Source organism: Melospiza melodia, chromosome 3 (genome assembly GCF_035770615.1).
Source record: "Melospiza melodia melodia isolate bMelMel2 chromosome 3, bMelMel2.pri, whole genome shotgun sequence".
Classification (NCBI taxonomy): domain Eukaryota; kingdom Metazoa; phylum Chordata; class Aves; order Passeriformes; family Passerellidae; genus Melospiza; species Melospiza melodia.
The window spans coordinates 123,694,602-123,766,690 of record NC_086196.1 but is presented as its reverse complement, the minus strand read 5'-3'; positions in this window follow the sequence as shown (position 1 = coordinate 123,766,690).

Below are 72,089 nucleotides of genomic sequence, written 5' to 3'. Positions count from 1 at the left end.
GAAAAATGCTTCATTTTTCTAAATAGACTTTGTGAAATGGAAACCTTTTCTACTGCCATCTTAGAGAAAAAAGAATTCCTGGAGGGATTTCTCTAGTTATTTTTCTTATTAATTATATATTTTTTTATTAATATTATGCATTTATTACTTATTTAAAGAAATTATTTTTTTTTCTTTTCTCCCTTTACAGAGCTAATAGACTGGCATAAAGTACTAATGCCCTTTATCCATACAGGCAAAGTGCTAGTTGTTGACCATGATCATGAACTAGAACAATACTCAGGTGCTGAAAGTATTTTCCCCTTGAGATTTAAAATGTCAGAAAACTATATCCTCTGTGTACCAAAAGGAAAAAACAAGCGAAAAAAACACCACCCAAACTTATGCCCCCCAAACCAGCCTGAAATCTCAAGAAAATCCTGCACCAAATTTACTAAAAACACAGAATATAGACTCTTATATATATAGATCCTTTTTCATTCTGGTGACTGCAGAAATAAGGTAATTCAACAAAGAGCTACTGTTAGTTTAGGGGAAATTTAAATATAGAGAGGAATGGAGAAAGAAAACTTTCTCACTGATTTTTCTTAAATCAGAAACAAAAATCTTTCAGAAACAAAAAGCTCTCTGCATTTTTCCTTTATTTTGGTAGTCATGTAATTCTAGAATCACAGAATATCTCAAACTGGAAGGGATCCATAAGAATCATCAAGTTAACTGCCTGTTTCTTGCAGGGCACCTAAAACTAAAGCATATGACTAAAACTGTTGTCCAGACTCTCCTTGAACTCTGACAGGTTTATTTCCATAGCCACATTCCCGGGGTGCCTGTTCCAGTGACTGACCACCATCTATCTCAGTGAAGAACCTTTCCATCATGCCTGAATTTGGATAGAGTAGCTGATACCCTACTTGTGTTAATCTGTATAAAATATTCTTAAATATTTTTCTTTTCTTAACTGGATATTAACTAAGATAGGTTTTATAGCACACAGAATGCTTTTCAAACTACTCTATTTATTTTTTAAAGGTTATCACTCCAGTGGATTCCACATCTCATAACTGACAAGCAAGCATCTGACCCCTTTGCAGGAGGAAAATGTAATTTTCATAACTTCTGGAAAAATACAATTTTTTTTTCCTGAAATGGTTCTTTTATGAATTACATGTGAATTATTATAAATATTTATGGATTTCAATGCTTTGCTTTAAATGGAACACATTTTTCTTAAAATTGAAAAATCCCTTGGAAATGAATACAATTTTCTAGTGATGAAGTGTGGTAATAAAGGAGGCACAAAGGGTGTTTGATAGAATTGTCTTTTTCTCAATCTTTAATATTTTAAATCCTCCTAACAATTCAATGTACTATATTTATTAAGAGAATAATTATAAAATGAAAATTGCATATTTACTTTAAAGTGAATGCCAAAATTTTCATCAACCTCAATTTTCAGATAATTTGAGCATCAAGAGTTAAAAGTTCATTTGTTACACTAATTATTTTTAATAATTATATTCCTGCTACAGTACTGGAAAGGTATCCAGAGGGAGCTTTTATAACAAAAAAAGAAAATGAGCATAATCCTGTACTGGAAAGTGCTGTTCCACATTTATAATCGCTCTCTGAAAATAACTGTGAATCACTATATTGTTTCTATGTGTGTGAAGTGGTACCTGAAGATATCTGAAGTGCCATAATTTCAATTCAGCTCTTCCACAGTACCTCAATAGTTTCCACACTCTTAGCTATTAAAAGGGGACAATCAATTTTTTTATGTAATAAGCAGTCATTAGCCCATTAGGCCTTTCTTGTGCTGTAAAACAATATGCTTTGTATTACATCATGGGTATGTTGTAGCACTGAGACTAAACTGTTTTTAAGGAAGTGTCATAAACTTTGGCATAAGCATTTGGTTCACTGGCAGCATATGTACACCATAGAGTGTGGTTTGGTGTCTTTTGTTGTCTAAGGTGCAGTGAGGTAACTGGAATTTTAAAATTCTGCTTTTAATTTGCTAAGTCATCAAAATTTTTTGTAACATCAGATTCTTCTGACTCCTAATTAGTAAGTCTCTACATTTTATCAGAGTGAACAGTTCAGGCCTCACTAGACCAGATTGCTCCAAGCCCCATCCAGCCTGGCCTTGAACACTTCGCATGGTGATTTTTGATCTGGGGTCTTCTTACACCCTGTTGGATTCTTTATCCATGTCCGTGCAGGCAGGTCATTAGCTGTTCTTTTCTTCTGAAGTTATAGCTTCTAGTGATGACTGTAACCTCTGTATCTTCTGGCTTGTACTTCTTGTCCACTAACATAGTTGGCAAGCACATGGAAAACTGAAAAGTCCTTGGTGTGGAATAGACACTATGTAGCAACAGTTGGAATATCAGTGTGCTATTAGCTTTATTCTCACACTAAATTTTAAATATGGCACTGAACTACTGACCAGGAAAGTTACTAAGAAAATTAATTGTATTCTATCCAAAAGCAGCTCCAGGTGGAAGTTCACAGCTTCCAGCATAAGGCCTCAGCAAATCTACCTATTGATGCCAAGCAAGTTAAGCTAAGCTCACAGCATATTAAGCCACAGTATTATAACTCTAAGTCACTTATTTGTATTTAAAAATAATTTGTTATTCAAAAAATCTAATATCTCTCAAAACTTGCCAAACTCTGTGTCTCACACTGTTACTTCTTAAAAATATGCATTATACCATAAACCTTATTGTCATCACTGACATTTCATGTTTTGCTTTGCAGGTGTGGACCCCCTTTGTCTTTCATTGTCTAGTAAATTGACATTAATGAAGTTAATTTGCTAACTTTATTATTAATAAAGTTAATAATAAATAATAAATAATAATAAATTTATAAATTAAACTTTATTATTAATAAAGTTTTTTGAGCTATATTCTGAATGGGTTTGAGTTGTAGCTTAAATATAGGATTGCAATACTTATATGAAGATAGTGCAGTATATGTGAATATCTAGAATACTCTTTGTGATTACTTCAGGTAATTTCTACAACATTGTGGAGTGAAAAGTGAGTTGCTTTAGAGAAGGAGGAAAGCATTACATATTTCTCCAAAGTGCTCTATGTATAACAAAAGTAATCATGAGGGATTAATGTTTTGTAGAAATAAACAAAAAGTGAAAAGAGGAATTAAAGAGTAATAACAAAATTAAATTTATTTTGAGAGGAATTAAACAGTAATAACAAAAATTACAAAAGGAGAAATACAGAAGCAGCTTGTTGCAAACCTGTCAAATTCCAAACTTAATCAATTAATGTGGGTTAAAAACACTGTGTAAGAAAAAAAAAAACCCACAAGATACTGTAAGATGCAGGGATATTGCGATAATCACATTAGAAAATAAAAGAAATGTCTGGCCAATGTTTTGCGCAAATCGGAATGTGAAAAGTCATTATCAGAACCTGAGAGACAAGTAACAAAATTGTATCAACATTAAGCATTATCAATATCTATAACCAAAGAGCTTCCTGATGCTGCAGAAATTATAAAACTTAAATTTTCAATTCTAAAAAAGGCCTGCTGCACTAGGCACAGCAGAATCTGTTCACATCCACTACTTTATTTTTATTGCGTTTTCTGCATTTGCTTCTGCTTTCTTTGAATTGATTGATCTCAGCTCTGTTATGCTGAGATTTACATTTGCGGAGGAGTTGGACCTGAACATTTTACAGCTGGCAAACAACCAGAGAGGTGAATATTGTAAGATGTAGAAATATGTTTTGTTTTCTTTAAATAGCAAAACTGTCGCTGTTTGCAACAGTGATCCAGGGCTTTGGTCACAGATAAGTTTGCCTTATCAACATTATTTCTATGAATAAAAATCACCAGAATGTGACATAACAATACCTGTTAACAATCAGTGATACATTACAATGAGTGATTAAAGAGTGGCCTTTTTTTATCTTCTTTCTCATATTGCATTCCCAATCAAAAGTAAGTGTCTTTGAATTTCACAGTTTGTTGGTAAAATGATCTCATTTTTATAGAATTGTTTTTTCTATCTGTTCTGGAAGTTTCCCTTAGAAACCACAAAGTAAATGTGTGCTGCTCAGTTAAGAAATCTACACTTGTATTCTGCAGGCATCAGTTTTGTTTTACCCTCAAATTCCTAATGGAGTTTAAAATTAAAATTAATGTTTCTGTTTACTTTCCAGTATATTTGAAATCCTAATCAATGATGTCAACACATCTCAGTAATAGTGTTTCTCTATTAATGTCTGATATAGGCAATAAAGGAAGCATGGGGCACTGTTCAGTAGGCCAATCACTGGAGGATATTTTTTATGTTGTCAGCTGTGAACCAACTGAGCTGTAATAAATAGTACAATTAGTGGAAATAAAATAGCATGCTGACAAGACTGAAATGATATTGAGCAGGACACTTTGCAAATGCATAATCTTTTACCCAAGATGATTAGAATACAAATAGAAAGGGGAAAACAACAGCCTACCCAGAAATTAAAGACATTTCCATTCTCTCAAACCCATTTTACTTTATGTCTTCTAAAGCTCTTAGAAGTGTTCTACCTTCCTCATATTTTCCTGAATTCCAGCTTTTGATACATTGCAGCACTCACAAATATTGATCAGTTATCATTTAAATATTTTCTTTAGCTAATCTTTCATATGTACTTCTCCTCCTGAAGCTGTCACTCCATCTTTGAAACTTGATAGCACAATATATGGACCATTATGTCTCCTCCATTGACATTATTATACAGCAGCTGTTTTACAGGAGTCTCTTTTGTTCTCACAGTCTTTTCTGTTACTAGCACAACTGTCTTAATTGTACATTGCCTTTGTTGATTTCAGTTTAGTGAATCTGTTTAAATCAGTTAATAATCTGGATCTAAACCTTTGTGATCAACAAAAGACAAATATTTTCCAGGGAAAAAACAAATAACAGGCACTTAAGCATAAGCCTTCCTTTTAAAATACATTTTAAAATATAATTTATCATTGAATTTCATTTGGAAAAGAGAAAAAAAAAGGAAAAAAACCCCTCTTCTCCCTCTTTTCTTCTACACAGCAAATTTAAATTATGAATTCCTAGAGAATTTGATTATGTAGTGTTATATGTACATAAGAAACATTGTAAAATAGATTTTGCTTCATTTTGTGAGTTAAGCACTAACGTTCTTACCATCTGTAAGTACTATGACTGTACCTGCGACTTCAAGTAGATTCCTCTGTTAGTTTTAGGAGTTGTGCATCTTTTCCATTAATCTAAAGTTTAGAGAACTTTTAATTTACTGATACAAGTCTCCTAGAAATTCTTCATGAATCTATACTGTACATCAGATTCAGTTTGTGATATCATTTCCTGAGACGTATGAATATTGCACTACATTCTGAGGAGAGTAACAGAACTTACAAGGTCAGAATAGTATTCAGCTGTCATGATGATTAAGGAAAAGAACCCCCATCAATGTACCATTTGAAAGTAGTTAAGAGCCAATCAGAGAATTTAATTAATGCATTGTGCTCTTGACCAATATGCCTGCTGGCCATAAAGCCTGAAATACTGCTACCAGTATATTCATTTTCAAACCTATCAGAGAAGTTTTACAAGAATTTTTTTAAACTTTCCTTCAGTGGATTGAAAACAAATATCCAAAACCAATGTAAAACATAGAAGATGACTATTTGTCTTTCAATGCTGAAGCATATTGATATTATAATGAAACAATAATGTAAGCTCACTTAAAGCACAGAACAACAGCACAAAACATTAATTACTTCTCTACAATAATTAATTGATGATAATTTACATTTTACAGTAAGAAATATTTATAAAAGTATATATAATGTTTAAAATATATTCAACCTATATTAAACTAGTATTAAACTGATACCTGCTAGGATATTTATTCTCAAAGAACATACCGCAGCACAATACAAAATAAATCACTGATACTTTTTATCATGTTATTCAATATAACTGGCTTCTCAGCATAACTCATATTTGTCAGACCACAGCTGACAGAAGAAAATACCATTGATCTTGAATCTATGGTAGAAAGTTATGAAGTGAGTGTTAATAGGAAAATACATGCAACACTATTGATACTTGGTGAAATTTTATAACCCCATATATTAAATATTTCCATTTTCCATTTTCAAAATAGACCTCTCCTAATTTCAGTCAGAACTGAAACACATTAGCGGAGGAGAAAATCAAGATTAAGTTGATACTGAGAGTCCCTCTTGCAGCTCCAGTTTCCATCTGTAGCAGCAGGGAACAAAGTGATGTGGACCCCCATATGCATCCAAAGGAGATCCCTTTATTGTAGAAATTGGCCCGTTTTTAAATCTTTAATTTCAACATGACACAACCAGAACGAAACCCAGATGTAACAGAACTTAACAAAAAAAGGCACCCATTGGCTGGCTCAGCTTCCACGCTGCTGTCGGCTTGTCCTATTATCCAATCAGCTTCCTGCTCATATGCTTTCCATGCGTTCCTCCAGCCAATCAGCTTCCTGCTCATACCCTCTCCATGCGTTCCTCCAGCCAATCACAATCTCCCAGCTGACTCTCTCCTCATAACCGCCTCTCACTCCCTAGCTGGATTCCGCCTGTCCAGCCTGCAGCTGTGCCTTTCCCATATGGGGCCCTCTGGTGAGCATAGGCCTTAACCACTCTAATAATTGTTACCCCATATCCTACTTCCATCCACATGCTTTATCATCAAGGTCACTTGTTAGATACCAATTCTAAAATTAGTTTGGTAAAAATTATTAAATCTGATCTTGTTCTACTTGATTATTGCACCGAATAAGTTCAAGTGTTTTCAATAAACAGAACCATTCCCTTGATTAATGTGCAATACCTGTGATTTGTGACATGCTTTACTTGGTAGCCATGTAAGCAGAACTAAACATAACAGTTCTGATTATTGCACAAAGAAATCTTTCTTTTTTCTGATTTTTTAAACTATTTTCTATTTCCTTAGCATTTGGATTAAATCTATTTCTTGTGATCACAAAAAAATTGTTCTTATTAGAAGAATGCTGCATCTTGTCAAAACAAGAATGTAACAAGAGAAATAATTCCACCTATGTCTTGGTCACCCAGAGATAAACCAATACATTGATTAGCTGGGAGATTAGCAGCCAGCCACCAGCAGTCAGCAGTAATGAGTTGCATAATTGTGACTTCAGTGCCCCAGATTACTTTCCTTACTGTATAAAAACCATTTCTTCATGAAGGAGAGTGTATCTCTCAATACTCTTTTTAGATATTGTGTATGAATTTGGTAACCCAGTAACCCTGAGCTGTCATTCCTTTTGTCAACTTTATGGATGAATGATTGACAAGGCTTAGTTGGATAACACACTTCCAGTCTTACAGAGACAAGCCAGGGCCTCATCTGTTAACAGAAGCCAAAAGGGAAACACCAGAGAAATATCCCAGAGAAATATCCCAACAGAAATGTCCCAAATATCCTATGCTCCTCTAGGAATGTGACACAGCCAAAGGTCCAGCTTAGGTGTCTTTGTACCAGTTCATGCAGCATGGGCAGAAACAAATAATTGGAAGCTACCACCATGCTACTGGAAACCTATGACCTTGTAAATGAACTTTGCCATTCCTGAAACTTTAATGGAATGAATTCTGTGCCTGGAGTGTGACTATTGAAGGCTACAGGCTATTTAGAAGACGCAGGGGAGGAAGGAGAGGTGGATACCATCTGCATTAAGAGGTGGATTGAGTGTGAAGAGTTGTCTCTGAAGAACAGCCATGAGAAGGTCAAAAGCCTGTGGGTAAGAATCTGAGACTGAGGCAGCAAAGAAAACTTTGTGGTCAGTGTCTACTACAGGCCCTTGATCAATGGGATCCTACTGAAGAAGCCCTCATGATCACAGGCTCTTTCTTCCAGGGGGCTTCAGCCATCCTGACATCTGCTAGGAAAGTTGCACAGTGGGCTGTAGGCAATCCAAAAGACAAGGTTAGCAGTCCTGAGGGGAGCCTACAAGAAAGAAGAGAGATTATTTACAAGGGCATTTAGTGATAGAACAAAAGGAAATGGCTTCATACCGAAAGAAACTAGGTCTAGATTAGATATTCTCTATTGTAAAGTGTTGAGGCAGTGGAACAGGTGGCCCAGAGAAGCTGTGGATGCCCCATCTCTGGAAACATTCAAGGCAAGCTTTGATGGGGCTCTGCAACCTGATCTAGTGAAGAGTGTCCTTGCCCATGGATTAAGGGTCAAAACTAGAAGATATTTAAGATCCATTCCAATCCAAACTGTTCATGTTAATGCCAGAACGTCAGATCCATTTAGGTTTACATGTTTATTTTTATCTTACAGCTTTTGTTTTTAAGGTAGTAATTCTAAGAAATAGCCTTGAAAAAACCTCTTGTCTTGTACACACAGTGCTGTTGATTTACAGTAGCAATAAGTTTGGATCTTAAAAAGCCCAGGAAGTTTATGCTATTAGCACTAAGTTTTCAGGAGAGATAATAAACACTTGCTTTTAAATGCTAGTGAGTGATTTAAAAATCTCAACACAATAAAATACAAAATACTAAGTTAAGCTATTCATTAAAATCTTTACTGAGGAAAGACTGAAAACCCACTTCCCATATATGCACGCTTGACAGAGATTTGGGTCTGAGCCAGTGGAAATCTGTTCTAATAGTTCTGAAGAAGATAAAGTTGTCTAGAAGTGTTTTTCTTTTTTGTTTGTATGAGTTTGAAATAACAGGGCAGTAATCTCTACTGAATAAATCAGAAGAATAAATTGGTCTTATAAAAAAAAAAAAAAAAACCAGAAACTCGGGATGTCTAAATAGAGAAAATAATCACGTGAATTCCAGCTCGCTTTAAATTTTGATCAAAACAATTACTGTTATTATTACTTACTTTTCATGTATCTTTATGCTTGATATTTCAGAATGATGACTGTTACCAGATTTTTAGAATATCCACTATTGCAACCTAAGAAAATTACTCATTTTGCACTTGAGAATCTTTGCATAAAAGCAGAATAAGGACAAGTAGCAATTTGATAGAAATCAGTATGAGGAAATAATCAAGCTACACTTAAGTCAAATTTTTATTTACCCCCATAGAAAGACAATTTATTGATAGATAATTTGGAAAAAACAATGTTTACAAAGTATGGAAAGGGAAACTTCTCCTCTACCCTACATTGCTGGGGTCTATACTGGGGAACTGCATTCAGATCTGAACACTGTACACCCCAGAAGAGTTCAGATCATGGATCCAATTGAGACTAAAGTAAATTAGCATTTGTATAGAAATGAAATGTATGAAATGAGAGAAGGTTTAGAAGGAAGTTATTTAATTTCTAAACCTAAGATTGAGTACAGGAGTGTTGATGCTCTCACAATTCATCAAAGACTATTGCTATGAGAAAGGGAATAAAATGTTCTTTATGTCCATATTTAACTGGGTTTCAAACTGAGCACTGCAGATTCAGGTTACAGTCTAAAAAAAGCATTTTGATGGTAACAATAATGAAACAGTTTGATATAAGTAGGCTGTGGGGACCTTTAAACAAAGGTTAAGTAAACAGCTATAGGTAGGTTCATAGCTAGAGCTAATATTGCCTTAGATCTTGAAGGTTAACTAGGTGACATACCAATCCTCTGTCCTTGTATGTGAGCTGTACAGAAACCTAAAGAGAAGAACAGAGGTTTGCCTAAGTGTATTTACAACAAATGGGGTGAGGGGAGAGGGGATGAACCAACACCAACCTTCTATATATCATGGCTCACATTTCCTTATCAGATTGTTGTGCTTCTACCAGTGAAAACTGGTAGCGTTGGTGACTTGTTTGAAATGTAAGAACATTTATAATATAATAGGCACATGATGATAAAATAAGAAGAATATGTAGGGGTAGGAGCTATAGCAAAATAAACCAGGTTCCATTGGCAAAAGGATTAATGGTTAGATACTTAATTTTTGCTAGGAGTTCTTGTATTCACATAATTTTTTAAAGCACTCTATTTCGTCTAAATATGAAAGAGCCTTATTTTTCCATAGAAAAGTGTTAGACAACTGCATTTTCCTTTTTCTTTATGCCTTTGAGGATTTGGCCCAATCTGTAAATAACTATAAATCTGTCCTGCAAAACAGTTAATATGGCTGAAGCAATAGTCAGGGCCCATGCAATGGTAACTTTCAGATGTTTTTGAAATGCTTCAGCACTGAGCTAGAGTTTATTTCAGATATAAAATAGATAGAACAGGTGCTATCAAACAGTTTTATTTCCTTTATGACATAAAGCCTCAATCCCATGAATGACAGCCTAGGTCTTTCCAAATAGTAAACTTGATGAGAAATGGATTGAAGAGGTTTGCAGTGATAACCTGAAGGCACAGAGGAGACAGTACTACAGAGAGAAATATGGAAAAATCTAGCTAAACTTAATGTGCAAACCAAATGGAAAAGTTCTGTATTTTAGATGGGTTTTAGGGAAGAGACATTTCCCTATCATACAATTTTTCCTGATAATGGTAACTTTAAAGAACAATAAAGCAAATTTCACAATGATAAATATTTACTTTAAAAAAATCCCAAAGACTCTAAATGTTATAATTCAAAATGTTTAGAGCAAGGTAAATAATTTTTCTTCAGGTAATTGTGCTTTACTGTTTACTTTGATATACCTTAACAGAAATGTATAGAATAAGAAATTAGTTCTTGCTGTTATTCTTGATCCTGTCCCTGAGGAAGAAGAAGCAGCAGAGACAATGTGTGATGAACTGCAATTCCCATTCCCTGTCCCTCCGCTGCGTGGCAGGAGGAGGTAGAGAAAATCAGGAGTAGCATTAGGCCCTTGAAGAGGGGAGGGGTGGGGGAAAGGTGCTTTGTTTGGGTTTTTTTTTTTTTTTTGGGTTTTTTTCGTTGTTTTTTTTTTTTTTTTTTTTTTTTTTTTTTTTTTTTTTTTCTAATTATCCTAGTCTGATTTTATCGACAATAAACTCAATTATTTCCCTAGTTGAGTCTGTTTTGCCCATGACGGTAACTGCTGAGGCTGAGTGCTCTCTCTCTCTCTTCATATCTGGACCCACAAGTCTTTCATTATATTTTTGCTCTACTGTCCAGCTGAGAAGGGGAGGGATACAGCAGCTTTGCTGGACATCTGTCATCCAGCCAAGTTAAACTCACCATAAGGTAGCTCTGCTTTTGGTGAAGTGCTTTTTGGTTATGCTCAAGAATTTGCTCAACTTAAGCAAAATCAGCAACTTAACAAGGTAAGAGACTACTGTGTCACTCCTTCCAAACTTTTTAAGTGCCTGCAATATTTGTTCAATAGCTGGATTTTGGTTTTAAAAAGACCCAAAACAAACAACCAAAACAAATTTAAAAAATTAACAAATGAACAAAAAAATAAAGTAGGGTTTTTCAGTGATAAACACTTACTGCCAGAAAATAAAGTCTAAAAGCTGACAAATCCAGAAAACTGTTGCCTTTAAAAACAAGCGAAGCATTCTCTTTCACACTGAGTAAGGATTTTAATGCTGTATTAGATGAAATAGGAAAAAGAAAATCAGGTAGAATCAAATCTGGGGAAAAAAACCAAAACAACAACAACCTGAAGAAATATAGTTTATCTTATTGTTTCCAGACAAACAATTGAAATAGTTAGGTAGTGCAAGAAAGGCAAGATAATGAAAATGCATACAGGGATCCATATTCATCCTATCTAGTTTTGAGTGCCTAAATAGTGTACAAACTTAAGAACTTCTATGCCTAAGGTTCTATACAAAGTCCATGTAGATAGACAGACTCCTGTACATGGTGCTTTACTTCATTCCCAATCTTAAAATGCTTCATGAAAACCACGTCTCCTGCAAGCTATAGTGAACAACTGGGACAACCAGTATTCTCCAAGCATAGTGGAAAAGAAGGCCTGCATTCAAATCAGTGAGAGCTAAAGAGAAAGGCTAGGAATAAGGTATTTAGAACATCTTTATCAACAAGAATGAACAGAAATGATCCCAAAGGAGGAAAAAAAATAAATTAAGCTTTACTCAGAAGAACAGATGCCTCTATATAACTTTCAACTGTAAATGTATACGAGACCTAAGAATGCAGATTTACAGAGATGTGGCCCTATTAATTGAAGGCAACTGGCCCTTAAGTAATTAGCTTGAGTATTCAAAGTTTTTTGAGTTTTATGGGATTTCTTTGAACTACTTAAAATGTCTCACACCTAAGTTTATGAATTTTGAAAATATGGGAGAAATGTTATCACAAATAATAGGGAAAACACTTGTCAATATTTTACAGTCTCAATTTATGTTATAATATTAAATTTACTCATTAATTTCTGTTCTTTTGAAAATTTTAATCTTCAGCTATTAACATTTTTTTTTTCAGGGAATTGTTTGTTCTGTTGGGTTTATTTATACACCACATTTATATTTGATAATAGTTCTGGATCGGCTCTTTCATTCTCTTCAGTTTACAAGCGGTCCAGCAAGTAGATAGCTAGGACTCCATAATTTCTTCCCCTTATTCCAGTTCTGGCAAAGAGAATAATTTAAAGACTATCCACTGTCATCTACTGACAGAAGTTCACAAGAGAGTCTCCATTGCACTTCCTTTTTCCTCTAAAATAAATGACAATTCATTTTTGAAAAGCGAAGAATTTCTCAAGGTGGAAGAATCTCCATCTCCACTTCCTTTGTACTATTGGGATATAAATAATAAAGAGCACTTTTATTGTCCCTATGCTGGGGTTGCATGACCAGGTTTTGTGGGGGGAACGCTACATGTAGTGCTTCTGAGCGAAGCTGCCAGAGGCAGCCAGCACCAGACAAGAATCCCAAACCCTCCCTCCCTGGGCCACACCATTACAGAGATAAGTGAGAGCTCTTGGCCAACCCTTTTGTTCCTCAATCAGCTTGAAAACAAGCCCCTCTTCACTTGTCCATCGTGCAACAAATGGGAAGAAATTAATTTGAGAAATCTAGCCCATAACAGTTTTTCACATTTCTTTTATTTTACCTAGTTTCATAAAGAGGACTATTAAGACTAATAAGACTATTCCCAAGTATACAAAATTATGATAAATCATACCTTACCAGTGAATTTGAACTATGAAATTAGTTTTCTCTTTGCAGTGATTTCCCCTTTGAAACATTTTCTACTCATACTGACAACTTGACCAGTGATTTTTTAGGTGAGTGTGACCTAACTTACATGGCTCCCAATGCAGTACCCCTTTTAAAAGTATGATGATAAGAGTTTTTGAAAAATACTCTCAGTTTTTATGAAGACAAAACTCAGTACTTTTTGTATATATATATATATGATATTTCAAACAATATTTCATATTAGAAATAGTTAATATTTCTGATATTTTGACAGGTGAAGAAAAAGAAGGAATTATAGGGAAGTATGTGGTAAATGCAGCACGCACAAGCAAAAGAAGAAAAACACTGCTTCATCTTGATTGTACTGTATTTCACAGAATCACAGAATCACAGAATTTCAAGACTGGAAGAGACCTATAAGATCATCTAGTCCAGCCGAAGTTCTAACTGTTCAACTAGATCATGGCAGCAAGTGCCACATCCAGTCTTTTTTTTGAATTCTTCAAGGGATGATGCCTCTACCACCTCACTGGGTAAATGATTCCAGTATCTGACCACTCTTTCTGTGAAGTATTTCCTTCTTACTTCTAACTTACATCTGGCTTGACGCAACTTGAGACTGTGTCCTCTTGTTCTATCCGTTGTCGCCCAGAGAAAGAGGCCGACCCCCAGCTCACCACAGCCACCCTTCAGGAAGTTGTAGAGAGCGATGAGGTCGCCCCTTAGTCTCCTTTTCTCCAGGCTGAACAACCCCAGCTCCCTCAGTCGTTCTTCATATGGCTTGTGTTCCAAGCCCTTTATTAGTTTCGTTGCTCTCCTCTGGACACGCTCAAGTAACTCGATGTCCCTCCTAAAGTGAGGGGCCCAGAACTGGATACAGTACTCCAAGTGAGGCCTCACCAGTGCCGAGTACAGGGGAAGAATGACCTCTCTGCTCCTGCTGGCCACTCCATTCCTGATACTGGCCAGGATGGCATTGGCCCTCTTGGCTACCTGGGCACACTGCTGGCTCATATTCAATCGACTGTCAACCAGCACCCCCAGGTCCCTTTCCACCTGGGCACTATCCAGCCATTCCGTCCCCAGCTTGTATCGGTACAGGGGGTTATTGTGGCCAAAATGCAATACTCGGCACTTGGACTTATTGAACTTCATCCCGTTTGATTCTGTCCATACGTCCAGCCGTTCCAAGTCTCTCTGGAGAGCCCTACACCCCTGTAGTAGATCTACACTCATTCCCAATTTAGTATCATCGGTGAATTTACTAATAAAATTTCTGTATATAAAACAAAAAAGAAAAGCAACAACAAAACAAGCTAAACTTTCTTTGATGGCACTGGTGAATATAAGAGACAGATAACTAAACTTTATTTCTTACATGAGTACAACTGTCACCAAAGTCAATAAGAATCCTGTTCTGTGTGGATATTTGGCCCTTAGTGGCTGTGAGTAAAGTATTGTGTGGCAGTGATGCTCAACAAGCGTGGACATGACAGCTGGAAGATAAATATAAAAATAGATTGGAAGTGACAGTGAGTCTGACTATATGTACAACCTTTTTTGTAGAAATGAGCTAAAAGTAACATCTCAAGTTCTGTCACTTTTCTTGCTACTAGCAGCTATTTTTATGAATCCATAATAATCAGAGTGATCTGTAGGTCAAATGTTTCTATGGAGAATAAAAATGGAATTACTTCCTGAAGCTGAATATGATATCCAATTTACAGTACCAATAACAAAACCATCTGATTTTAATGCAGAATTTTGGGCACTAAGATTCTCAAGGAGTAATACTAACACTATCCATCATTTCTTGCTGGCTGCAAGCAGACTCCTGATTTCAGTTTGGGAGAAGAATAAGGAAATACTTTATATAAATATGTGAGTATATATATATATATATATATATATATATATATATATGTGTGTGTGTGTGTGTGTGTGTGTGTAAATAAGCAGTGGAAGAGAATCAGAATTTAAGTCACTTTAGGCAGTGCCATTCACATAATTTGGTCTGGAAGTAGAAATGTTTTTATCATTTGCTATTCCTGAAAATGTCTGAAGGGAAAGTTATTTTGAGTACTTTAGATATCTTTTTTACTTTGTAATTCAGGTGTTGTATAAGCTTATATTAGAACTTCAAATAATACCTAAATAGTTTTGGTCCTGTTTACATTCACTGTATTGATAGCTAAATTAATTTTCATTTAACTTCTGTGGGGTGGCTTTTTTGGTTGTGGATTTTTTGGTTTGGGTTTTTTTTTTTTTGGTGAAAAGATAATGTGATAATTTTGGAAAAAGGATTCCCTCTTTAGAATTTAAGTATACATGGTATACTCATAAGTAGCCTAAGATGGCTAATATTGTTGAGCATCTGTACCCTTCATATCAGTTTTACTGCATTTTGCAACTATGCAAAACTAATTATTGTGAAGAGAATCAGCAATATAAATTTGGATGGGAATAAAAGTCTCAGACTTTTAGTTTCAAGGTCTCACACCTCTTAGGAGACCTATTAAATTAATATTTACCTGGGGCGTTTTGAAAGCCCGTCATAAATCTTTAAAAGAAGAGACATTACCTACTTCATGGGTAACAGGGGAAGTCTGCTTTTGGAAGGTTAATAGTTCAGAGAGGACCTTTGAGAATAAGTAATTTAAGTTTTTTTCTAATTCTTGAGGAGTCATTTTCCCCTTGTAAGTATATTGAAAGATTAGGACAGATAAAAAGCAATGATCAGGCAGTGTAGAACTTGAGTTTCTTGTGGAGAAGATAGGAAATAGAACTTATCTTCTTCCTTAAAGAGCAAATCCTTAAAGTCCTTTCTACGACAGACCATAAGGCTAACATTTGATCACTGCTCTTGTTACACCATTTTTCTCAGCATTTACAATAATTAAAAGAAAATAAGAGGATATGTTCAAAAAAGCGTGAAAGCACTTTTTATAATGCAAACATAAAAATGCATTTGAGTCATAGTACCTCCAAGAAGTGAACAGAATGTAGACTGTTAACATCCATTATTAAAACATGAAAAAGTAGACTCAAAAACAAATCAAAACCTCCAAAACAACCAACCAACCAACCAACAAAAATCCCAAACCAAATAAACAAACAAAATGCAACAAAAACCCAACAACAAAACAAAACTAGGCACTGAGTTCCAAAGGGTTTTTAGGAAATAATCTCAGCCACAAAATAATTTCTTACATTAATTTTAAATGCTGAGTCTCTTTGCTTTTTTAATAAACATTAAAGATTTCTTCAGCTCCTCTCCTAAAATGCTGCAATGTGTGCTCTTTAATAAAAGAGCTCTGGAATAATATTCCAGTTGGCAAATTTAATAAAGCTCTAGGGTGCATTCTGAAATCCTTCTTCCCATATGCAAATAAATGCAAGCTGTTCATAAAATGCTAAAAACCACAAACCTGGAATGACACTGGATTTGAATGGCTGCTGCTGAAAATAGTATTTTACTTTAAAAATATAATTCAATTTGTACAATAGAGAACAGTATAGTTACTTATTAGCTAGTAAATTATAATTTTGCTTTGTAGTACGCCACCTCAGAAAATATATCTCTGTTTCATTAGCACATGTTCCACAGACTCATCAAAATAACAATGTTTTTAGATAATAGGTAAAATAATTATATTCCAAATTTAACCTGAAATATAATTTTATTTTTATGATAACTTGCCAGAATGGTAGAATCATTAAGATTGGAAAAGATCACCAAGATCATTGAGTCCAACATCTGACTGAACACCATCACATTTACTAGATTATAGCACTAAGTGCCCTGGTCTTCCCTGAGCCTCCTTTTCTCCAGGATGAAGGACCCCAGCTTCCCCAGCCACTCCTGGTTGGATTTACCCTCTGGATCCTTCTCCAGCTTCACTGCCCTTCTCTGGACACACTCCAGCACCTCAGGGTCATCCTGGGGGCCCAGAACTGGAAAGAGGACTTAAGGAGTGGCCTCACCAGTGCTGAGGACGGGGGACAGTCACTGCTGGCCACACTATTTTTCATACAGGACAGGATGTCCCTGACCTTCTGGGCCACCTGGCACCCTGCTGGATCACATCTCTTGGGATGCTGAAGGACACCCCCACGTTGTTTTTCACCAGGCAGATTTCCTGCCACTCCTTCCCGGCCCTGTGCAGCATGTAACGCTGCCAGGGGATGTTGTAACCCAAGTACACTTTGCCTTCTCGAGCCCCATACAATTAGCCTGGGCCCATCTGAACCTGTCCACACCCCTCGGCAGCATATTCCTACCCTCAGGCGGATCAACCACCCCACCTAACTGGTTGTTATCTCCAGACTGAGTGAGGGTGCTCTCAATCCCCTCATGGTGATCATCAGTACGGATATTAAACAGGGCTGGACTGACTCCATTCACCACCACCTTCTAGGCCATCCAGAACCTTCCACCCGTCCAGCAGCTGTAACACAGCAGAGGGGCACCTGTCCAGTCTGTGGGCTGCCATCATCACAGGCTTTACTGAAGTCCAGGTAAACTCACAAGTCTGTGGGGCTAGATGGGATTCACCTGAGGCTCTGGAAGTGTTTGTGTTTGCTTTACAATGCCCTCACCATGTCAGCCTCTCTCCCTGCTGTCTTTCTGCTTTCTCTCAGCTTGCCCTGACTCCAGGAGCCCACTGCCTAACTCCTTCAGGTGTGTTGCCCCAGAATTGACCAATTTACTGCTGTTGTTGCTGCTGTCATCATGTACCTTGTTAACTTTCAATGAATTTATGCATTTAGTGGATGCACTATGATGTACTTAATGCATCCTAACTTTTAAATTATTGAATTTGTAACCTTTACAGCATTTTTATCCTTTTGTATTTACAAATGTTTAATAATTTTAAAAATATGTTTATGTTAAAAGCTTGGAATTTTTCAATCGAACAATACTTTTTATTATAAATTGAAAGTACATTGGTTTTTTTCCTTTGTGTAACATTGCATTTTTAGTTCGTCTTTGGAAGTTATTGTTTATAAGAATAAAAAATTAAGATATACTTAAAAAAAAAAACAACTAAAATAATCTAACTCCCAAGGAAAATTAATGTAAATCAGTTCAACAAAATCTATAGGCCATTTTACTACATCTTATGAGAATTAAATTAGGTGATTTTTGAAATGTCTGCATCATAGTGCAGATTTTTACACTGAAGTTTTAAATAAAAGAAAATATTCTTTAAAAACTCATATTGGTTCCTATGACAGATTTCCAATTGAAAACATAAAGTCAGAAAAACAGAAACTTAATATAGATGTCTACAACCATTCTACTCTCTCAAGACTTCCCTTTTTTTAGATATCAAGATGCACTTCAAGGATGCAGTTTGTCTAACTTCTTTCAGACATCTGTTTAGGTTGAAATGAATCACATCATAAAATTACTTAATTTGCTCTAGGAATATAAAGTCAGTCTGTATGTATAAATTCCAGCTATGAGGACCTGAAACAGAGGTTAGTGTTTTTATTAACATCTACACTTTAGCAAAGTTAGTTCCCTGATTTTTGTCTCAGAAAATCATATTTTACAGTTTCTGAATTTTAAGCTAAAATCCCTTTTTTTTATCAGTCAGCAAAAGGTGTATTTAACACAATCTTAGCAAGACTATGTCTTAATAAGAATTAAGTGTTTCTAAAGTTATGAAGTTCAGAGGATAGCACTTTAATTGCATTCAAAAGATACCATATATGTACTAATAAAATATGTCCTAATAATACTTTCTGTTGCAGATACAGTCAATGTTATAAGATTACATTTTGCAATTATCTTTCTTGTGTCAATTAACAAGCAGGAAAAACAAGGAAACACATTAGAGTCAAAATGCTGCTGCTAGAAATTACTAACAGAATGGGAATTTAATCACACCATCACTTTGGAGACAACAGTTCAATACTACTATACCTCAATTATTCAGTGGCAGAAGTTGCAGAATGCATAGAACAGAATGTATTTTAGACAAAGACAGCCAAGCTGCCATGAGCCATCTCATGTGTTAGGACTACTCTAACACAAAATGATTTGAGGTTACACTTAAATGGGTTAGGAATGCTCAAAGGGTTTCTCTGTTGGCTTTACTGTGGGAGTGGTAAACTCCAGGTAAGTGATGGTCATCAATAGCTGTCAGGAGTAATGTGTTCCATTACACCTGCAGCATTCACAAGAAGATATGTCCCTTTTGCTGTAAAATCCTGACAAGTTACATTTATTTTCTACCTTTGTTAAAAAGCTTAGTGTAAGTTGTTACTTGGTATTTCAGTAAAGAAAGGATATGTCATTCTGTGCTAAAACTTGAAATGATTTGACAGTGTATTTAGCTCTGTGTTAAATAGAAGTACTTTTCATCAATGTTCTGTGAATAGCAGTTCTGGCAGTAGCACATGACACCCTAAAAATGTAGCTTTTAGATAAATGTTAACATACTGTATCGGACACTTATTTGTTACTGCAAAATGAAAAAAAATAGTAACAACTAACTAGCCATAATTGTTAAGTACATTTTTCTTTGATGTTGAGCACCTGAAGAAAAGTAAGCCCAAGCTTTTACTAGCTCTAGAGGAGCAATTTAAACAGTAGGAATTAAATCTGATTTTGCAATGAAACTGTAAGAGTTTTGAGTTACAAACAAAGGTAGATTCTCATGGGAAAGTAAAGGAGAAACTATTAAATAATACAGTTAGTTTTTCTATTTCATCATTTTTACTAATGTTTCCTTGGAATCATTGCTTCCAAATGTATAATTATGAAATTTATTATAATTTCTACTGTTTGTCCCTCCCCATCTATTTTTTATGAATTTGTGAGTTTTGGTGAGTAGACCAGAAGTGAAAATTGTTCTACTAGCACATAGCACATACTTTTTTGGTAAAGTATTAGGAACTCTCAGAACTGCATAAGCTTGTATGCATATATGTATGAGTTGATACATATGTCCAGTATCTAGACACAACTGTGATGAGAAATTTCAAACTTTTTTTTTTCTAAAATTATTCATTTACATGTAATGCAACTGGCTTACTCCTACATTATATTAATTATTATTACTGCATTTTAAAAACTTTGACTTTAGCACTAGCCTCCTAAATGAGCTCTTGCAATAGAGTGGAGCCAAAGCTGTTTAGTTATCATTGATATCTACAGTCCTTGGTGCCTGTTGGTTGTGAGGCCCAGGAGATTGGTCAAGGGAGCTCATCGCTGAAAGGTGTGAGATCTGAAGTGAGCCTGTCCTCTTTCTTCTCTGATTTTCCTGATTTATACCTGAGGTTTCTGTATTGTTGTGCCCCTCACAAACAGTATATAAGGAAGTTTTATCTGCTCCAGGTACTGCTTTTATAGTTTTTGAATGGAGCAGTATTTTTGAATGCATCTTTCTTATATATTTGAATACAGAATATAGGCAGAATGCCTTGCCAGTTTTTAATCTTTCCCTTTGCTTATCTCATGCTTTTACTGATTTTTACTACTTGAATTTGTTGCCTCTTTGGTGGTCACACAGATAATATGCAAAATGTTCCTACATTGTCTTTAGCTATGCCATAATTGTTTAACAGAATGCTTATATACTATTGCTGTTTACACTGCTTTATACTACTTTACTATGCTTCTGTTCAGCTATATCCTGGCTAATGTAGTTACAGTTTATAGACCTTTATTTTGTCTCTGAACTCTCTCACCTAAAGAAAAATCATAGTAATAATAGAAATTACATAGACTGAATCTGCTTCTTATTTACTTCTCACAAGCAAAATTGTGCCACTTTTCTGATTATTTTGTGTGAGTACCATTACCTAGTCCTTCATTTTAGAGGCCTGATGCATGAGTTCATTAAGGTTAGTCAATTTTAAAGCCATTTTTTAATGGTAAGTACACTATACAAGTTAGTGAGGCTCGTTATAAAGTTAAACCTTTGCTTAGGTACTTTGATGTGATGAATTTTGAGGCCACATCTACCCTCTGAAATAGTGCACAGTAGAGGCATCTTTACCCCTTTTTGATCTGTCACCCTCCAGGATGAAAATTCACATATTCTCATAAATGTGGATTTTTTCTGATTCAGAATGAAAGCTCTGTAGTCGGTGTGAAAAATTACATCAATGGTTACACTGAGTTTGAGAGCCTGACTTCAATCCCTGCATGGATTTAAAACAGTTAAATGTGTTTTCTTGTGTCTCAGAGCTGACATGTATTCTTTCTCTTGAATAAGAGAAATAATTTGAAATAATTTTATCCATCTGCTTTATATTTTTTTTTTTGTGGAAAAATACTATTTTTATGATACTATAAAATTAAGTTTCACTAGAAGTGTAAAGCTGCTCTCCAGTACAAAAAAATCCTTGGTTATGCCAGGGTAATAGGTCTTTTCCTGGCCAAGTGGAGGAATAAAAGCTTCAGCAAGTAACTGTGGTAAAATGGAACACCAGGTCAGATATCTCAAAAACCTCTCTAAACTAGCTGTATTTTGGTCAGTTATGATTGAGTCTTTTTTCCCCTCAGTTGCAGGCTTATCAAGGTAAGTTAGTTCTAACACTGTATATATTAAAAGGAGAAAGTCTAAAAAAGAGAAAGACAAACGACAGGCAATTATTTTATGCTATAATCTCTATGCAGAGTATGGGAGATGGTAGTGTTGTAAGTCTAACTTTACCTAGGAAACAGTCACGAGTGCAGTACAATTATTCTTGTTAATTATGTAACATAAAATGTAATCTTGTAATCTGCGTAACAAGTACTTAGAGGCTGCCATAAAATTTACTTGAAAGAAGTACAGATTGCTCGTCCATGTTAAATTTTTCACTTGTTCATTGCACAGATTAGCCATGAACATTAATGACAAGAGAATCAATGGAGTATGAAAATCCCAGAGTACATGTATCTGGAACGTATAGGAATAGTCATGGCTTTCTATTACAATCTTTCTTTTTCTTTGGCAATACTTTAAGTCTTTCAAAGGACTAAAACAACAAAAATCTTATCCTCATTTGTTTGTGCATTAAGATTAATTGTTTAGTAAAGCTGTGTGTTTACTCAGTTGAAAGACTAGATGCTTAGAGATTGATTTTAAACTGTAACAATAAACATTTGAGTATGTCTTTTCACATGTAGTTCTGGTGTGGGCTAGGGTCCTGAGAATAATGAAGAATGTTGCTATTGTCTGTGAAATTGTAATCTATAAAAAAACCATGCTTATCACAACATACATTTTCATAGCATTTTACTCCTGCAGCAATATCAGTGAAAAGTTGAGGAACTCAGTAAGAAACATTCCTTTCTTTGCTTGTTTATTTCCAACAGATAATAAACTGAGAGTGCTAGGGTAAAGGTTCTGCTGATATGTTTTGAAGGCAGTTATATCTTGCTATGCAATTCTATCAGTTCTAGTTTGGATGTTTCAATTTCTCAGAACTGAAGTCTTGAAAAAAGTTCTAAGAGCACTAGAGCAACAGATTGAATATCTGCAAGGACAAAATCTAAAACAAGTGTTACTGGATATGTAATAGAAAGCAGACTGTACTTCCAGGTATAAAGGTCTCTAAGGGACTGAAGAGTAGAAGAATATGGATGAAAAGTAAGTTGAGTAATACTGTCCAATTTTAATATAAAAACTATTAAATTTTTTAATACACTAAAAATAACTTTAAACTGAGAGTGAGAGTTCCATGGAATGTCTGAGATTCTATATTAGTTAAACAGTTATTTTAGGTTTGATTATTTTCTGCTGAAGGATATTTTTGCTTTTTTTCCTCATTCCTGTTTAGCGTCCAGTTAAGCAAGAGATTCCTTGTTGTTGTTATTTCAAATAAACTATTTGTTAGCTCTTCATTAACATAGTCTTATACCATTTATGTTACAGGTTTATTATTTCTAAGGCTTATTAAGTTGAGTTTATTGTTTACTTTTAGCACAGAAACATCCTGAGTATCTGTACAGTGTATGATTTTGTGCAAAAAATAATAAATAAAAGAAGATTTGTACAGAAATCAATTAAATATTCTTCAACTTAGAACTAGGAAAAGAGAGTTGACAAGGATAGTCAAAAGCTTAACAACACTTATACAGCATGAGCTTTTGAAAGTGCACAAAATTTATAGATATATCTTTTTTTGCTTGATAAATTTTTATTTGGTGTATAAAACCACACTGAACATAAAAAAATATTAAAATATTACCGTATTTTTTAATAGTCCGAGGTAGTGAGGGAAAGCAACAAGAATTACAGCAATCATAGAAGAGAGAGATAATGGGAAAAGTAGAAAATATACAGTGGTATTGCTAGGATGCAGAGAAGAAATTAAGAAAAGGGAAAATAGAAACCATTGGAAAGTTGCATCCTGAATTATTCAGAGCTATGTATTTATTCATCTGTACCTTATTATTGTGATAGCTGTGAATACAGGAAGTCTGGAATGGATCTGCAAATGTTTGTGATTCTAATAAACTAAAATATTTGGTCACTGCATCGTCTAACTCATTTACCTCATGCTTAGAGTGATAATAGAAACCAGAAATCTGACAACCAAACAACAGTTGGAAAATATAACATGGAATAAAAACTGGAGATTTATTTTGATTTATTTCTTTTTATTTCATAATACATCTGTTGATACATAGGTACCAACATGATAGGTTCATGCTTAAAAAAGCATTTATCCCCTTGGAACACCTTTGGTCCTCAAATGAGTATTTTTATTCTTAAGTTCGTATGGCTTAAAAATTTGTTGTCGCCTTCCTGTGTTTTCTGTGCAAGGTTATTGACAAGTACAGAATAAGAGGGAGAAGTCTTCACATTCTGTGTTTGATGAGAGGTAAAAAATAAGATGTGTGTGAGAGTGCTTTGTTTTATTCAAGGTCACAGACAGCTGTCAGAGATCTTGTACACAAAGCATATTTGCTGATGTCAGAGGCAGAGCATGGGGCTCTGGAGGAGATTTGCATCTCAGAATTTATCTGCCATTTGCCTGGAGTTACTTTCTTCATTAAAAGACATGCCAAGTGGGGCCTAAGAAGAAAATGTTTCTAGATGAGGTGTGCTACAAACATACACACACACATGCAGAAAAAACCCCAAACAAACATTCAACCCCTGCCTGAAAAAAAAAAAAAAACGAAAACACAACCACCAAAAACCAAACAAAACCAGGAAAGGGGAGGAAAGGGAAGGAGAGGGAGAGCAAAAAGGGGTGCTCTTGTAAGTGAGCATTCAGCATCTTTCTCAGCAGCATCCTATGATGACTGGACAAGAAAGAATCCGACATCTATAGGGTATGGGACAGCTTGCAAACAGCCTAATAAGAAAGACTCATGCCTGCCTTCATGTTATTAAATACATGCATGCACTTCATTTTGTTTAAATAGAAAAATGTTCACAACTCAGAGGTTGGTCATTAATGTGCAGTGATCTCTGTATCTTGAAAAGTTATACCTAAATATGTGACTCCATGTAGAGGAGATGACAAAAACTAGCCACAAGGGTGTTTAATGGTCTTTATATTTCAGTTTGAGAAAACTTTCTTCTTTTGATGCAGTGAGAGGATAGATATGAATGAACAATAATGTAGGTTTAGAAATTCTGCACATAGTAGCACTAGACTTCATCCAAAACAAGAATGCAAAATAACCTCATGGAAGCTGGAGTCTCTAATAAGTAACAGCTGAAATATAATATTGTGTACCATAAAAAAATATTCCTAGGGGGATTAATAGGTAGGAAAACATACATCAGAAGCACACTTTCATCTTGGGCTATCATAGCCATGAAAATTACTGGTATGCAACAAGTACATTATAATTTATGCAGTGGTAAGTACTCTTATGCCTGAAACTTAAAAAGGTTTCAGATTAACATTTCTACCTGAAGGCATCTGCTAAATGTGTTTCTTACTCCAATGAATGTAATCTACAGCAGAATAAACTGAATAGTGCTACTGAACTATACTTAGTTTTGCCTAGTTTTATTAATTTTCCCATGTCAAGAAGACTCACTACATAGCAATTTGCCTCTTAAAGAGGCATTGACAGAAGTAACCCATGTGCCACTCCTAGAGCAATAAGGAAATGTACTATATCATACATTTAATTTTATACAGTCACCTCTGTATTAACTTGACAGGGATGGAAACTATACAGACTGCAACAATACTCTAATAACGCTTTCAAACATTAGAAATTAAATTCTGAAGATCACTTGTTGAATGACAACCTAATCAAATCAAAGTCGTATAAAACTCTATGACATCACCCAACTATATGTCCTCTGGTAACTTTTAAAGGATGTATTTATCTTTTTTTTGTTGCTGTTTTTTGTTGATTTAGTTTTATTTAACTTCAAATGCAGTTTATCAGTGCCTGTAATGAAGACACCAACAAAGTTAGTGTGGAATGTGGTGAAAAAAATGCAGTTGTATTAGCTACTGGAAGAGTAGCCTATTAAGCTGGGAAATTCTCCAGTTTTACCAAGAGATAATAAACAAGTCAAATTATTAACCCCTGATCCCCACCCCTTAAAAAGAAATATATTGAAAATAGAAATTGATGGACATTGATAATAATATACACTAACATACTCACTGACATAATTAATCTAATACCATGCATTTATCTTGAAAAATAAGAAGTTCTGTCATTACACAATAGTTTCCATGAATCCAGATGACATTATATGATAAGGCAAATCTAAGCATTCTAGCCACAAATAACTTTAGATGGAAGCAAATCCTCAGAAAGTATTTCCTGACTTTTCTGGGAATTAATTTTCAACAGCTATTCAAAAAATCAAGTTTCTTTTCCAAGTTACTCCCACAGAGTCAAATAATAATTCTTTCCTAACTTTTATTAGTTTTGTTGCTGTTTTTGCTGCACAGAGAGACTTTGTATGTAACTATTGACCCTGACTGATGAATGAAAACAGACATTCACAAACACATACAATTCTATGTTTACATTTAGATTTAAGTGCCTGCCTTTGACAGCAATTATGCTCATTATTGTTGGGACATATATTTTCTAACAGTAGCATTCATGCTGGCCTTGTCCTATACCGTCACTGTGCTGTTACAAAGAGGTAACAAGAATGATTCTTTAATGTTCATGACTTTTCCTAGACAACTAAAATACATCAAAATAAACTTAAGAGAAAAACATTCCCTGTATAGTAATACATGTACACAAAAAATCTATCACCTTTTCAGTCTTTGTGGAAATTACTGTTTAGTGGCAAGGCTAAAAGTATTTATTTCAATGGAAGAAAAACCTACCAATGTATTAACTCTCTTTATGATTATTATTGGAAAGTCATTACAAAACTGTCTATAAAAGTAGGAAACATTGGGTTTTATTTAACTTTTAAAAAGTAAAATGCTAAAAAATTTAGCAGTACAAGATGAAGTGCAAATTTCAACCAACGTTTTTTTACTAATTTGGTCAGGTCTTAATGTTTATAGGTGCGCTGCCATGCCCTGATTATGCACTAATACATTTAAACTATGTCTTACAAATACTCTATTTCAGCATTACTCAAGGTCATTTCCCTAATAATTAAGCCTAATAAATATGCCAGCTTCAATTTTTAAATTATCCTGTAATTTGACATGTTATTAGCTTTTTAGCACCAAATATTTCATACTAGACTACCAGACTAATTCTAAAATAAAGCTGTTGAAATTTCCCCCAGTAATTAGGATAGTAAATTTTTAAATACTATCCAATTTTGAAACATCTGTGGAAAAGGAGTGTGCAAAAAGATTTCTTCCTTCAGGCTTTAGAATTAGGCATAGTGCAAAATTCTGTCTCATAAAGTAATAGTTCTAATTATTTATTTATTGAAGGAATTAAAGCTCCAGCTGGAATACAGCAAATTACTACCAGTGTTGAATCTTGCTTCAGTGAAACAGTGCATATAACATTGCACTGTTTCAGTAGTAGTATTTTTGATGAACAAGAAGCTTTTTTGAAATAATGAGAAATTACTTGGGCATTTGTGGTATTGGAGTGGGAAGTTTCTTCTCTCCACATTGTTTGTTGCAGGACTAAGTTATAATACTCATAATATACTTCACTAAAGCTGCTTTGCAATGGCCTTAACAGCCAGCAAGCAGACAGTCATTTCCAAATTTCAGGAGAAATCTCCTTGTGTCCTGATGTCATGACAAAGGTCTGACTGCAGAGGAATGGGTATCTTATCCAGTGTATATATTTCAGGCCCTTCTGCTGTATCAGAAATGTCCTAAAGGCACAACACCAGGATATCAAATCATTTGGATTGCCATGCGACAAAGAAAATGGGTAAATCTGGAGCACTTCATGCAATGACAAAGCAATGCTGGCTTTCAGTGATGGTATTTATTCATTGCTTGTCATGTTATCGTGCTTTCATCTCCCCAACGTAATAGTTTCCAGTTATTAAACAGCTAAAGAAGAATCACTCAAATGTTTGACTGTTCATTATACTATGCCATTAAAAGCAACTTTTGTCCAGAAAACATAAGATAAATGAAACCATTGATTAGGCAGACTAAGTGTTGTTGCCAATTATTCTTCAGTAGTGTATCTATTACTTAAAACTAATTTCAGGAACTCCAAGTGACCACAGAGAAGCATCAAGCTCACAAAAAATGCTAATTTTCCACTAAATTAAAAGCATTGGGTGATTTCAATCTTGCAATGTGGAACAGCACATCCTGACAGCTGCTCTCCTTTGCTGTACTCGCATCATCCATGTAGAAACTGATGACACCTGCTCGCAGCGCCTGCTTTCAGTTACTTTCTTCAGATGGTGGTTGGGCAGGTTTCAGGTGTAACTGAATCTTTGGCCAGAAATGATGTGTTTTGAGAATGTTCTCCTATTTTCTTCCTCCTAGAGTTGAAAATTCCCTGTTTGCATTGCGAAATGTAAAATACCAATATTTAATAAAAGTGATTGAATAAAGATGAGTGAAATTCCTGCCCACAGCAAGAGTTGGACCAGATGATCTTTAAAGGCCAAAATCATTCTATTATTCTAGGATTTTAACATGCTTTGGATATTTAGGACTCTCCCTAATATTTGCTTATTTCTCCCAGGGATATTCATACAGCCATTTAACTCTTTCTTAAAACGTTTATGTGCATTTTCAAAGGCAGAGTGGTTTTCCTGGGTGAGCCCAGCTCAATGATTTTACACATTCTTTTTCTTCTTCCTTATGCCACTCCAATGTTACAGTATCCTCAGTCAAAAAGGACTTAGTTACTGATGAAGTATTTTTAAGAATCCCTGTACTGGAGACAGAGATATGACATCAAAAATAAGCTGAAAATAGAAGGGCAACAAAGCAGTACTATGGTCCTTAAGAAGAGCAATTTTCTCTGTACCAGTCTGATTGCAATCTCTTGATAGTGTTTGGAAAATGCAAAAAACCCTACTACTTGGTAGGTAGTGTGCCCAATCAAGTGGAGTAAATGCATTCCTAGAACCACCCACTTTATTGTTGGATTTAATGCCTTATTGATTGAAGCACTGTATTTTGACAAACTCATGATGGTGTATTTAAAGCAAAGATCTGCCAACTGCTACACACATTTATTTTAGGGCCAACACAATGCAGTTTATTTTTATGTCCATAGCTATAGCTGCTGAAGAGGGAGGGAAAAATTATTCAAGTACTCAGGGCTCTTTCTAAAGATCATGTGGAGACCGAAGCATTTGCCTAGGACAGGCACAGTAAAATGTAAGTGCACCAAACCCAATTCATTATTCTGCAAAGAAGTGCTATGATTACCACAGGTTCTGAACACCACAAAAGGAAACATGCATGTGACCTCATGTCCATCTCCAACGGAGCATGCGAGGCAGGTTCAGATACTATGTGATAAAAGCAGATGGCTGAAAATAATTGTTCTTTGGACTGAACTGATTATCAAACTACTAATCAAACTACTAATTGGACTAAGGTGGAGAAGGAACTAAATATGGCTCTTCAAGTCAAGAGGTCAAAAGATCCACATTGTGACCACAGGAAAGTCACTTAACCTTTCCGAGCCTCTGATTTTCCAATTACTTCCACTATCATGCGTTGTCTATATTGAATATAACAGCCAAGGATGATACTAGTTCAATGAGCACGTCAGACTTTTAAATAATTAATGTTATCAAACTTTTGAACTCATCAAGGAGGAAAGAGGTCAATCAATTCTGATCATACAGGTTGATATTCACAGCACATTGTGAAGCCTTGTTTGCTTTTTTTTTCCCCACCTAGATGCTACTGAATAGCAACATTTTATTGGGAAAGTCTGTTAATTTAGGGGACCCTTCTGGAAATGCTTCCTGTGCGTACCCCCAGGTTTTAGATGTACACCTGAAAGTTTTACATTGAAATAATTACAATTTTTTCACTGCATCAGCAACACTACTTTCATTCAAGTGATAAAAAGAATAGTTGGTCTGCATATATATTAATCGGGGGTTTTTATAATTTTTTGTGAGTTATTTTACTATAATATTGTATTATACACAAAAGAAAGCACCAAAAAAAATTCCACCCCATGTAGTGTTGCAGACATTTTTTCATAGAAATCCTTTCTTTGGGATTTGTTCATCTTCTGGGAAGCTGAGGCCCCAGAAGAAGAATGTAAACAATTGTTGTCGGCTGGTGTGGCATGCAACAGGTGCAGCGGTGATTGGGCTTCTGTGAGTGTTTGGATTTGCTGACCACTTACAGAAGAGTTTGTCCTTGCTTTCTGCTGGACACAGAACTTTGTTATTCATTCTTTTCTATTCTATTCTTAGCTTAGCAGCCTCTGCAACTTGTCTCCTTATTCCTTTTAGTATAGTTATAATGTATTATATATCATATATCAATAAATCCAGCCTTCTGATCATCAACCAAGATCCTCGTCCACTTCTCTCACCCTGAGACCCTCATCAGGTCGCTGTAATAATGTAGCAAGAGGAACATTATAAAAGAAAGAACAAAACACTTAATACAGTTTGGTAAGTGTATTCATTCACAGTATTTGAAAAACTACCTCTCTGCATTTTGTGTATAGAACTTCCTGTTCTGCACACTACACTTGCTCAGTTTCATCACTCAGATGGTAAGTTTATGAGTTCATATATTACTTAAACATTTTTTTCCGAGGAAAACATTTGTGTCTGTTGTGGCTTTTTTTTTTATTAAGACTGTAAATATGAAAGATATTGAATGAAACTTGATCCATTCTGACTGCTTTTCCAGATGATTTTGAATATATTTCAGATATCAAGAGAAAAGAAACAGGAAAAAAATGGATAAAGTCAGCAAAGGAGAATGTGAAGAAAGCTACCATATTTTTAATTAAATTTTTATATTATCTTTTTATAAGGTCTTCTCACTATATACTACGAGGAAAACCTTAAACTAAATGGAAGGAAAATAGAAATATAGAACAGAAAAAAAGAGGACAAATGATAAATTTACCTTTTCTTACCATTTTCTTTTGATATGGTTATTTGTTTCTTCTTTAGTTTGGACCTAATGGCCATGTAATTAATGATACTTTTCAACTAAAAGAGAAAATCTGAATCACCACATAATTATAGTAAGATTGCTTCAGTAAGTGCACTGCTTATAATATCCCTAATAGAGGTAGTAGTCAGCAAACACCTATATCCTTAAATCCTAGAGTATTATATAGCATCTGATTCAAAAGAAAGAAAAACTTAAATCATGTAACGTTGAAGGGGTTGTTTTATCTAGAAATTAAATCAGTGGATGGTGTGCAACAACATGCATCAGCTCAAAGTTAACTCCTATAAACATTTATTGTGTTATTTTGGAATGGATATTAGTCACCCACCATTAAGCCAGATATGTTTGTGTAGAAAATAATTCTTGCCACTATAATCCTTGAAGTTATAAAAATAATCAGACATCTCTGCTGTGAGAATGGGAATTATTCCCCTCTGCATTTGAAAGACTGTGTACGTTAAAACAATTGTAATAATAGTAACTATTTAAGGAGCTCATACATTATGGACTGAAATTTCTGACACACGTATATTCCCATCAAGCTGAATGTTATGGGGCTGTTATGGTTAAAAGGAAAATATTTATGCCAAGAGCAATCAGTCAAAAATTTTTGAAATCTTTTGCTAAGTGCCCATCCAGGGCCTGATGTAAGGTAAACGGAAAACACTTCTGGATATCAATGGTTTCTTAAAGCAAGTCACACATCACTTTGCATTATTTACATCAACTCTGCATTGGCATTTTTGAAAAACAATCAAAAACAAAACGTTCAGTAAAAGCAAACAAACACCAGCAGTTACACTACATAGTTACAAAATCACTGATGTTACTCAGCCAAGGAAACTGTCTGTAAAATACAGGATGCTCCCCCAAAATGGTTATATCCTACTAAAATAAATTTACTGGAATTGAAAAATTGCCCTAAAAAATAAAAGAAACTGGAATAGTTGACATATATTGGTTAGCCTCAGCATCTTTTCCACATTATGAATAGAAAAAAAGAAAAATTACTGTATGTGTCCACCCACACTTCTGTGTATGTGACTCTCATTGGATCTTTCCAACAAGCTTGTGCCTGGAAAAAACCCACTTCAGTGGGAAAGAACCATTAGGATACACAGAAGGGGTAGCACTGGCCTTCCTTCTCCCCAGCTGAGCAGATGACAGCCATGTCTCTCATCTGCTTGAGAACATGTCATAGGGGACTGTGAGAAAATTTCTCAGGTCCACTTTTGCACCATAGACTGTGGAGGTCTTGCTGCAAATTTCAGTTAATTAGTAATCCTAATTCTGATTTTATGGTGTGAAATGAGGTAGTTAAGGGATATAAGGTGTTCATTAACATCCAAAGTAGGATTATATAACCCAGGGTGAATGTTTCCAAATGCTTTTGGTGCTTTAAAACAAAGCCACTAATTACTTTGTTGTTATTGTATTTACTGTATCTTCTTTATGGCAGTGTAGTAGGCAATTTGGAAACAATTATTATCTTCTATCAAAGGATATTAATTCTGATTAGGTAAATAATTTTCAGGCAAAATGCTTCGCGTGGGAGCTGATCAAGCCTAAAAATTCCAAGCAAATAGTAATTTTTTCCATAATTTTAAAAAATATGCTTTTTAAATGTGCTATCATGTCTTACAGTACAGTAAGTCCCTTAGAAGTTCATTATCTTCAGAATGGACAAAAAAAAACCTGGAAAGTGGTTGATAAACAAAACCATTAACCCATTTTTTCCATTTACTTTGAGGATGCAGAAGCAGGTGCTGCAACACAAACCCTCATTAAAAAGCTGTTTGTTTCATTTCCAGTAACAGTATAACCACACTCCTTCATCTCAGAATTGTGTCACTGTTATGCAATTTAGTATAATTTAGGGAATAAATGACCATCTCCTTTGAAAAACTTCAATCTGAATGGGAACACATATTCAATGTGAACATAATAACTAAGAGCCTGGTCAGATTCTAATGGCTTTGCACAGTGAGCTGTTTACAAATTCCAAGTGGTATCTAGTTATAGCAGTGAGGTTGCTTCATCTCTTTTGTTGGAAGCTGGAACTAAAGCATAATTTGACATGGCTTTTTGTTGAGCATAATTTTTCATCCTCTGTAAGGTATACAATAGCATGTAAAAGGGATGCCCCAAGAAATCCAGACTACAGTATGTAATGAAAGATATTCTATATTCATTTAAAAGCAGGCCTACTTTTTGTTTTAATTTTTATTTCTCCACTTTTACTACTAATATATTGTTGTTACAGTGACTCTAGTGGTGAAAAAATCATAAAATTTGCACAAACTCATAATAGAATTTTCACTAAAAGAATATCTTATAGCACTGTTTGAAAGAACTGGAGAAGAAGACCAATACAGTGGTGTAGTCTAGAGAAAACAAACAAGTAGAAAGAAATTCCTATTTAGTAATAATAGTTGCAGAAAAAAAAGAGAATCAGTAGCTTGTGTCAACTCTTACTAATACAGATAATGTTTCATTTCTAAAGGCCTCCTGTCTATTGTAGACAACACCATGATACATTTTCAGTTGCTGGCTACTTACAATTGCTTTTTGCTTGTCTAAGTGCTGAAAGGGGAAAAAGTAATAAAATCCTCAGGCAGAAAGAAAAATATCATTTATTTAGGTACAAGATATAAATATGAAGCCCATATTGGATTAAATATTTGTTCAGACTACAAATAAATATTATGCTAGATAGATGATGGATAATTTGCACTCCAACATTAATCTCCTGGCAATGCACAACCTCTGGGGAAATTTGCTATTGTAAAGAATTTTAACCTAACTATTTTTCTACTCTGGAGTTTCTTATTTTCTCCAAGTATATGTTGACTAGATATGATACCAAGACCATAATAATGGCCAAAATTATTTCTTTTTCCTTTCTTAGTTTTCAGTTTTATTGGATGAATCACACTAAGAAGCTTGCTATGTGTAAAACAGAGCAAAAAATACATATGAAGCTAGGAAGTTTTTGTTAGTCCAATTAATGTTTTAATAGCTTCATTACAATATAGTGAATGGATATTGCTGGTCCACTTGGTGACACTCACAGTTATGATCCAAAGTACTGCTCCAAGCCTCAAGAACATAAAGATGTTACACCAAAACCAAACCAAACAAAAAAAATCTCTTCCTAGCGGCTCCTCATTTCCTCCCATGTGTCACCCCCCAGCCTTCCCCAGACACACAGGAATAAGGTTTGCCAGGCAGGGACTGCAGTGGGTGGCGCTGCCATCCTGCTGCTATCCCCAGGGATGACACCAGAACAGGGCAGACAGCAACGCTGTGTCAAAGCAGTGACACCCAGTTCAGATCACGGAGAGGGGCTGAGTCCCTGCACTGCTGGGTCAGCATGCAGCCAGGAGCCTCCTAACAACAAAATCATACTTGTGACAAAAAGGCACTGCAATGTTTTTTTGGTTTTTTTTTTTAAATACTAAATGTAGAAGATAGATAAACACCTATCTGACTTGAATAGTGACATTAATCTGCCTCTCTTCTACAAAAATTCAGTACTTCTATTACTGATAAATTGTAATTTTATTTTCTCCTAATCTTGCTTTCTGCAAATGTTTTCATCATTAATACACAATCTGTCTATTGGTACTTTGGTCTTTAAATTTACCTATAACCCAGACATAACAATAGCATGATAAACTGTAACTTTCAGTAATTGAATTAAACTGATGACTATCTGGTGACAATTTCTGTGCTTTTGTTCATCATTTTCTCTAGCTCTAGTCAAAAATACACTGGAAAAGATGTGAACTTGCTTTTAAAAGCACCTGCCATATTTCCATGAGGTTGCTGGGAAAGATTTCTTTCTAGGTTACAATTCCTGGGGGACTGGACCCACAGGACATAATGGAAATCTGGAGAAAGCTGTACTATCCACTAAGTGTTGTGCACAGGTCAGGGCTCACTTAATCAGAAAGAGAGCCTGTGGAGAAGCAGCCATAAGATCTTCATGTGACCTGATTGTTAAACACTCCACAGAGGACTGTTGGTACAAAATGTTCCTCAGTCATTTTTGCCCAGCTCTGACAGTAAGGACAGGATGTGTGCTACCTCCTCCCCTCCAACTCCTCACAGCACCAATAGCTTGTGTGACATCTGTGGGCACGTCTGCTTTAAACATCATGCAGGTCATTGGCATCCAGCCTATCCAGAATTACTGTGTTTTATGATGCAGGCTTTACATTACTCTGGTGAGAGTGAGTGGTAGTTACCTCTACCTTGTTATTGAATCTATTTAGACATAAAGAGACAATAAAAGAAAATTACCACCCTTCGTGTAATAACGGCCACACCCCTTTCTTAGAAGTCAACCTGTGGCTTCATTTTTATTTGCCTAATCTTCAAAAAGAAACAATTAAAGAATATTTTAACTCCATTCTGATATTCTCATTAAGTAAAACCTTTTATGCCATGAATAGCCTAGGGTTTCAAACCATGTGTATTTTATTATATCATGATATTATATCATTCCTATAGATTATGACTAAACAGCTAATTCTGTAACTCATTAATCTGCCTGAAAATGAAATTTATATTCAAACACTTGGCATGTCTTAGTGACTGCTCTACTTGTATCCCAAAAGCCCATGAACTCAGAGGTCTTCAGTAGCTAAGACTCAATGAAGCTACTTTCATAATGTCTCTTTTCTGTGCTGGCATGCTAAATGCTGGTGAGAAATTGCTTTCTGCATTCACTGAGAAGAGACTGGCAGTCTTCTGTACTGAAACTCACAATTATTATCATTTTGCCTAAGTGTCTCTCATTTATTCCCACATGGCTGGCAACGGTAGTTGACATAAACAGAAATTGCCTCTACTTTAAATGTCAACTGAATGGGGCCTTAGAAGAGCATAGATATCCATTACTGTACTAAGAATATCTACAAAAAACATGTATCTGATGCTGCAAAAAAAGGCTAATTATAATTAGTGCCTCATGAAAGCAATTAGAACGCCTACTGGGGGAAATGTAGAAAAGCTCCATTTTGTTGTTCAATTTTTTCATATATTTACCCTTTGTAGAATGATTATGCAAAACATCTGTTGCATTGTGAGACACACTAGAAAGAAAACTATGAGAGAGGAAAATATGAAACATCTCCATTTTTTATATTTTTAGGTATTACTTAATTTCAAAACTACTTACAAAAAGCTCCATTCTCCCGAACACTTTCACCAATGTTCTCTTAATTTGCAAATGATAGCCAGAAGTAAAAAGTACTGATGCAAATTTAACAAATTAAATTTCTCAGCCTGCAAATCAAAGGATAAGGAAAAAATGCTCTTCCTCCTCTTTTTCCTGGGACATAGTTTATATTCCCTTAATATCTTTGAGCCAGGATTCAGCATGACAGCTAACACTCTGGGACAAATCTCTTTTAGGTATAGATCACCACTAGCTAGGGATCATTTCTGCAGTGTTTATTTGGTTGGGTAAGGGGACTATAATATTGACCTGTTCAGTTTATCTCTGTAATACCAAACTTATTTAAAAAGATTATTCAATTTGGTGTAAAAATGCTTGTTAGCCCTTGGAAATAAATCCAAAGAAAAAAATGCAGCTTTTCATGGATTTTTAATTGCTTGTGAAACTGCAGCATTAAACTGTAAGCTTTACATGTTAGGAACTTTTGTCCTGATTTTCTAATCTAGTTCATATCTGAGCATTTCAAAGAAGGGAAAACTAAACAGAAAATACTACTGTATTGATTTTGGCAGTCTTTTGCCTTTACTTCAAGCCTATGGAAATGTCTTTATAAAATGAAGGAAATAGTAGAGAATCAAGTCTTCTATTTTCTGTGTTCTTTACAATTTCTAAATCAATTTTTCTTTGGAGGGGATGGGCCAAGAACTTCCTGTGCCTTTATGAAGAAATTGTCAAGAAGCAGACAATTCATCTCAACACTATAGAGTTATAACATCACTTGCAGTTCACATACCTCAGACACACTCCTTCAAACTTTTACAGAATTTAATAGAGTCAATGGAGGGCTTTGAAATATAAAACATGCAGCATTCACGAAAAATATACTGAAAATCGAAGCACTGGCTTCTATCAATTAAATGCAAAAGATATAGAAAATAGAAATCAATGTAACATTAAGTATTTATATATGTTTATTAAATAATTATTTGAAAAAACCTATTTAGATAACTGTTAAGATGAGTTTACATAATGAGGCTAATAAAGAGTAAATTAAAGCAACCAAAAAAATCAAGCTAAAAATAGCATTATGAAACACCAATTTTAGCCCTAAACGTCTGGGCTCATATCTTTTTATGTTTTTATACCAAGAGATCCATATACCAGCATTGATTTTTTGAGGGCAAATATTTGCAAAATCATCTAGAACAGGTGGTTTGACTGGAAATAACCATTGAAAAATATGGCTTTTCAGATTTCACTTTGGCAGTTGTGACATCTCTGATGAATCAATGAATTCATATGAATTACAAGATCTGTTCTTAGAAAACTTTTTTTGAAGGGTCTAGCTAAACGTTTTTCTAAAACAATAACAACAGAAAAAAAATAGCCAGGCAAAACTATGTTCTCATCTGTTTTCACAAAAAATACCCCAAAATACAATGCTACCTTTGTAAATGAAAAAAGAAAAATAATTTTACAGAAAGCCGTGCAAAATCACAGCTCAGAATAATCATATTGAATTCATCAGAAAATTATATTTAAACACTTCACATCTGAAATATGCATTTTTAAAAATTACTATTACTTTTTATTTACCTACACATTGTCTGCTTGACACTGCTATAAGATTTCTGGTCAGATGTATTATTTACTTTTAGTAACACATCATTTCAAAGTGAGACAGACAAATTGTTTTCCCATTTTATTAGAAAAAAATTATCATTAGAGGAAGAAGTTTGTTAAAAACCACATTTAATGCAAACCTATATCTTTATATAATCTTGGTAAGCACATGAAGATACCTTACACAGGGAAAAAAATGGGCTTGTCGAAGCAAAATTATCTTCAGGCATTGGGTCTAGAAACTTTTGCACCAAACCCTTGGTTTTAGCCATTTCAATTAAAGCTAAACAAATAAATATAAATAGGGTTGGATTGTTGTTATCTTGTTGCAAAGGTCCCATACTTTCTTGGTGATTTCTCATGGCCATCTCCTCACAGCACTGACTCCTTCTTGTCCCCATCACAGCCAAGAAACTCCAATTCTGTCTTCACCCAGCTAACCCACTCTTTTGTAGCACTCGTCTCCTACTTGGACACAGCTGTGGCCTATTAAGGGCAGGCCTGTTCCTAATCTTTGGGGATTAGTACAGCTGCAACTCCTCAGGTGTGAGACTGCCTTCTGCACTATTTTCTTATATTCTGTTCCCCCACATTGGATCATAGAATAATTCAGGTTGGAAAGGACCTCAGGAATTCTTTACTTCAACATTCTGCTCAAAGGAGGGTCAGATATGAGGTCAGATCAGATTGCTCAAGGCTTTATGCTGCTGGGTCTTGAAAACCAGGAATGGATACTGCATGACCTCTAAAAACAACCTGCTCTAGTGCTGGCCTGACTTCATAGGGGAAAAGCTTTTTTTTACAAGCCAGTCCAAACTTCTCTCCTTTCAATTTATGACCTTTGTCTGTCATCTCCCTGTCAGAGCCCATCTCTCTTTTTTTGATATTGTCAAAACATCTCTTTTCCAGGTTAAATAAATTTGCCATCTAAAGTGAACCTCAGCAGAGTGGCTATAAAAATATATACTTTGCTCATTTTATATACATTTATGACCTATGTATAGGCATAGGTCCAGGTCTGTATACCTCTTGCCTCCTTAAATAAAACTTTATTTTCTCAGTTAACAAACAAACAAGAAATGGAATCTAGTCATCCTTCCAGCAATATATGAATATTGTTGAAAAAAAAAAGCACAATGAAAAATCAAAAAAACTACCTAAATATAAAAGTGTAAGAAAGCTTAGCACTGTTCACTGAGGGATGAAAGACATATCTGATGGTTTTTAAAATGAGATTCCATCTGTTTTTAGCAACAATAAGTCTGTTTCACAGCCCTGTGAAGGAATTATGGTATCCATGTGACAGAATTCTTCAGTTCTTTCATAGTATTGTACCTTGGATATCTAGAGTGTAGACATCTATACAGAGCAAGTATTTCTGTGTACTGTTTAAAAAGAAATACAGACCTCTAAGGCATAATTCATTCAAGCTGTCTTAGAGATCTACCTTAATTAGGTCAGGTAAATTCTATCTGGGGAGTATATAACATATATAGGTGGTGTCCACATGTACCATCTACATGCATAAATAGGAGCCTATGACATGATGTATGCAATCAAAGGCATATTTCAAGATCAACTACAAAGTATACCACATTATTTTATATCTAATAACATGAATATGGTTTCATGAAATATGACAGTGGGCAATATGAAGTGCATCTTTCCATTCTTAAAAATACCTTAAACAGGAAAACCATTTGATTTAATTTATAATGCAAATTGTCTAGAGATCTGGAATGGGTATCATGCAACAAATTCAGGGACATTTATTTAATCTCATTTTCTCCTACAAATGTAGTTCTGTGTAACTGTTAAATTTTAGAAGCTATATTAGTAAGACAGCAAATATAATTACATACTATATAAAAACCTAATAAGAATTCTTGTTCTATAAGTTAGTAGTGATTTATATCTCCTTTTTTTTCTATTGGAACCTAACACATATCACTCATAGGACTGATGCTGCATGCTCTTTAGTTCAAGAGAGAACATGATTTCCATATGGAAATATGTGGATATATAAAAATATATTTTATTAAAAAATAATGTGCTTATTTATGAAAGACTGGGACCACCTGGTTTTCTGGTACAGAAGCTGAATCACTGAACCTGCTGAATCAGAGAAACACTGAAAACACATCCAAATGAAATAACTTATTTTTCTGAATGAAAGAGCCTACCAAAATTTTTTATATAACTCGGGTTTAGTTTCAGAAGAATGCGATGTATTATACGCATACTCTTAATATGCCACACATTGCAATAATTTTTCCCAATCTGGGTCTTCTTTGTTTGTTATCAGACTTATAACTGGCAAGTGGTCTCCCTGTTTTTATCTTGACCCATGAGCTTTTCCATCTTATCCTCTCAAGTATTTCTGCTGAGAAGGGCAAGTGAATGAGTTGCTGGTAGGGGTCTTGTGCACAACCAGGCTTGACTATCCCACCTTCACAAAGAGACCAGGACAGCCCCCTTTCTTCTCCCAGCTTCAGTCTGGCAGTGGCTCTCAGATGCCCCAGCCCCATGCACACAGAGGGCCGTGGTTTGTGGCCAGGGCAGGGACAGGTGGGGGTGTCACCCCCTCCCCAGGGGCCGCCCCAGAGCAGAGCAGGCAGCAGCCACTGGCCCCAGCACGGGGGCTAAACCAGGAACCAGGTCAGGCCATGGCAAGGCCGAGCCTTTGCACTGCTGGATCAGCTGGGGCAACCCCAACTAAGAGCAGAAACTGTATTGACTGGGCTACAATCTATTTTGTCACATCGACGTAGTTTCTTTTTCATAATCCTTGTCTATTTGTCTTTATCTCTTCCATTTCTATTATATCCTTTCAGAAAGGCCATAACAAAAACGATACTTCATACAAAAGATGTGGACTACCACAGCATCAAACCACCCAGTGATATAATGACACACTAAATTCTAATTCCTATTTTTTTTGTAGTAATTTCTGAAATTCTCCTTACTTTTTTTGAATTATCTATTATTTTTGACTCTGAGAGACCTATTCATAATGGATCAAGGAAATAACGTAGGAATGTTACTAAGATATTTAGCACATTTTCAGTTCATTATGTATGTATAATTGGAATTTTTTTTCCTCATATAAATGGTTTTATGCCAATTCTGAATATAATCAGATATTTTATTACCCAGCTATTCACCAGTCATGAGATCATCCTACAACTCTTCATAGCTACCCTAGGTTTTCTACACTGAACAGTTATGTACCAGTTGCAAACTTTGCATTTTATAAATAATTTTCACATCGTGAATGAGGGAATGATAATTTTTCATCACTGAAAAACAATTTGTCTATTCAGTCCCTTATATTCCTCTTTAACCAACTATGAAACTATTCAATGATCTTTCCTTATGGTTATGAATCCTCTTTAATGAGATGATTTTTCTTTTGTACTTTTAATTATTAAATTTTTATTGATCAATACTATCATTTACTTCTTCAAGACCATTGATAGGCTGGTGAAGCATGACTTTCCTTCATCAAAGCTGCATGGATCTTCTCATTATATCATGTGTAACCATGCATCTACTGATACTGCTCTTTATTATGGCATCTATTATCTTGCCTGTTGAAGAGTTAGATTTATTCATCTACATTTGCTAAAATCATTGTTAGAGGCCTTTCTAATAACTGGTGTCAGTTTAAATTTTCAGCTTACATTCCTTTGGTACTGAAACTGATCTAGCTGAGGAGTTACAAACCATAGTCAATCTTTCAGCAATTTCGTACGTGAGTTTCTCTGGAAGTCCTAGATGAATATCATGTGTCTCTACTGATTTATTGTTTGCCGTAACATTTTTTTCCTAAAATTTCTTATCTTGACAGTTCAACTTGAGATCATTCCACAATTTATCCATTCAATTTATCTGAACTCACTTCAGCCTCTCAATGTCTTTCTTGAAGTGAGGGGCCCAGGACTGGACACAGGATTGGTCACACCTCACCTGTGCTGAGTACAGAGGGAAAATCAGTGCCATCATCCTGCTGGCCACACTATTTTCAATACAATCCAGGGTGTCACTGCCCTTGCAGTCGCCTGGGCAGACAGTGGCGTATGTTCAGCAGGCTGGTGACCAGCACCCCCGGGTCCTTTTCTGCTGGTCCCCTTTCCAGCCACTCTGTCCCCAGCCTTTAGCACTGCCTGTCACAGTTTGACGCTGGCACAATGCCAGTGCCCCCATGAAAATATATGCTCCCTGGTGTCTGCTGTGAGATGTGACCAGGAATAGAGCAAAGCAGGCTCCAGCTTAGGAATGAAGAAGAAAAAACTTTATTAACCTACAACTATATATAGAAAGAAGCACACACAGAATTCAGAATGAAAACCTTCCAAAAACATTCCTCCCCCCCACACCAAATTTCCAATACATCCACCCCTCAGATCATCAACTCTCAGTCCATCACCACCATTTAGATAATCAATTCTCAGTTGATCAAGGAGTGAGGAGTCCCTCTTGTACCATAGGCTTCCCCTGGAAACACAGTTGAGACCTCTTGTGTTTCCTGTCACACGTGGAGATCATTTGCCATCGTGAACTCTTCCTTCCATGTCCAGTACTCTCACCACTGCACATGGACCAGAGCTGCTTATAGGGTTCCCCTTTTAAGGATGCTTTGCCCAGTTCCAAAAAAAGCACAGTCTCTCACTTTCGAGACACCTGTCCCCCCCCCCTGCCAAATTCACCCCCTAGGGCTGAGTGGTCTCAAGAACAGAGATCTTCTTCTTCTTCTTCTTCTTCTTCTTCTTCTTCTTCTTCTTCTTCTTCTTCTTCTTTCCTCTTATTTTCTTTCTTCTTCTTTCTTCTTCTTCATCCCCAAAGACTGAGGGCACCACCACCACCCTCCTAACCCATCGTCTCTCTTCACGCACTCCTTCACATAACATCACTGCACTCTCTTGGCTCTAAGCCATTGCCTCCCCCTAAATGCAGTCTCTGTGTCACAGGAAAAGAAAAAGGTTCTGTCCATGGCTCTACAAGAAGAGTCCAGCCAAAAGCCACTCCATCACCTCCACCCACCCAAGATTCTTCTCCACTTCTCTCGTGGCCCATTTCCTCTTATCTCATTTCTATCTCTCTTCTCACTCAACTTCAGGAGGATCAGCATTTGTAAGGTATCCATCATCCAAGAAAAGGGTTAAAAAAAATCTCAGGCTCTGCCTGTCCAGAACTCCCACAGCTGCCCTGCTGGGCACCTTCTCGACGCACCTTGTTTGTGGTAATCTGTGTGACCAGCCATATCAGTGTCCTCTGTGCGTGTGCCTCTGGGACTTATGCACATCTTCACTACTGATTGAATCTACACACATGGAAGAAAAAGCTGAACATGCAAGAAAATTCCTGAACATGCTCAGGTCCCCAGGGCATTGTCCTGGGCTGTGTGGCCAGGCAGGAGGGATACCTGGATCAGAGCAGCTGGGAAAGACTGCCATGGTCCTAATATCTCTCAATATTCTTAAGTGACACTACTTCTGCTTTGTGAATTTTTGCAGGTTTTTTGTTGGGTTTCTCTTTGTTTAGCTGGGGTATTTTAGTCTGCTTCCATTGCTCTAGTAGTTAGTTGGAAAGGGTGGTTTTTAATTGCAACTGGCAAGTGATGTATTTATTTTATGTGGGCCTCTGGTTTGGTACTTTTTGATGTCCTACTTTATTATCTTGTCTTAACAAAACCAGTCAAAATAATGGAAATAGCAGTATAGACCTAGGCATAATTAAAAACAAAACGAAAAAAAAAAACCCTAAAGAGAAACTGCAGTGCATTTTCCTTTGTAAAACACTCCAAAGGTAAATACATTTATTGGAAATGAAAGATCAATACTGGAACTCAGTTTGAGACTAACAGCCACAATTTAGATGGCTCTTAACAATGCATTGCTATTTAAATCCCTATTTTAAATCCTGTGGAGGAAAAAAATCCCAAACAGTGACCCAGTTCATTTTTTTTAGCATAGCCTTTTGGTGCCATACTGATGATTTAATAGGATAACCTTTTACAAAGGCAGGACTCAAATCTACAGAAGTGGATGGCAGAAGAAGAAAACTAAATCTTTTTCCAAGCCCTGGAACAATATACATTATAATCTCTTAAACTGTTAAATTAAAGGGCAAATTCTAGTGGATTTGCAGACTAAAGAAAAACCCCAAACATATATGAGCTTAAACCATACAGAAAATACAACCTAAACTTTTGTATATTCCAAAGACTATGTAAATGCATCTTTTTTCAGCAAATAACCTATTTTCCAAAAGCCTCATTCTTATTGATCTTCAATTGTGGATCAGTAGTTCTGATTTTTTAACTTACAATTTCAATCTAAAAAATTTTTATTTTGTTTTTGTTTTCTTTGTTTTGCTGTTATTTCTGTCTTACAGTAAAAGATAAATGCTTTTTAGTATGATATAGGAGATGACACTGTAATTTTGCAAATTTGGTGTGTTCTGATACTAAGTTTTACACAGTCAGTAACCTTCAATGGAAATATTTTTATCAGACAACTTTTGATATTAGGATTATATTTTCAGTATCCCTACAGCATGAAGAATTTAAACTCTATGTGGTGTACAGCATGTGGTAAAGAACTTCTTTAGTACAAGATTACTTTCAGCCCCAAGTACTTACACTACTCACAGGTTCCCCTAGCCATTATCATGTAAAAACAATACAAAGGGTAGGTTTTTCCAAAGCCAAGAACCATCAAAATGACTTTTTAGCCTGTGGATTAGTTCCTTTTTTAATGATACACTGCATATCTTTGCCAGTAACTTCTCTATTTCACACTTAATTTCCTTCACAACCCTCAAATGAATATTATCTGGTTTTAGTGATTTACTACACTTAATTTTTTAAGTTGCTCTTTAACTTCCTCCTTGGAGGCTATCATTTTGTTAAGGCCACAATATAATTTCCCATGAAAAGTGCCCTTGGAAGAGTGATTTCCCCGTAGTCCTAGATAGTAAAGATGGATGCAAAAAATTAATTTAACTCCTCTGCTATTTTACCATCCTCTCTAATTGCTCCCCTCACTCTTTATTCCAATACATCCAATGTCCTGAATCTTCCAACTTGTTATGTGAAGCATGAAGTTTTATTATTTATATTGTTACACCCACCAGTGGAACACTGTGAAGTTCATGCTATGGAAAAGCACGCAGAGCAATTTTGATGTGGCTCAGCAGAAAACCTCTTGTGCCTCCTCAGTGACCTTGCATTTGTATTGACACCTAGATCCTTCCAAGGAGGGCAAAACACTTCAAAGTAAAGGTAGCATTTTATAAACTCTGCTGAATTAATGTGAGTAACTGTGTGGAACAAAGCAGGAGAAACTCTGTTGTTGAACAAAACCCTTGTGGATATAAAAGTAGAAAAAAAAGCTTGACCATTAAGTATCCTTGTCTGAATGGGAGAAATATGTTTCACAGTTCCTTTTTCCCAAAGCCCTTGCTGAATGACTGCTAAAGGCACCTTCTCTGAGGTGCATTCAGTGGGGACATGGTAAAGCCTTCTTAATGTTTCCTTACTGACTTCTTACAATGCGCCTCCTTCTTAAAGAGTACAGCAGTGTGGAGGGAAGAGTGGATGCCGATGAGAGATGAGAGTGCTCAAGTAATCAATATTCAGTCCCCTCATTCTATGGTCAAGACTATGATCTCTGTACTGCTGTCTCACAATGAAACATGCAGCCAGGGGAAACCTGCCTCTTCACTTGCAATGAGTCCTGATAAGCAGGACAGATGGCGGAGTCTGTAAATATGTATGTTTGTAAATGATGTCTGCCCTTATCAGGGGGATGCCATGGCTGTGTGTGCCACCAACCCTGAGCTGGGTGTCACTGGTTTAGAGCCTCTGTCAGTGCCAGTGACTGCTGCCTCCTCTGCTCCAGCTTCCCCTCTGGGGTGGCCCAGCTGGGGAGGGGCTGACATTCCCAGACACAGACACTGTCTGCACACCATAGCCTTTTGTGCCCATGAGGATGATGGGGATAGAGGCTGGGTAGGGAGACAACCCAGCACAGAGACCTCACTCCCCTGGCAAAGCAGATAGAGAATGCAGCAGTTATTTTGTGCAACAGTTCATCCCACTTTGTTACTGAGGTTTTTCCTGAGTCAGACAAATAGGACTCTTCAAATATGAAAATGTTTACAGGACCAAGCATCTGTTATCCTTGCCTATCTGGTGTGGTCTCTTTGGCCATAAAATCCCTACCCTAATCAGCTCTGTCTTTTCATCACTTGAAGATGGCTCTGATATTAGGGATAAGATCTGTGCTGGTTGCAGTCATGCTTCAGGTTTTAGCTTTTATATTTTTCAGATTCTATTCTGCTTTAGCATGTAAGTCTAGGCTTCATATTAGGGGATAGTAAGCTCTCTTCACAGAATGGGTAGACAAAACAATTCCTTCTCTAGCTGGGGACCCAAGGACAGCTGATCCAGATCTCAGGCCCAAGAGCATAAACAAGGGTGGACCAAAGACAGGAAACAAGAAGGATGGGACTTCATGGGCTAAAGCTGTAATTGGACAATTAGCTCCAATATGCTAATGGACCAAAACTTATAAAAGTGTGAGTCCCCATGACCTGTTGTACATTTTGTGGCCATTTTGGGCTCTGCTGCCCAAGGTGGATCTGTTTGAGACCTCTTAATAAATACCTACTTTAGCTCTGTCCAGTCTCTGTTCTAAGTCAGTCTTCACAATGCATCAGCAGGATGGGAAGGACAGCCTGATGATACATGTACACTGCCAGCTGAAAGGCTAAAATTAACTCTGGAAAAATATCTCTATGAACAGTGTGGCTTCAACATGGATATAAAAACCAGTGGTCATTATGTCATGTTTGCTCTATGCAGAGAAACACTGTCTACCCTTAGGGAGCCTGCTTTTAATCCTGAAGCAGTAGATACAGCATATTAATTTCTGCTGGCTTCATAGTTCTCTTCTTATGCATCTCCTTCTTCAGAAGGGGATATTAATTACTGAGTATGAAAATAAGGATCAGATAGGCTTGTGACACCATGAAAAAATTAATTTCATAGATTACCATGAAATCCTGTTGAAGATGTGAAGTTAATTGAAGTCTGTTGACAGGTTCAAGCTATAGAGAAATTAGAAATTTTGAAAGAGAAAAAAACTGAGAAGATTGAGTCTCACAGATATATAACTGTAACTTTTAAATTAGGAATGTATGAAGGAAAAGGTTTTAGATAAATTCTTTAGCTGTTTGCCTCGAAACACATTTGGACAAAGTCCCAGGCAGTCTGAACTAAGCAGATCCTGCTCTTATTATGGAGTTGGACCAGATAAGCACCAGTAGTCTCCTCTAGTCCATATAGTTTTAATGCTTAATGCTATTATTAAAATACTATTTTTTTAAATTTTTTTGCACCTAAATAGTGTTTAGAGAAACACAGATGAGATGTTAAGGGATGTGGTTCCTCCTGCTAGAAACAAATATTGCTGCTGGTTTTATCAACACCCCTCTGAAAAAAAAAAAGGACAGGCCATTCCAGAAAAATATTTCCCCATTTTGCAAATGTTAAATAAAACATCCAATAACAACAATTAAAAAAAAAACTTACAAAAATCATACATCACCTGCAAAAATGCTCCTGTTAATAGCTTTTTTTGATCAAGGTCTTTTATAATAGACCTATTTAAAATTAATTTATGACTGATGAGTTGAACAATTTTCTGTAAATGATAATTCTGTAATCTTTATTATCAACCTAAATCACGCACTGGATATTCCCTTCTTGACATATGAGATTTGAACGGATCCAATTGTATTTCTGCAATAATTACTATACTATTAACACAATTATAATTTCATTGCTAATAGAAAACTTTTATCATAAAAGTCAATCTGGTCCTTCTAAAGACAGTAGGAAGAGGATTGGATTGTAAATCAGTCATATACACTGGATTTTTTGATTATCATTAATAAATTCCTAAGTGGAATTGAAAAAGTGTTCTTGGCATTGTGTATGACAAATGTAAAGCACAGAATCCATTGTGTCCAATGGTCTTAATCTTTTCTTTAATGGCCACTGTGAACCATAGTGCAATATGTGATATAATTTATTGTCAGTCCAATGCCAAAGAGATAACAGGGTTGTCCTCTGAATGACTAAACAACCAAAGCCTTATGTAAAAAGACAAATGGTGAAACACTGAGCAGAAAAGTCAAAAGACAATGCAAAGTTTTCAACAATAAATGCTTTCCTGCTAGTTTATTTCACGCATGTTTATTAAAATGAAAATAAATAAAAAAATATGATAAGACAAAATGGGTGTTTTAATAACACAGAAAAACTTTAATCTAGATATTCAAGATTACAGCAAAATGAGCTGTATTTCCGGTTTCTCTCAGATAAGGACAATTGTAGTGTGTCAAAGACCACAGGACTTGGAGAAATAGATAAAAATATTGGAGAAGGACAGAAAGCCCATAGCCCACTTTTCTCAAACCCAAGCTTTAAATGTTTCTTAGGGCTTTTTAAAATACAATTATCAACTTAAGAGCAACTACAGAACGGTAGACAAAATTTGATATCTCTAAGATCTACATTGAAAAAGTACTTCAGGGGATACTATTTCTCTGTATCGGTTCTCAGTAGAGTCGATGATATGTATTACATATATATACCCCAAACTCAATATTTGATCAAGTTTTCTGAAGAAAAAAGAGACCTTACAGAAAGTATCCAGCTCCAAGAGATATTTGATATACCTAGTAACTCTGCCACATGCAGCTGTATGGACACATAGGAAATTTCCCTTTGGCAACAGGGAAAAGGAAGTGCCACAAGAAATGCAGTACTATAAAAAGGCAGTTATTTTTGTGTCATTTGAATATTTGTAGTAGCAGTACTAGTCAGTATTCATTGTCTTACCAGCACTGATGTAAGGAAATGCAGGAAAATTGGCCCTGCTGGATGAATCTATGGGTGTAGTGGAAAAGCATACATGCTGCATTAAACAAGATTCAGCAATGTTGCTGCCACAATCAAAAGGAGCTCTTCTTCAACACTGGTGGGTAATCCACTGAGTGTGATAAACTTTGAGAGGGATGGAAAAGTCTATTCAGATTTACATCCATCTATAGAGAAAAAAAAATCACAAGGTTAAGTTCTCTTAGTTCTCTTATATTAGACCTTTGCAAGCATCTCTGACTGTGTAACTGAGCATTGTGTGTACACAGGCACGTGCACATGAAAAAACAAAATCACTGAATATAATGTTACCTCATTATACTTCTGTCCAGCATTTACATTTACATCTTGTCTAGGCATTTTCAGAGTAGAGCAAAATGTTATCCCTGAATTATTGCAGTTCCAGTTTATATATATTCTGGCAAACTCTTATGCAGAGTAGTGCTTGTGAGGCTGTTTTAATACAGACTTTAAAATGAAGTTTAAATTCCCTTTTGGAAAAATGAAAGACATAGATTAAAACAAAATTATTGATCTAATTTCCCTTACCTTATTCTTTTTTGTATAAAAGAGAAATATAAAGGTCTGTATCGAATGTAAATGTGAAAAAAATCACATCTTAAAACATTAGTCTATTAAACTACAAGCTGCTAATGTCTAACTTTTCTAATCACAGTTTAATCAAGTCAATTATCTATGGGTAAAAGGCCATTCAGTCTCTCTCTTACATCATGTTTTCAAGCCTGTTATTTCAAGAGTTACAAAATTTAGATAGATTGCAGCATTTATTGGTAGAAGTCTGATATATTCTTTCAAAATTAAATGTATATAAATGTTAATTAGCATCTATTCCACTCAGTGCCCACTGAAATACTGGTCCTTATCAAGATCACTTATCAAGGATCACTGAGTCCAGTTCCTGGTCAGGCTCAGCATTGGGGCCAGTCATAATTAATCTATTTATTGGTGATCTGGATGAAGAGACTTGGTACACACTCAGAAACTGTGTGAATGACACTAAATTGGGTAGGAGTGTTGACCTGCTGAAGGGTAGGGAGGCTGTGCACAGGGATCTGGACCGGCTGTATGGATGGGCTGAGGCCAACAGTGTGAGGTTCAACAAGACCAAGTGCCAGGTCCAGCACTTGGGTCACAGCAATTTCCTGCAGTGCTCCAGGCTGGGGACGGAGTGTCTGGAAAACTGCCTGCTGGAAAAGGACCTGGGAGTGCTGGTTAACAGCAGATGGACATGATCCAGAATGTGCCCAGGTGCCCAAGAAGGCCAAACAAGGAAGTGATTGTCCCTCTGTACTTGTCACTGGTGAGTTGAGTCCTGTGTCTAGTTGTGAGCCCCTCACCAAGGACATTGTGGTGCTGGAGCAAGTCCAGAGAAAGGCAATGAAGGTGGAGAAGGGTCTAGAAAGTAAGACCTATGAAAAGTGGCTGAAGGAGATGGGGCCGTTTAGCCTGGAGAAAACAAGGGTTCAGGTGTTGTCATCTTATTGCAAAAGTTCCGTATCTTCTTGGTGATTTCTCATGGTCAACTCCTCACAGCACTGACTCCTTCTTTACAGCACAGCCAACAAACTCCAACTCTCCCCTCACCCAGCTAACCCACTCTTTTGTAGCACTTGTTGTCTTATTGGACACAGCCGTGGCCTATTAAGGGCAGGCCTGTTCCTAATCTTTGGTGATTGGTACAGCTGCAACTCCTCAGGTGTGAGACTACCTTCTGCACTATCTTTATTTTCTTACTTCTTTTATATTCTATCTCTCCACATTCAGGGATAGATTTTGCTCAAGTTACCTGAAAGGGGGTTGTAGCAAGGTGGGTCAGTGTCTTCTCCTGGACAAGGAAATGGTCTCAAGCTGTGTTAGGGGTGGTTCAGGTTTGACATCAGGAAGAATTTCTTCTATGGTAGGATGGTTAGGCATTGGGATGGACTAGCCAGGGAGCTGGTGGTGTCACCATCCCTGGAAATGTTTAGGAAATTACTGGATATGTCACTTGGTGTTACACTTTTAGTTGATAAAGTGGTGTTCAGTCAAAGGGTAGACTTTAAGTTTTTGAAGATCTTTCCCAATTGTAATGATTCTAAGATTCTATGATTTTTTGTAAATTATATTAAAAAGTGCATTATATTTTTGGGTCAAATTTGGAATATAGTGAAGAAATTGAAAAATATTTATTTTGATGAGAAAAAGGGGAAAATCTGTTGATTTCTGCAGTTTTGTTTGTTGGGGTTTTTTTTCTCCTGTTTAGTTTGTTCGTATGTTTTGGTTTTTTTTTTTTTTTTAATTTTGGTTGGTTGGCTGGTTTTGTTTTGTTTGTTTATAGTTGCCTTTGGTTTTGTTTTGCTTCAGTTTGGGCTTTGAGGTATTAGTTTAATAGCTGAATCTGAAAGATTTATGTGTTCATAACTCTTATGTATTCACTGTCTTCTCCAGGTATTGATGAGACTTCCTTTTAATCCCGTCCATACACTGAAGGGCTATGGCTGGCCTAATTCTGTCTGTTTTAGCCAAATGATTTAAGCACACAACTCGTTAGAAAAGTCAGTAGTGATAGAGGAATCAGGAAAAAACAAAAAAAATCAAGAAAAAAACCAGAAAAAAAATCTGTGAACCACTGTTTAAATTAAATGATAGATCAGGGCAGATCCTTCTTTTAAATTGCTGCTAATTTCTAACTCTATTTGAACTTCTCTTGCTGAAGACCCATATTATAGTGAAAATTGCAACCTTCTAAATGTCTTTCATCAATCACTCTGTAGACAGCTATTCAGAATAATGTATATCCTCTGATGTTTGTGGTTTTGGTACTGACAACAATTTAGAAGTCATAATGTTTTTTCCTTGAGTCTCTAAGTAAAAAATTATCTTGTAGTTCTTTTCTCTAATGTAATATTGCCATTGTCAGCTGAAGAAAACACAATTTTGAATTTCATATGGATAAGGTACCGCTGAACGAATAACCACAGCTGGAAATGCTGTAATGACCTCTCAGCAGATGTCCATGACATTTCCATTTGAGATGGCCTTCTTACATTCCTAAATCTTGGTTCTTAATCTCCTTCACATATACTCCTATCTGTGCAATCTCCATATTATCGTTTTCTTACCTCAGAGATAGATATGGTATGCCTCTGGCTTTTGAGGATTATATTGCAGTCTGAATCCTACTCAGTTTATCCAAAATATTTCCCTGTGGCTAAGCTTTCTCACTGTTTCTGAGTATTGTAAATAAATCAGATATTATTTTGGTCTCAATACTTACTATAATCTGAACTTCAATTGTCATATAAAGTCCCTAAATTTACATAATAGCCAGCGAAAGTAGTCTCTTCTCCTGAATCCCCACTTAGTTCAGTGGAGCTCTGCATAGACTGAAGCCTTGGTTAATGACAAGATCCTCGCTAGACTGCTTTCAACTGACACATAACTAAAATTTCATTAGACAAGATCTGGTTTACATTGAATAGTAACATGGGAAATTTGAAGTATCAGCTTTAAAACCCATTCCTCAAAAGTCATTACAAGTGTCTAAATTGTTACAAAGCTTCATGTCCCACCAGTAACTACTCCAAATAGATAAAATTTGTTTTTGAAAAAAGCCTCTTGTTATTGGCAGTATAGAAAGTTTAGCAGTGCTTTAGAATCAAGGCATTTTTTATGGAGGGAAAATGTATCATTAAATCTTCTTAGAGGATATCAAATGATGGAAGGCAAATTAGTTGGCAAAACTTTACAAATAAAGAAAAGTAGAAACTTGTAGAGGTTACTTTATTATTTAACACTAAATGAGGTAAGAAATTGATGAATTTGATTTAAATCCCATGTGGGATGGATTTAAAGTCTTTTGTTCTCAAATACTTTAGCTACAAATTGATATGCTAGATTGGAAATTTTAGAAATATCATTAGTAGGTTTCCCCTTGAAGCTACTTTAACTGTAAAAAATGGAAACTACATCTTTGATGAGACAAGAAAAGTATAAATATAAATAGCTAATGAGTGCACCTGAATGGTAATATGTAAACACACCTACACAGACCTTACATTGTAAGGCCCATAGAGTGTAACACCACCGAATAATAAACTTGGGCTGCTCAGGTACACTATGGCAAATGATATCTGGGAATTTGAGCTCTGCAAAAGTGGTTGAAATTCCATTTCACATCATGAGTGGAAGCACTAACTGCAAAAATGTTTAGCATATTAAATCAGAAGAGGAGGATGATCCTTCTACTTTGTTTCAGAAGACGCAATTTCCATTTGATATGTTTAAAAAAAAAAAAGTTGTTTAACTTTAGGAAAAATTTAAAATTAGGAATCTAAATTGGAAAGAGATAAAATACTTTCAGATACTGACACAGTGGCTGTCCCTTAGGGTTTAAAATTTTTAGAATATTTGTATAATTGTCATAATCAGAGAGCATATCTAAGAGTAATTTTCTTTTTGTGGGCAATGATTGAGCTCCTATTTTTATTATTATTATGCTCAAGATTATGGCTAAGTAATAAGTAAATATTTTTTTGCTTATTTGAGAGGTGTTTCCTCTTCTTTTGCCACTTTCTGGTACCTCAAACATATAAAATTTACGTATACAATTTAATGATGTTATTAAAAATACAGTAATTTGTTTCAGTTTTTAGCTGTACAAAAATATGAAGTAATCTACCATACAAATGAAGAATGCTGTCACTTAGACCTTTAGTTCTGAATCAATGAGCTTAATTCTGTGACGTTTTCTTCAATATCCATCCATTTACTATAATAGAATTTTATGAGAAATAAATGAGAATAGCACTGCACTCATTATATTTGTGCAAATTTCAGCAAGGTTAGTTCTTTAGTGTTTGGAATATTACCAAATTTCCAGACAACTTATTTTCTCTTAGAAAGAAAAATCACAGTAGAAATATCACTTTTTGATAGCTGAATTCTTCATTTATGGTTTTGGTCAAAAGAAATAAGACACTAAAGAAGGATGTAAACTAGGGTCAAAATTTTTGCATTCATTCAGCACCCTTTCTAAATGTCCATGCTTATCTCAACTTTCATACATTTTGAACCAGAGAATGTTACCACTTCACTCGTTGAGGACATAGACTCAAAAATGTCAGCTGATTGTCAGAGATGTAAGTTCCTTAACGTGTTGCCCATAAATGTTATATTCCTGGGTGCTGCTTTATCGGAGAAATCTCTTTTCTAGGATGGAATAGACATGCTTCCTCCCCAATGAGTCCAGCACACTATGAACCATAGAAGTTATACCTCCTGTAACGCTTTGTTCTTTACTGACACAATGTCTCACCAGAGCACAAAGGCAAGCAGTCCTGGGAGAGTTCTGTAACTATGAGCAAGTACCCAATGCGGTTCTCTTACAGGTTTCACTCGCAATCTGGTGCTTTCTAGATGACAGACAATTTTCAAAAAGCATAGGGGCGACAGCATGCTACATTCAATATATTCCCAGCTTTTAAACAGCATCATGAAAGTGCCCTGCAACCCTCGATAAAAATCTCTTTCTCAATTCTGAGAGTATTACTAGCAGCCGAGTATATTGATTATCTTCGGAATACCAGTGAAGCACAGGTGAAAGAAATCAGTCACCAAGTGGCAACACATACCAATTGACAAATCAAGTTGAAATATATAAATTAATGTTTTGCCATAGGAGAGGTAATTTCACTTTTTAAATCCTAGTCTAACAAAATAAAATAGCCTTGGAGAATTAATAGCATTGTTTAAGGACTATATTGAAAAATATTTAAAGTCTTTACCCAGGGAATTATAAGCATTATAAATTACAATTTCAAGGGCTATAGGGAGAGGTTTTCCATCTAAAATACTTAACATATGGTTATAATATTTTTATGAACATCCTGTAGTATTAAGTATTTTTCTGTAGGTATGACATGACATATTCTATTCTTATTACCTATTAGAGGAAATTCTGTTTTATTTTTTAGTTTTTAAACTGCAGGACCAAACCATATTCCTGGTGAAGGAAGACAGACTAACATAAATATTAGGAACTTTGTAAATTCAAAAATAGTAATTTTTGTTAAACATTCCTGAATATTTAGTGCCCAGAAAAAGAATATCTTTTCTGAAAAAACTAAATACTAGTAAAATTTAATGGTCTGAAAATTATTCATTTTCCATTTAAAAACTTACTCAAATGTAAGACTATAGAGTTAGGAAAATATTCCAATTCTCTCCATAAAAGGAGTTTCATCAACGAAATTTCTTGTGTTCATAAATGAAAAAAAGCTGAGTTATGCAAAAATGTGTTATAATTTAGAATTAAACATGCAAACCTGTAGTTGACTTGTGATTCTTAGATATGTAAAAAATTTTATAGATAAATATGTGGTTTTCCTAAATTTTATACGTATATAGCCATTTAATCTTTAAATGCATATCTTCATATTAGTTTAAATGTTAACTAATCATCTTGGCACCCTTTTACAAGAGAACAAAGTTGAAAAACCTTGCCAAATAGATTACTATTTTCCAAAAGCAGCAAATAAGAGATATTTTCATCTTCACAGCATCAAAAGCTATTCAGGCCGTAAACTGCATGCTATCACTTGTATTAAGTATACATGAAAATATCTAAAACATTTGAAAAGTTTTGAAAACTCAAGTATGTAATCCACTGCTAACAAAAAAGAGAATGTAAATTAGTTTACAGCTGGGGTGACGATGCAGATTTAAAAAAATACCTTGTTTCTTAAGTTCTTTCAGAGACTAAGCATACAAAAGAAGAAACCGCACAAAAAAAAAAAAAAAAAACCCAGACAGAACAACTGAGGATTGCTTCTCAAACAGAAGTGCAAATACTCAAATTCTGAAATGCTAAGAACATATCCATCACGTAAGCTAGTACGTGAGGTGCCTGGACTTTGAAAAGATTCTGAAAGTTCTAAAAGTCGGAAGAAGCTAAAACCAACCAACTAACAAACCAAAAAAAAGCAAAAAATATTAGATCTCATAAATTTCTCTGGGACTTTACAACTTGTCGTGGGTTGACAGCCTTTATCCCAATATCGTGTGTTGTGTCTGGCAGCTGTGCCTTTTCTCTCTTCCCCCCTCCAACCGTCTTGCTGCGGCGGGGCAGGGAAGAGAGGGGGGGAGTGTTTGACCAGGCCTTTTTGGCTTTGGCCTTTTGGCTGCTTGGCTTGGCTAGCCGCTTTGCTTGCTTGCTTTCTGCTTTTTGCGCTGTTTTTTTTTCTTTTCTTTTGTTCCCTCTTTCTTACCCTCCCCTGAAGATACTGGACCGGCTCCGGACCTGACCTGAGACGTCCAGGACACCTGGAGCTTGCGAGAGAAGCTCAGCGCCCTCACCATACACAGTCTGTTTCTTTCCTTTTCTTGTGTTGGGGAGTGTTCTTTTGTTACTTGTAAATAAATAGGTTTTGTTTTCCACTTTGCTCCTCCGAGAAATTCCTTCCCGAACCCGGTGTTGGGGCAGGGGTGGTTGGAGGTTTGTTTTGTTTGGGGGGCTCCCTTTTGGAGATTTCCCCTAATTTGTCCTAAACCAGGACACAACTCAATTGACATCTCCTGGAGAATATTTTGTTATGTTACATGACCTTTTTACATACAATATTAACCAACCTTTTCATTTTATCCAGTCACTAAATACTTGAAGCTAAAATCTCTCTTCACTAAGCAAATGAACACAAATTTCTTCATTAAATAGATATTTTAAATATTAAATATTTAAATAGCAATCTGGGCCCATAAAAAATATCTTGAAAAGCTTTTATAGATGTGCTTTCAATCACTTAATTACATCATAATTCATACATTAAGTATTTAAATTAATTAAAAAAATTTAAAATATACTTTTTATCTTACTCTCTTTATAATTTCATCATGTTTTCAGATATTTACAGGACCAGCACTACTTCTCTGAAAAAAGCTTTGAATATTCCTAAATTTTTCTTTATATGCAAGTGATTCTAGATCATAAGGAAAAGCCTGGCTATTTTTTAAAATACAAAAAATACTTTGTTGGAGTTTAATAGATGTCTTGTATTTCTAAACTTCTGAAGAAATCATTACTCTATATCTATCTGTCATAACATTCTCAGAATAGACTGGAGACTGCTTATTTTTTCTTTCCTGTATGTAAAGGAATTCCAAAGAATAATGTTGAATTGCAAAAGTGCAGAATATCTACTGCTCTACACCTTCTGAACTATGTAAAAAATACCCCTATGGCAACACACCACAAAAAACTACCACATATCAAAGACACTCCTGCTAGATATGTGCTGTCCTCCTAAACAGAAAGCCTCCCTTACATGACCTAACAAACACTTATGGGTCAAGAGTCACCACAAGTTGTTTACCACTGCTGTATATGATAGGAAACATAATAAGAGAAAAAAAATCCTAGATCATTCTGTCCTGCAGCTTAAAATTAAAACTTAAAAAAAAAAAAATTGAATCATCCTGTCCTGCAGCTTAAAATTAAAACTTAAAAAAAAAAAAAAAATTGAGCCTTAATCTGATTAATTAGATTAGTGTTTGAGTTAGAAAGATTAGCTACAGAAGTATTTCCTTTTAGGAAGCTTAATATATACTTTGCATATCTCCTTCCACCTCAATTTTCAAAACTGTGTATTTTTTTAAGGTAATTATAAAATTCTGTCTTACAACAAAATTTGCATTGTAGAGAATATAGAAGAAATAGAAGACAATTAAGACAATATTCATCTTTTAACTCCAAGTTCTATCTCTGTTTTTATGAGCAAAGCACTTCATTCTACCCTGCAATTGCTGCTATTTGTAGTCAATATTTTATGTTCCTTCCCTTGTAAAATCAGCCATCTTGCATGTAGAAAGCAGACGAATGCAAAATTCATTTGTTGCTAATGGGAGTCATGAAGCTCTCATCCAAATGACAAATTTTAAAAAGGAATTGTAACTATATTGATCCATCCATAGAAGATTTGCATTAAATAGTAATATAGGTATGACTTCTAACCAAGTCTGCCACATAGTCATAGTGTGATTTTGATTATGAATATTTATTTTATAAAATTCTGTTTTGGACAGAAGAAAACAAAAACAAGAAAAGCTATCATCACTGTCATTAACAACATTCAATATCATTGCCATAGGATGAACTAAGAAATCCCAAACCTCCTCAGAAAAAGAAACATTTATCATGAGCAGGATTTACCACTAGGTCTGTATAAAACATGTAAAAGTTCTTATTCATAAATCTATTTAATAGCTGATTGGTTGTGTTACAAATGTTTAAAGCTAGTTTTCAAATGTAAGGGTTTTGTTGGGTTTTTTTCCTCTTAAAACAACAGAAAACTGAATCCAGCTGATTATAAAAATTCATTTTTTTACACAAAAGTAAGAAGAGATTTCTCTTTGGAAGTTCTGAAGTTTTACCTGGAATGAGTACATGAAAAACAAAATTACTTTTTTTCCTAGCAAGCAAATCTCTGTTTAAAAACAAATCCTGATGCACCCTTATTTGAGTGAAGCATATGTTACTGCTTCTATCTCCTCTTCCATACTAAATCATGCTGGTATCTTCTCTTTCTTATCATTAGCCTGGCTTCATTTTGTCCTTAAACCTGAAGATAAGAAGCACCTTTATTCTATAAACATGTAGTAGTAGTGATCAAAAATACATATATGTAGCATATCTACAAGCTGCACTATTTTTCCATGGGAAATGTCACAGAGTAGGCTAAATTTCATGCTGGCCCTTGCTTTGAATATAATAATTTTTCTTCATTTAACACTCATATAAATATTTTAAAAACTTTTTCAGATGGTCACCTTCTTTTACAACAAGATTAATTGAAATGTTTTGTGTGGTTTGAAAGCAAAATACTTAATCACAGTTTCTTTTTCTGGTGATATGGAAGTGAATAATTCTTTGTTTTTTGTTTTTTGAGTATTTTTGTAGAGGTTTTTGTTGTTGTTTTTTACTACACTCATACCTCACTGCTCAAATCTTTTGTTTACTTGCTAAAATAGGTCACCTTAAAGGTCTGTTGAACTATGTATCCTGGTGTTAATAACAGGGAACACACAAGAATAAGGCATGCAGATAGTTATACTTACCATGAATATTCTCCCAAAGATCAATATAATTCAGGCACTGTTTTAGACAAAGGTGTTCTGACAGATAATACCACTCTCTACCAAGAATAATTCTATTGGTCGTGTCATCTCCATATTCCTTGGGACCTAGAATAACATCAGTGTAGAAATTGTGTCATTTCAGATCAGATCAAACTTAAATGCTATGGAATAAGTGACAGAACATTTGCACAGACATGGAAATTATACTTGCTGCATTCCTTTCTAAAGATAATAGAAGTATGGAGTTGTTTGAAGAGATTAGGATATGCCTAAGTGCCTAATAGAGCTGATCATTATCTAATAAAGGAAACCAAAAACATGTCTGATGACACAGATGGTATGGAAATTTACAAACTTTGTGAGCTTAGTTTTTCCAGGCTCAGTTCTTCAAGCTGATGCACAGCCTCAAGCCATGTGTAACCCTTTTAGAATCTAGTCAGAACACAGGACCATCTGCATGTTCCTGTAAAGAAACCTTTTCTATTTGTACAGGTCTTTCAGATGTGCAATATTTAGTTCTTTCTTAAATATCTCCTATATTCCTTGCAAATATAAAATTTAGATTGTGTAAATATATTTGCACATTTAATTTTAATAGCAGTTTTAAAAGATGTGTATTTTTACAACAACTGTTTAAAAAAAAAAAAGCTAAAACAAACAACAACAAGAATAAACTTTCCTTAGGATTAGTTTTAAAGATGCTCTTCAAAAGGCAAGCAGATTATAAGAACTAGTGGATGAAGATATGGTCTTTCATGTGTCAAACTATTTCCCAATTTTTATCAGTATTCTGGAGAGGTGTAATGTGGGTAACAGAAATCTCTCTTGGATATTGACACTGCAGAAAAAAGTTTAGAAGAATATAAGAAATCCTGTAAAATATATATTTGTCTTTACAAAATATGCCTTTGTCCTGGATCAGTTTTTAGGCTGACAGAAATATTTTCTTAATAAATTTGGAATAGGTTTAGCAATTTTCACAAGTATTTTTTAGAGGTGAGTGATATAGCATGGTTGAGGATTTGGGATCAAGGACACAATATGATTCTTCTCTGTCACTTAGGTATTAAACATGAATTATAGATGTTGATTACATCTGTCACCCTTGCCTGAAGCAATGATATTCAGGTTTTACAGAGCTATCAAAAACCTGCTGTGTCAGAGATTTGCATGATTTCAAATTATTATCAAGTGTGGGAGGATAATACTTTGATTCAAACCATATTTGAAGAAACATGGGAAATATAAAGAAGCTTCCATGTTCTCAAAGTTCTACTTAAATGGCAGCTCTTATGAGAAAAGTGGGGTTGTTTTCATTAATTTTTTTATGCATGTATAACTTTTTTATTTAGCTGGTATAGGAAAAGGAAATTTTCATCAGAATGGTGAAAACAAAACTTTTTAGTTAACCTAAAATGAAATAAGAATGTTGTATAAGATAATCTGTAAATGAGACAGCAGTAAAACTGGACATCTGTTCACTGAAGTAGTATAATACCTTTCCACATGTAATGACAAATGGACATAGTTTTTACCTGAGCTTTGTAACCTTTCCCTGAGCAATCTGTAAAGAAGCAGATAGATAAAAAGTATCTAAGATAACACAACAACATACTTTTTCATCTTTCTATTGACAAAATAGACCTAAAGTCCAAACATATCTATAGGCTAACTCCTCTTTTCCACCTGTCCTGGGTAACCCAACAAATGTCTATTGTATTCCATATTTTTTCTATGCTAATCTGTCCAAGACTGGGACAGTTACTTTAAGACACAGAGGACAGAAGCAGAGCCAGGTTTTCTTGCCCTGGGTTTGTGCAGGTTGTGGGGTGCCAGGGTTTTTAAAAGTCCCTTTAGGAATTTCATAACGCCCTTATTTTTATCCACAGTTGCTGAGGACATCCCTTTCTCTGGGGCTGGGGAGAACATTATCTTTGGACTTTTTTTCACTGCAGCTGCTCAAGACAACCACACCAGAAAAAGTGTGACTCCTGCACGGTCCACCAGTTCCAGCTGCTGACCTAGTTCCATCTGCCACTGTCAATGGACCTGCCACCACTGGGAGAGGCTTCGTCCAGTGGCACGGCAGCATTTGACTTGCTTTGGACACCAATAGTTCTCCAAGTTTCTTTTTGGGTTTTTTTGCCCTTATTTCCCATTGATTGCTGTTTAGGGAAGAGGAAGTTTTGTTATCATTGAGGTTCAGTTGCTGTGGGTTGTTTTTTTTCATTTGTTCGCTTTTTCTGCCACATGGTCAGGAGAAGGAGGCTTCTCTGCCACATTGTCTTTGTTCCCTGGAAAATGCAGTCAGCTATGGAGGCCAGCATACTGGGGAAGGATCTTCCCCAAATCTTGTTTCCTTTTCTCCCAGGGAGTCCATGGCATTTATTACATTTATATCTAATGGTTATTACTGGGTTTTTTGGCTATAGCTGTTTTGTGCTGTTTTGGTTTTGTTTTGTTTTAGACAACTGGTTTGTTTTTTTTTTTTTTTTTCATATATATTCTTGTATTTGTCTCTCCTTATTGGTGAAAAGGGTGTGGTTAAAATTAAAAGGGGAGTAACCCCTTCTACAATGTCTGCTCCATATAAATTTTTTAAACCAGGACACTACCATACAGGTGAAAGCAGCTAAAAATACTCAAAGGCTTTTCAGAAATTGAATGTCTTTGATTTTTAAGTGTTTTAGAAGATCAGAGTCACCATTCTTATTTTACAGACTGGAAAGAGAACATGTGATTCTTTTCAGCTAAATGTACCTACCTGAAAGTTAGGTTCTGGACTAAGTCGCATAATCTTCTTTTGCATTACTCCATTTGAGAAAGACAGAGAATAAAAGAGAATAAATTTTTATTTTCTGTGTAAAAGACCAATGAAAGATGTGCTGGTTTGAAACAAAGTGAGAAAATTTAACCCACTCAAGCTTTCCCCTTTCCCCCACTTGTAAGGTCTCCTTTGCTCAACGAGACACTTTAAATGGCTCACAGTTTTTCATGTAATCTGAGCTAGACACATGGGAGAAATACCAACAAGATATGAAGTCAAAACAACAAAAAAAATGTACCAGCAACTTAAGAAAATCAAACAACTAACAAAAGTTTTAGAGCAGCATTCAATCAACATCAAACATTCCACAAAGCATTATCTTTGCCCCATCTCTTATGTGGGTGGTATGGAATAAAACAGTGCTAGAAACTCCACTCCTTTCCTCTATAATTTTGACATAAGCACTTAGCTGTTAGATATGAAAAATAGGGCAGGTCTGTTGAATGACATAGGTCAAGATGAGAAGAAACACCATCAATGAATACCTTGTGGTAGTGATCTGCTATCTCTGTACAGACCACACAGTAAGGGAGCATTGATGAGCAAAACCTTCCTCAATTCAAAGAAGCCTTAGGTCTTCACACTCGGGTTCCTATGAAGGACTTCAGTTATATTGTATTATATTTTTATTTGCTAGGAAAACAATACAGTGGCACATAAGCAATTCAGGAGATCTCTGAAATGTATCAAGGACAATTTCCTTACTCAGTTGTTAAATATGCCAGCTAGAAGAGGTGTTCTTCTGGACCTAAGTATAAAGAAGAGCTGTTTCAAAGCATGACCCTCAATGGAAGTCTTGGTTGCACTGACCATGAGATCACAGAGTTTTAAGATCTGGAAATCATGAGGAAACTAAGTGGACTAAAGACCTGGATTTCAGAATGACAGAACTTCTTCAGAGACTGACCTCTGGGAGACTGTGATGAGGAGCAAATGAACTAAGGAATACTGGGAGAATTTCAGAAATATCTTTCTTAAAGAATCAGTCGACCCATTCAGCCAGAGAAGGAGCAAGCATAACATAAAGACCAGCTCGGTTAGAGGTAGTGAAAGAATCTAAAAACAAAACCAAATAAACAAACAGCAACAACAAAAGAAAAGCAAAACCCAATCAACCATAAAACCCAAACCAAACCAAAACCCTAAAACCAAAGCAACTGTGAACCCTACCAAAATAAAACAAAACAAAACCAAAACCCTTAAATCAAAGCAACTGTGAACCCTACCAAAATAAAACTAAACCAAACCAAACCCAGAAATAAGTATAGAAAGGCTCCTAAAGAGGTGTATAGAAATAGTGATTGAGCATTCACAGGTGACATTGAAAGGCCAAAATCTCAACTGGAGCTCAACTTCTAAGAGCAATTAAAAAAAAAAATGAGTACTTATGTAAGTGGACAGCACATGTGCAAGGACTATGTAGGACCACTTCTGAATAGGACTAGCAAATCACTCACAAATAGCATAAAAAAGTTGAGGTAGTTATTGCCCTCTTTGCCTCAGTCTTCATAGTTAAGGTCAGTTCCAAATTTTCTTTGCCAAGAGCAATGATGAAGCAAAGAGCAAAGAATGATCAAGAAAACACCCAAATAATTTGGATATATACACATCTGCGGGCCTGACAGGTTATGTCAGACTGCTAAGAGTGTTGTATGACATCCTTGAAAAATCTTTCTCTGTCATCTCTGAAATGGTTATAGGGTCCAAAGGGAATCCTGAATTACTCTGGAAAAGAGAATAGATCCATCTATGCACAGGGTAAAAAAAAGATCCAGGAAACTGCAGGCCAGTTAGCATCACATCAGTCACTATGAAAATTATTGAACAGGTCTCATGGAAGAAAATTGCCAGTACATGAAGAACAAAGCAAACAGTAAAAAGTGATGGGGAAAGGCAACACAGATTTACCAAAGGTAAATTGTTCTTGATCACCCCCATTGTCTTCTGTGATGTTTGGTGGATGAAGGCAGAGAAGTGGATGCTGTGTATCTTGATTTTAGCAAAGCATTTGACGTGGTCTCCCACAACATTTGTGTTAGACAGCTGGTCAAGATAAAAATTGGTAAGGAAGACCACAGAACAGATAGAAGACATCCTAAAGGATGGCATTTAATACACCAGACAATAACTTGCTCATGAGTGGAGTGTTTCAGAGATTGATTCTGCATCTGCTAGTATTCAGTACTTTTATATATGGTCAGGATGATGAAATTGAATGCACCCTCTAAGAAGGACTCTTCCAGTACCTAAAAACAATTAGAGAAGAGGTGGAGAAAGATACTTGGTGATAGATAAGAGGGGAAATGCATAAGCTAATTCAGGGAAAATTCTGGGAATGAGAAAGTTCTGTCTGAATGTAAGAAGGAATTCTTTTTCATTAAAACAATTATTCATAGGATAAGGTCAGTCAGAGAACTGGTGAAATCTTTCCTCCAGGAATTATTCCAGAATTGGCTTGATGCTGCATGACCTAATCCAAGGCTTTTCTTTCAAACAAAGGTCGAACCAAATTATTTTCTAGACATCATTTCCAGAATAGATTTTTTTATAATTCTTTTGATATCTGCAAGAAATATCTCTTGCAACTAAAGATGACAAGACTGTGAAAGAATGTGGCTGACAGAGGTGACGACCCCTGGTCATAAATCCATTTGAAATACAGAATATACTTGCTCAGATTTGGTATCACATTATCTAACTTTTCATGTAATTGCATCTGTGGTTCAAAGGTAGGTAAAGTTGATGGGGTTTTTGATATTCTTGTAAATCACTATGGTAACACTACTACATAAAGTGCTTTTGTGGTGGCAAGAGGGAAAATAATTTCTTTCTCTCTTCAACTTTCAAAATGTAGGCATCTAATCTAAACTAGCTTCCAGGATCTCATTATAATCAGTACAGAGAAACAGATGTCTCTGGGAAAGAAAGATCATAGACAACTCCTGCAAGAAGATAACTATCAATTAGGCATGGCTAAAACTAAGCGAGATGAATTGCTTTTTTAAGTAACATGCCCAAATCTTACAATCAAGTTTAAATCCAGGAAGGCAAAGAAAATTAAGTCTCTGTGTATAAATCAGAAAGAAAAAAAATATTAAAACCAAACAAGGTTAGATGTTGTTGCCAAAGAATTTATGTATTTTATTTAATAGTAAAAGAAGCAAAGAGAAAGAAAGAGAAAAGAAATGAAGAAATAGAAAAAGAAGTGTGTATGGGGATAGGGGACAGGGAGAGAGTGACAGGGGTTAGGTGGAAGATTATCACCCATCTGAGGGTCCCAGCGATGTCTTGTTGCTCCCCTCCATCTGGTTTTCTTGGTGGTGAGGGTCCCTTGTAGCCACCTCACAGGGCCACTTCACCACACACAGCACCAGGCCATGCCAAAGAGTACAGAATTCCATGGTTTAATGCACACTTTGGGCAAGTGGGAATGCCCAGGTGCCTCCCTTGCTAAGGCCTGGTTTGACACTGTCCCTTGCAACACTGAGGGTTTGTTGCATCATCAACAGAGCTCTGGTGCAGAGACCCCTGGGGGACTCCTTTGGGGGCCCTTTGATGGGCCATGTCACCCCTCTGCTGTGGATAAGCTTTTCCTGGGGTGAAGGAGCCCCTCAGCTGGGCACCTCTGCCCAGAAGAGGATGGGCGGTCACTGCCTCTCACCAGAGGTTTCCAACACACCCCAAAGCCTCTCTCCCCATTCTTTGGTGTGAGGGTCTGTTGGAGCTGGGCAGCTGATAACCCTGGGGCTGTCATCTCCTCCCTGAAGGGGCTAAACTTGTGCTTTGTGAATGTCCCCAGAAATGAGTTTTATCTAATCTTCATCAGGGAGCTCTATAGCGCCTCACTCCAGAGGCCTGTTTGGGGAGTGGTAGTATTCTGGGCAGCTTTTTTTGTGCAGTTCTGTGATAATAAGCAAAAGTCTTTCATGAAAATGTTTAACTCCTAACCTATAGTTTTCAGTCTCTGACACCAAGGAAAAGTAATTATGTCTTCTGAAGTAATTCACTCTAAATTTTTTCTGAAAAGGAGTAAGCTCTAAAAGGGATGCACCATGTACGGATTCATGTTCTGACTGAGAAAACAAATGAGTTCAGATATTTAGGCAGTGTTTCTTATGGGGTGTTCAACACAATGTTACTAAGACCATTATGGGGCTGCACAGAATCTGATAGTAATGGAAAAAGAATCTCATCAGAGATGGAAAGATAGCAGATTTAAGTCTTTGACAAGACAAATGTGTTGGGACTAAGAAAAACAACGTTCAAATGTTTTGTGTGAATAGTGTCCCTAAGTTTAATCACTGCTATTCCAGGCCTTTATGTCTTTTTTGTAGTTTTTTTTATACCTAATATAGCAGAATTTATCTCTGGTTAATAGTATAATAATTTTGATTGGTTATAAAGGAATATTCCATTTTTTAATGATCTGTGACTTGCTTAAAACAGAATAAACAGTTTAACACAGAATAGTCCTTGCCTGGAGAACTACTTGATTTATTCCTTGCCAGCCGTTCTGCACCTAAGGTCTTATTTAAAATATGTTGCCCACTCTTTCTGCCTTCACTCCTTCAGTATCTTTCAAGAGGAGCCAAAATTGTTTGCCTTGGGCTTTCCACATGATTATGGTCCTTTGATTTCCAGATCAATTCCTGAGGCAAGACATATAACCACTGCAAATCTTTAGAAACAATGCTTTATTGGCTCCAGAACAATCTGCTTTATTTTCAGGAACAAGTATAAGGCAGAACCCATAGAATCTGTACAGCCTGCACAGATCAATTGGGCTTAAGAGACCATTATTGCTTCTTATTTTTAGAAGGGGCTTTGGAACATGGACAGATTGACAAAATGAGATCTCTATGTACTGGACAATTTTGTAAATAATTTGCATCTCATTTACCTAAATGGTAATTTTAAGAATTATTTTTAAATTATAGCTGGTTTATGGATTCTGAACTATTGAAAACACAATTCTGTTATTTGTGATTCACATGGAAAACAATATCTAAAATTACATCCACTCTGTAGTTCTCTTAGATACATGGATATTCTCATCCTTGTTTTTTCAGTCAAATCATGTTAAGCAAAAGAAATTATACCTGTAAATATGAGAGGGAAAAAACATTTAGATTGTTCAGCTTCTTAGCCTTTCTTAACTTCTTTTTAGCCAAAGTGAAGATTGTATTATGATCTATTTTTACTTGCCCAACAATCTTTTGCAATCACAACATGCTTGCATTATGCATTATGATCTCTCTTACATGCACAACAATCTTTTGCTACCTTACTTTTATTGTCATCTGAGCTGAGCAAATTAGTTATGAGTAAACATATTTTTAATTAATTTATTCCTATGACAAATCTTATTAAGTCAAAAAGGAGGCAGAATGTAGTAATAATAACAAGAACAAAACTTTCCAGTTATTGTGATGTGGTGTGTTGACTTCATTGGCCTCCAGGTGCCCACCAATCCATTCTATCATTGTCTCTTCTCAACAAGAGATGGGGAGAAAATATGATGAAAAGCTTATGCATCAAGATAAGGACAGAGAACACATACCAGCTACTGTCACAAGAAAATACGACTCAGGGAAGTTAATTTAATTTATTTCCAAATAATCTAAATAGGATAATGAAGCAATAAAGCCAAATATTAAAAATGTCTTTCTCCCACCCCTTCCGTCTCCCTGTGTTCAAGTGCCCTTTTGATTTCTCTACCTATTTCCATCTGAGTGGCATGTGTAAATGAGGAATGGGTGGTGTGGTCAGCTCATAACATTATCTCTGCTACTTCTTTCTCTTCACACTCTTCTGATAAATTGTGGGGTTTCACCCATGGGATACAGTCACTCGTGAACTTCTCCAGTGTCAGTCCCTGCCACAGGCTGTGGCTCCTCATTAACTGTTCCAGTTTGGAATCCTCTCCATAGTGCCACAGGTCCTGCCAGGACCCTGCTCCTTTTCAGGCTCTTCAGAAGATCAAATCTTTTGGAACATCCTTCTGCTCCAGTGTGAGCTTCTCCCTGGGCTGCAGGTGGTTATTGGCTCCACCATGGGCTGCAGAAGGAAAACCTCCATCAGTTTCCAGTGTCTTCCCATGGAAGCAACCTGCACAGCACCCCCTACTATCAAACTGCTACATAAACCAAACACATATGGACCCTGCATAAGGACTGCAAGAAAGTGTAATCCTAAGTCTGTAGACTAAAGCTGACATGTCAGATATAAATCTGTGTACTGCCTATCCAGCCAATGTCATATCTGCTTTGGTGTTGCAGCAATACAAAATAAATCAAAGTGGTTTTACAAAGCAGCACTTTTCAGTTAAGAATCTCCATTATTAAATAGCCAATTTGCAAGGAACAAGATATATGGGCTCCAGGCCTCTCAGAGTCCTGTATCACCTCTTGTCTTTACTATCATATCATCTTCACAGAAAATGAATCCCACTTAGAGTGATCAATGCTTGACAGCATAAAAGTCTATTCTATAATAGGGATTGGTATTCCAGTGAAACTGTAGAATGGCTTTCTACTTTGTTTTCCATATTTTTTTACATATATTCAATATATTTCTGAAAATTTCATGGTGTTTTTTATTATGAAGTAAAAGAAATTATTATTCATTATAAAAAATAGAACTGAAAAGCAGAAAGCATTGTTTTGGTGTGCATACACCAAAGATTAAACTCAGAAGCACAGATGTGAACTCTTACTAGCAACAGATCACAGTATTTTTATGGACTAATCTAAATCTAATGCTCAGCCTAAATATGATTATGTTTGTTTTTTCTGTTGATTGCATCTGGTACTTGCAAGTATTTTATTCTCAATTGTTAATTTACATAAAAAAGTAATTCATAATTGTTGTTTTAAATTATTTGATAATATATATCATTGCGTTTTGAGTTTGACAAAGCCACCTAGTCCTGGATGAAACTAAATATCTTGCATCTGTGATCCCAATTTGTGCAAATTGTATAGGCTTCTAAAATTAGCTGTTTCTAGGCCACTTTATGTGACTACATGGGCTGCCTTTCTCGTATGTGCATGTGTGTGTTTGCAGAAATGAGAGACAATGCATCCCTACTTTTCCTTTCTGACACACATTAGAAAACAGGCATATTGTGTTCTCTCATATAGAACACTGACATATGCAATTGGGTACTGCTTCTTTTTAGTTCTCTTTTTCTAGATGCTAACAGTTAAGTGTTAGTATTTGTCCTGGTTTAGGGCAAATTTGGAGGAATCCTCCAAAGGAGTCCCTCTAGAAAGTAATTTCTGAGAAAAGTGGAGCAAACTGTTTATTTAATGAGCAAAGTACTCACAAATATGGAAAAATGAATAATATTAAACAATGGAACCTCTCATTGTTCTGAAGAGATGGCAAATTCAGAGAGAGAGAGTCCTTTTTGTGGGGTGCAGCTTGGCTTGCTCAGTCTCTTATCAGTCCCTCCTGTCTTGGAAAATGCAACATCCCAGCCCCTGATGGGCCACAGGTGAGAACTCACAGTGCTCTGTCTGTTCAGTCCACAGCAGTTCCAAGAAAAAGAAAAGGTCCAGGGACCTTCTCTGACTCAGCTAGCTAAAACCTGACTAAAAGCAAAGGAGAGCTTTCTCCTGCTGGCCCCTGCCGACAGCACCGTCCAGGAGCAGGAATGGCAGGGAGCAAGTGCAGTTTCTGATAACAAACCCTGTGCTCCTTCTCGCCCCCTTCACTCTCGGGGCCAGTCTTAAAGAACTTAGATACTTAATATCCAGCACAAACAGAACAGACAACTGGGGATACAAGTATCATAAAGTCACCCTAGGACATAATGATATAAAATCTATTAAAAATTATAATTATATATATTTCTGTTTATACTACTTTTTATGTTAAAAAATCTATAAATGCATGTTCTAATAATTTCTTGAAGTTGGTAGTATAGCCATAAGAAAAAAATTACTTTTGGAGAAAATAATCTCCTCTGGTTTGGTAATACATATTTATGCTTTTAAACTGCTTCTTTTATTAGTAATTTTTTATCATCTACTATATTTAGCTTAGGAGGAAGTCTCCATTTTGTTGTGGAGAAGAATATGTTCTTGTCCACTCTGTCTTTCATTGTATCCAGAACTTTTAGCTCTATTTTTTTCTCTTTAAGCAGTTCCCAAGAGAAAAACAACAAAATAATAATTTCTAGGTTGCAATATTTTTTCAGTCTCATCTGAGTGGCAAACGTGATTTAAAGTGTGTTATTCTCTTTATTAAACTCCTACACATTTTATTTCCTGCTGCTGCATATATTGATAAAGATTTAAAATTCCCTCTTTTATTGATCAAGTCTTCAATGAATGAGTTTGTTACAAAGTTCAGAACTCATCAAACTAAAATAATTCAAAGACCTTTCTCACAATGTTTAGACCCAAAATAATTAGGTAATTTTTTGTTTTGCTGTTGAAACCATCACAGCATGCATTGTGAAAGACTGCAAGTACACAAGACAGACTACAGTACAACTGCATTTTTTGGTGTTGATGTTAACGGTTGTGTAAAGAAGAAAATATGTTTGTATAGAAAAGAAAGAACTATGGAAAAAAAAAATACATTAGATGGTGTCACCAAGCATTAGGCACCTGGATGGTTACAGGATAGAATGAGATTTTATGAATGAGAGGTAATAGCATTCCCACACTTATGAGCAGTAGGATGCTAGCCAGTGTTTGGGAACAGAAAAGCTCCTATATGACACAAGAGGATAGAAATGTTGCATTGTCTTCAGGCTTAGAAAGATAAAGAAGGTGCAGAGTATAGTGAGAGAATTAAAAATTGTTTTTGCAATTTAGAGAAGTAAAAGACATTTTAGAGGAAAGAATATGTCTTTATTTTTGTTGGCAATTTATTGACTTACTTCATTGGCAATCAGTTTTTAAATTCTTTCATGTTGGCTCATAGTTTCGATTCCTTCTCATCTGTTCTTTAACTTTCTGTCAGGTATTTATTCTGTATGAGCATATTACAGCTATCAGTTAGGCTGATTTCCTTTTGCGTTTCTGCAATGCTTTTTGAGACACTGAGGCAAAAAATAGTGATGAATATGAGAATGAGAAGAATAGTGTTAGTACCCAGGAAAGGTAATAGGTTTTGTTTTTTCCTCTTACAATATTTTCATTTTGAAATTCAGTAGAAACTATTTGGTTTAATATTCTTTCAAACAATATCATTAAAATCTAAACTTAATAAGTCTTTGATGGAAAGTTAAATAAAACTCTAGCCAGTGTATAAGGTGTAACAAGATGATGCCAGTGGTGCCTGGGGCTGCCCCATGCTGACCACAGATGTTTCAAGTCAACCCACCCACCACGGGACATAGCTGAGCCCACAGGTGAGGGGGTACCGGCTTCAGGAAAACACAATTAAAAAATGGAAAATAAAATGTTAGCTAGTGGAGGGATGAAAAAATCAAAAATAATGAGGAGAAAAAAAAAAAGGGAGGCAACACCAAGAGGAGAGAAGAAATCTGGGAGGCGATGCTCTAGGCACTAGAGCAGAGATTCCTTTCAAGCGTGTGGGAAGACTCCAGATCAAATCTTGTTTACCCATGACAACAGCAGGCAAGGGACCTCTGTGCCTTTATGTGAACTCAAGAGCTTCATCAAATCATTTTCTCTCCTGCCCTCCTGAGGATGGTGAGTGAGAGAGTGGCTGAGAGGGAATTTGTCAGCCAGACAGCATCAACCCATTGCACACACACTAGATGTAACATAAAAGATGTAGGTAAAGCAGAATGTAGAACATAGAATATAAAATACCTAATATATATACTTCCAGAATTACACTGAATTCAAATCCAGACAAAAAAATCCTTCATGGCAGCTCCATGACAAAAAAAAAAAAAAAAACAAAACAAAAAACAATAACAACAACAAAAAACAAACAAAAAAACCAGCAGGACTTTTTGATAATAATAGAAAAAGATATGTTCTTCAGATCATGATTGAAATAATGAGTGAAAGACACATTGCCCACAGAGACAACTTGTGTCAGGGCCTCAAGAGCAGTGCTAGGACACGGTGTCCCTGTTCAGTGCCTCCCCCACTGCCCACACCCAGGACCCCAGACACCCCTGTGGGTGTCAGCTGGGGCCCTTGAAGCGGGGCAGGGCTGGCTGCCAACCCCCACAGCCCTGCCCTGTCCCCACGCTTGGGCCCTGCTGAGCTGGGCTCACTCTTTGGCCCAAGCTGAGCCTGTCCTCAGACTGTGCCCAGGGTTGTGCCTGATGCCCAGAGCTGAGGCGTCCTCAGCGTCCCTCCCACTGTCTGGTGCCTGGCTGGGGTGCCTTGTCCCCACCTTCCCAGCAACTAGGCAAGATTTTGGGAGGGAGAGCTGGAACTGGTATGCAAGGCCAAAGGGATATTCCATGTAACATGACATTGTGCTCAAGTATAAGAGCTCATGGAAAGGAGGAGGAAGATGGCATTTTCATGGCTGTATTGCTTGTCTTACCAAGTAATGTTACCCATGCTAAGGTGCTGGTTTCCAGGAATAGGCTGAGCAAATGCCTGCTAATGTTAAGCAGAGAATGAATTCCTTATTTTTCTTTACTTATATGTATATATCTTTACTTAACCTGCTAAACTAACCCTCAGTTTTGCTGTTCTGGTTCTCTCCCTCATCCCACAGGAGTGGCATAACAGGATGGAAACAGCTACCAGCTGGGGTCAACCCACCATAGGCACATAACTGTCCTGGCTATGGAAAAT